The 70,654-nt window shown below is 32.9% G+C and overlaps 8 protein-coding genes and 1 pseudogene across 9 annotated transcripts; 5 read left to right on the forward strand and 4 right to left on the reverse strand.

Annotated features, from left to right (window-relative positions):
• Positions 1 to 14,290: 14,290 nt before the first annotated feature.
• LOC112709804 (putative cytochrome c oxidase subunit 5b-like) lies at positions 14,291 to 18,649 on the reverse strand. The gene is made up of 6 exons (XM_025761780.2): positions 18,076 to 18,649; positions 17,804 to 17,892; positions 17,353 to 17,403; positions 16,060 to 16,126; positions 15,866 to 15,945; positions 14,291 to 14,710 (listed from the first exon to the last, which is right to left on the reverse strand). Exons 1-6 carry the CDS (start codon positions 18,239 to 18,241, stop codon positions 14,648 to 14,650), a joined length of 516 nt encoding a protein of 171 aa, XP_025617565.1. The 5' UTR covers positions 18,242 to 18,649; the 3' UTR covers positions 14,291 to 14,647.
• A 124-nt stretch (positions 18,650 to 18,773) lies between these two features.
• LOC112709803 ((6-4)DNA photolyase) lies at positions 18,774 to 23,615 on the reverse strand. Of its 2 annotated transcripts, none has more exons than XM_025761779.3 (14): positions 23,163 to 23,615; positions 22,570 to 22,641; positions 22,411 to 22,491; positions 22,092 to 22,262; positions 21,953 to 22,024; positions 21,682 to 21,768; positions 21,460 to 21,558; positions 21,280 to 21,363; positions 20,894 to 20,980; positions 20,429 to 20,500; positions 20,233 to 20,346; positions 19,765 to 19,852; positions 19,584 to 19,679; positions 18,774 to 19,279 (listed from the first exon to the last, which is right to left on the reverse strand). In XM_025761779.3, the coding sequence occupies exons 1-14, from the start codon at positions 23,466 to 23,468 to the stop codon at positions 19,095 to 19,097; spliced, it is 1,614 nt and encodes a 537-aa protein (XP_025617564.1). In that variant the 5' UTR covers positions 23,469 to 23,615; the 3' UTR covers positions 18,774 to 19,094. The 2 variants fall into 2 exon arrangements, with proteins under 2 accessions (XP_025617564.1, XP_025617563.1); XM_025761778.3 differs by having other exon boundaries at positions 22,570 to 22,644; positions 23,163 to 23,571.
• Positions 23,616 to 24,288: 673 nt separating this feature from the next.
• On the reverse strand, positions 24,289 to 30,866 carry LOC112709805 (BIIDXI-like protein At5g11420). The gene is made up of 4 exons (XM_025761781.3): positions 30,588 to 30,866; positions 27,501 to 27,823; positions 26,240 to 26,749; positions 24,289 to 24,981 (listed from the first exon to the last, which is right to left on the reverse strand). Exons 2-4 carry the CDS (start codon positions 27,571 to 27,573, stop codon positions 24,440 to 24,442), a joined length of 1,125 nt encoding a protein of 374 aa, XP_025617566.1. The 5' UTR covers positions 27,574 to 27,823; positions 30,588 to 30,866; the 3' UTR covers positions 24,289 to 24,439.
• A 7,003-nt stretch (positions 30,867 to 37,869) lies between these two features.
• On the forward strand, positions 37,870 to 42,003 carry LOC112709806 (ADP,ATP carrier protein 1, chloroplastic). The gene is made up of 5 exons (XM_025761783.3): positions 37,870 to 38,936; positions 39,897 to 40,151; positions 40,431 to 40,574; positions 40,675 to 41,022; positions 41,282 to 42,003. Exons 1-5 carry the CDS (start codon positions 38,163 to 38,165, stop codon positions 41,660 to 41,662), a joined length of 1,902 nt encoding a protein of 633 aa, XP_025617568.1. The 5' UTR covers positions 37,870 to 38,162; the 3' UTR covers positions 41,663 to 42,003.
• Positions 42,004 to 43,782: 1,779 nt separating this feature from the next.
• Positions 43,783 to 46,934, forward strand: LOC112709807 (pentatricopeptide repeat-containing protein At1g15510, chloroplastic). Its single transcript, XM_025761784.3, has one exon. It carries the CDS (start codon positions 44,006 to 44,008, stop codon positions 46,655 to 46,657), a length of 2,652 nt encoding a protein of 883 aa, XP_025617569.1. The 5' UTR covers positions 43,783 to 44,005; the 3' UTR covers positions 46,658 to 46,934.
• A 2,061-nt stretch (positions 46,935 to 48,995) lies between these two features.
• On the forward strand, positions 48,996 to 52,443 carry LOC112709808 (coleoptile phototropism protein 1). The gene is made up of 3 exons (XM_025761786.3): positions 48,996 to 50,491; positions 51,425 to 51,745; positions 51,959 to 52,443. Exons 1-3 carry the CDS (start codon positions 49,670 to 49,672, stop codon positions 52,178 to 52,180), a joined length of 1,365 nt encoding a protein of 454 aa, XP_025617571.1. The 5' UTR covers positions 48,996 to 49,669; the 3' UTR covers positions 52,181 to 52,443.
• A 1,892-nt stretch (positions 52,444 to 54,335) lies between these two features.
• On the forward strand, positions 54,336 to 55,518 carry LOC140175407 (ABC transporter B family member 10-like; annotated as a pseudogene).
• Positions 55,485 to 59,241, reverse strand: LOC112709809 (uncharacterized). The gene is made up of 7 exons (XM_025761787.3): positions 58,847 to 59,241; positions 58,381 to 58,496; positions 58,146 to 58,264; positions 57,686 to 57,848; positions 57,363 to 57,568; positions 56,911 to 57,235; positions 55,485 to 56,708 (listed from the first exon to the last, which is right to left on the reverse strand). Exons 1-7 carry the CDS (start codon positions 59,006 to 59,008, stop codon positions 55,766 to 55,768), a joined length of 2,034 nt encoding a protein of 677 aa, XP_025617572.1. The 5' UTR covers positions 59,009 to 59,241; the 3' UTR covers positions 55,485 to 55,765.
• An 8,561-nt stretch (positions 59,242 to 67,802) lies between these two features.
• LOC112709810 (molybdate transporter 2) lies at positions 67,803 to 69,713 on the forward strand. The gene has a single exon (XM_025761788.3). It carries the CDS (start codon positions 68,052 to 68,054, stop codon positions 69,495 to 69,497), a length of 1,446 nt encoding a protein of 481 aa, XP_025617573.1. The 5' UTR covers positions 67,803 to 68,051; the 3' UTR covers positions 69,498 to 69,713.
• The last annotated feature ends 941 nt before the right edge of the window (positions 69,714 to 70,654 follow it).

The raw sequence follows: 70,654 nt of genomic DNA on the forward strand, positions 1-70,654 counted from the left end.
TTTGACATGATCAGATAAAAATAAAATATTTTGAAAGGTGCAAAAAGGACAGCAATTTGATATAAAAAATATTTTGTAGATCCATAATGTCTAAAGCATGAAATAATGACTAATTATAATTTTAAGAAAAGTTACAGGTTAATTAATGTATTTTAAAGTTTTTTTTTTTTGGTGTCTATCTATTTTAAAGTTTAATGTATAATAAGTGATAATTTTGTACATGCTAATAAATATATATTAGGTTTGGTTATTGCATATAAATAGGGATACATAGGACAGGGTCGGGTAGGTTTAAGTTCTATTTTAACTTGTGCTACGAAATCTACATATATATAAGAATACACTATGTATTCATATTGAAATTAAATGGTATCTTAACCAAAAGTTGAATAAAATTACTTGTCAATTCTAATTGGATGGCCAGGAATGGTTGAATACCTAATAATTAATAAGGTCATATACTAGTTAGTTTTAAAAAATAATTAAATCTTGTTTTCCCTCAACTTAGGAGAGAACTCTGCTAAAGTAACATTTTCTGCCAACTAATGCAATACAATATACACTAAATTAATTAATAGCTTCAAATTAAAATAAGAGTTTAATTTTGTTATACTGATAATGTAAAATATTTTATAAAGTTGTACAATTACATTTGTTATTTTGTATGACTATTTATGTAATTAATATGAAAAATAATTATTTTTATTGATGTGACATTATGTAATTAAATGCATATGTAAAATTATTGTACATTAATAATATATCAAAATTAAATTCTTAAAATATCTAAAAAAATTAGTGCACATAGGAGTATTAATTTATTTATAGCAGACAATATATGCTGTTGCCACTTAGCTTATATCGTTGAAGATTAAAAGAAATTATTTTATGGTAGTATAGGTGTAATCTTGCAATATTAGGTGACTTAAGTAGACAAAAGTTGACTATAATCAAACTTAAAAATTCCAAAATATATAATAAGTGCATGCAACTCTAATATATATGACTATTTTCATTTGTTTTATTTATCTATTTCTTTGGGTTTTGATTTGATTTTTTGTTTAGATATATTATTTTAGAGATCTCATTTGCAATAAGCTAGCATGGACACCGGAAAAATATTCCATTTTTGAAGAAAATTACAGGAGAACAATCGGTGACAATTATGTCTTTTAAGATTTCGACTTTAAATTAATTAGTCTAAAAAATATATATTAATTTGGTTTTTTAGAATAATAAATAGACACGTTATGTTTTTTTATTAATTCATCAACTAAAACTTAAGTGTGATATTTATATATATTGTATCTATCTATGAAAGATATATAATCATATAAATAACAATTTTTTTAGTGAAATTTTACTTATTTTAATAAAATTTGTGTTAAATAAAGAGTAGATGATAAAGGATATATATATATATAATCAAAAGATAAAAAATAAATAATTATAAAAAATTAAATCATTTTCCTATTCATGTGATAGTAACGAGACATGCATGCACCACAATAAATAACAAAATATAAAAATAATTTTGTTTTGTTTCGTTTTACACTATTTATTAATAGAATGACATACATGTCCATTATTTATTATCTTAAAAGATTTAATTGGTATTTTTTTTTCCTTCAAAAATTAATTAGTTCAAAATCAATTCCTTCAAAAAGTTAATTATCCTTTTACTCAAATAATTATTTTCTTCTAGCTAGATCAGAGGCAGAGAATTAAGCTAGTATTCATCTATTGACTAGACATTTGTGAACTACAACTAATAAGTCTCTTTATTTCTAATTTTACTTTTTAATAACACAAAATATCATAATAAATTTACTTTTTAATAACACAAAATATCAATTATGATAAGTGTATAAAAAATTAGTCATAAAATTAAATTAGCTATTCGCATATAATATATATTAAAATTTAAAATATATAAATATTAAAAATAAGTTAAATAATACATACACAAATATATAATAATAAAGACTAATTTAATAATTAATTTTTAATATGCACATAAAATATTTTAATTTGGATGAATTACTTAGATTAATCATAAGATAAGAATAAAATAAATTAACTTATATACTTATAATAAGACAAATTAAATGAAAAACAAAATGTAAAATGCACTAGAAAAATGGGATAATTGTCTTTTTGAGGATCAGATACTTCCAATAAGTTTCTGAACTGTTTGCCTCGTTTGTGCGCTTATATAAAGGGGACGCATTGATGAAGAATTTTTCAGGATTTGATCGATGATTTATAGGGAAAAAAACATTTTAATTTTCTTCAAGTTTTGTGCTATATAATAATATAATTGATTAGGTGAAGATTCATTTAAAAATTAGGGAGAGAGCTTCAATCCAAGAATATTTTGGGGACTAATAAATTGTTACGGTAGGTAACCGGAGATTAATAATATGGATGGCGTTTGGCGGCCCAAGTGTGTGATGGAGGAGAACTCCGGAAAGGTCCGCAACTCGGGAGGCTCCGTCCGACTTGTGCTCGCGAGGGAATGGGGGGTGGTACCTGCAAAGACACTCCGATGCCTAAGTCAGCAAGAGTGTAAGCAGGTCTTAGAGAGTATTGGACTTAGAGATACCTGAAGGGGTGTCAGGGTATTTATAGAGGCGAGCCAATAACCACCGTTGGTGTAGTGCCATATCTTTAGGGTGGTAACCGTCCCTATTATCTTGGGGAGGTTAAGATATGGCTTTATGAGGCGGTTAGAGAGATTTTAGGGGCGGTTACTCATTTGAATGAGTGTTTATCTGCCAGCTAATCTCGCATCCGACCTCTTCTGACAAAGTCGTGGTTGATACCGACTTCTTATGTGAAGGCCGGTACTTAGCTAGGCTCTAATCCTTTAGATTAGGCCTTTTAGTTGGACCTGGGCCTTTATATTGGGCCAGGGTATGAACAGTGCCCCTACTTGAGCCCAAATTTTCTTTAAAGTTTGGGTTCAAGTATTCAACTCGGGCTCGCAGTCGACTTGTTTGAAAGAGTACGGATCTTGGAAACCGACGTGATTTTCGCGACCTTTAGTTTCTGACAGTTACGTCAATTCAAGCGTCGTGTCCGTTGAGGGATCATTTAAGGATTGAGGGCTTTGGTAACGGTGCAGTCTCATTAATGACTGCCTCGCTTTTTCCTATTATGCCCCTTAGCCTTTTTTATAAATACTTTCCCTCTCTTTCCATTTTCCGTTTCTGCAATCTTTCAAACTTTTTCCTTATCTTGTTCGTATTGCATTCTTGCGTTCGAAGACTTCTGTTCTTCTTCAACCTCCATTTTCGGATAAAGGTTAGTTTTGCTTTTTCCATGTCATGCTTTATGTTTGCATGTTTTGTTTTGCGAGTAGATAGGTTGACCTGTAGATTCTAGTTTCGAATCTCTCTTCTTTAGTGGCCGTATTTTTTTATTTTCTTTTTTCTTTTTCCTTTTTGTAGGTTTTCTGCCACTTTCTTCTTTATATAAAAAATGGCTTCTGTAGACATTCTTTCTCAGTGGGTTGACGATACGGTCCTTGGGGAGGAACCGTTGGTTGACGCTGAGTTCATCACCCACCTTCGTACTCATCATAGACTCTGTACTTCGGATGAGGACGAGCCCAAATATGAACTGATAATCCCGGGTCCTGAAGACCGGGTCTGTTTTGGGAGAGTTGATGAGGCGGCCCCTCACTTTTTCTTTATGTATGAATGCATGATCACCCGTTTGGGTGTTTTTCTTCCTTTCTCAGATTTTGAGATATCCGTTTTGCACCACTGTAAGGTTGCCCCTACTCAACTCCATCCCAATTCCTGGGGTTTCTTGAAGATTTACCAGTTTATAAGCCACGCTCTGGACTTCCCGACTTCCTTGAGAATCTTCTTTTATCTTTTCCATATGACTAAGCCCTTTAGTGGGCTAAATAACAAACAACAATGGGTATCCTTCCGAGCCATTCAAGGTCGGAGGATTTTCACCCTTTTTGACGAATCCTTCCACAACTTCAAAAACTTCTTCTTCAAGGTTCAAGCTGTAGAGGGTCACCACCCCTTTTTTCTAGACGAGCATTTCTCCCCCCGCTTTCCCCTTTATTGGCTGCCGGCCACCCCTTGTGAAAAGGTTGGTTTAGATGACCTAGACGAGGTGGAGGCGGCCATTGTGGGGTTTTTCCGAGAAGCATGGGGGAGGGCCCCATACCTAGATACGAGAAAAATCCTTCAGGGGACGTCGACTTTTGTTCAATCTTGCATAGGTAGCGCATGCATTTCCTATTTCCGAGTTGTATTTCACCGACTTCTCTTTTGCTGACTTGTCTTTTACCGACTTGTGATTTGATTGTTTCTTTTGTAGATATGGCGAAAAAGAATGCTCAGGAGGCTTACCAAAGGGTCCAGGAAGCTAAGGCAAAGTCCCGGACTAGGTCCGGGGGTGGCAAGGCGGTCGTCTCTCCTCCTCCTCCTCCTCCTCCTCCTAGAAATGTTGGTACTCCCTCTCAACCTATTATCATCTCCTCCTCAAGTTTGGCTCGACCACTCCCTTCTGCCCAATTGCTCTCCGAGCCGGAGAAGAAGAAGCGCAAGACTTCAGAGTCTGGCCCTTCTTGGGAAGGTGGTGTTAAGGCGGATGCTCAAGCATTCGTCCGAAAGAACATCTATCCTCTTATAAGTATGGATGATGCTTCTGTTCGGAACCACCTTACCGCTCTGGCCGAGGAGAGCTTTAGGGCGGCGGGAGTTTGTGGCAAACTTTTGGATATCTTCGAGAAAACTCCCCTCAGCTCCTTGGGGACTACCTCAAAGGTTGCGGAGCTGGAGGAGAGGCTTCTTTTGTTTGAAAAGCATCAAGAGGAGTTGAAAGAGGAGAGGGATAAGTTGAGGAAGGAGAGAGACGTCCTCCGGGAGAAGGAAAGCCAGCTGCGAGCCCAATGTACCATGGAGGTAAATCTAAGGAAGGCAGCCCAGGAGAGTTACCAAAGCCTATTTAAAGATATGGTGGAGGTGAAGAAGGATTTGATGAACTCTCGGAATGCTTATGCTGACTTGGAGGACTCCATCGCTGATGGCGCCGAGGAGTCTTGGAGAATTTTCCTGGAGCAGGTCAGGGTTATAGCCCCCGACTTGGATCTTTCTCCACTACATCCTGACAAGGTGGTGATTAATGGCGCCATTGTTGATCCTCCTGCTCCCGAGGTCCTTTCCGAGTCAGACCTAAAGACTCGGGGGCAGAGGATTATAGAGTCTCCTCCTCATTCTAAAGATGCTCCGAGTTCTTCGACCCTTTCTCCGACTTCCTCTTTGGCTCCTCCTCCCGGTCCTGGTGGTGTTCCTCCTGGTGGTGGTGATTCCTCTACTCCGTCCAAGAAATGACTTTTTTATTTTTGTGGCTATATGGGGCCCGGCCTGTGGGTCCCCCTTTTTTTTTAAACTTCTTATTTATTTGCTGGTGGTTGTGAACAATTTGCTTCTGGCCTTTTAAGGCCGTAAACAAAATATTCTGTTTGTTGCCCTTTTTTGGATAAGGGTTTTAAACAAAATAAATGCCCTTTTTTGGATAAGGGTTTTCTAATCAAAGTAGGTGCACCCTTTTTTGGATAAGGGTTTGAGTTACTTTGCGCGTGTACATGCTTTTCTGCTTTGAAATATGTTTGATCTTTTCGAAAAAACCTTTTGTTAGCTTGCATTGTTTTCTTGAGCCTTTTTCGTGCAAAGGCTTGTCTGCAAACTTTAAACTTTTTCAGGCTTTTATATCTCTTTTGTTATCCTTTATACTCAACTTTGCTATAGTGAGCTTTTATGACTTAGGTTATTTTCGTGATGCGCTTTTCATCTACTCGGAACTCGGTTTTCTTTTACTCGGAGTTCTTTCGAGTTTGCGTTACTCGGATTTCCTTTCGACTTAAGAGTCGGATAGTTTCCGAGTTTAATACGATCAACTCATATAACCTCTTTACACCGACTTGTACCTCGTCGTTTTATCCTGACGACCATGTTAGGTCGGTTCATGGGATTTTCACGCTTTGTCGAGCTTAAGTCGGCGCGTTTCGTAGAAAGACTTATAAAAATAGAGGAGGATATTTAAGAGAAATATAGTGATAAAAAAGATCTTTATTAATCGGGAAGGTACCTTTTTGCTACTAAGGGTTTTGATAGCATATTTTCCCTTAGCCTCTACTGTGATGCCTCGTTAAAAACCCCTCTCCAGAAAAAACCCTTTTTTGGGAAAAAATCATGAAGCTGGGAAAAGAGTACATCAGGGAGCAGAGTTCGCTTCTAACTGTAGTACCTTTTCATATTACAAGCATGCCACGACCTTGGTAACTCAGTGCTATCCAGGTCGGTTACTTTATAATAACCTTTCCCTAACACTTCCTTGATTTTGTATGGCCCTTTCCAATTTGCGGCGAGCTTTCCATCTCCTGACTTGTTGACTCCAATGTTGTTTCTGATTAGGACCAAGTCATCTACGGCAAATGTTCTTCGAATGACTTTCTTGTTGTATCTGGTAGTCATTCTTTGCTTTAATGCCGCTTCTCTTATCTGGGCGTTCTCTCGGACTTCGGGGAGCAAGTCGAGCTCCTCTTTGTGCCCCTGTACATTTCCGACCTCATCATGAAGAATTACCCTTGGGCTTTGCTCACTGATTTCTATAGGAATCATGGCTTCTACGCCGTATACTAGTCGGAAGGGTGTTTCTCCTGTGGCGGATTGGGGGGTCGTCCTATAAGCCCACAGTACTTGAGGGAGCTCTTCAGCCCAAGCTCCCTTTGCTTCCTGTAATCTCTTCTTTAAGCCTGCCAGTATGACCTTGTTAGCTGCCTCGGCTTGCCCATTGGCTTGTGGGTGTTCTACCGAGGTGAATTGATGTTTGATTTTCATACTGGCTACCAGGCTTCTGAAGGTGGCGTCGGTGAATTGGGTTCCATTATCTGTGGTTATGGAATAAGGTATTCCATACCTTGTGATGATGTTTTTATAGAGGAACCTGCGACTTCTTTGAGCGGTGATAGTGGCTAATGGTTCTGCTTCTACCCACTTTGTGAAGTAATCTATTCCCACGATTAAATACTTAACTTGCCCTGGTGCTTGGGGAAAAGGACCTAGCAGATCCATTCCACATTTTGCGAAAGGCCAGGGGGAAGTTATACTAATGAGCTCTTCTGGTGGAGCCATGTGGAAATTTGCATGCATCTGGCATGGCTGGCATTTTTTCACAAAGTCTGTGGCATCTTTCTGCAAGGTCGGCCAGTAGAATCCTGCTCGGATTACTTTTCTGGCCAGCGACCTTGCTCCGAGATGGTTTCCGCAAATCCCACTATGTACTTCCTCCAAGACCTCAGTGGTTCTTGAGGTCGGTACGCACTTCAGCAATGGTGTTGATATCCCTCTTCTGTAAAGGACATTTCTCACCAAAGTATAATGTTGTGCTTCCCTTCGGATCTTTTTAGCTTCTTTCTCCTCTTTAGGGAGGATGTCGAATTTTAGGTATTCGACTAAGGGATTCATCCATCCGAGGTTTAGGCCGACTACCTCAAGTACCTCTCGTTCATCTTCTACTTTTGATACCGAGGGCTCTTGGAGGGTTTCTTGAATCAGGCTTCTGTTGTTCCCTCCGGGTTTGGTACTTGCTAACTTGGATAGGGCGTCGGCTCTGCTATTTAGATCCCGAGTTATATGCTTGACCTCGGTTTCCGCAAAGTGCCCTAGGTGTTCCAAGGTATTTTCCAAGTATTTCTTCATATTGGGGTCCTTTGCCTGATATTCCCCACTTATTTGGGAAGTCACCACTTGTGAGTCGCTGTAGATCGTCACCTTTGTGGCGCCAACTTCTTCTGCTAACTTTAATCCTGCAATCAAGGCTTCATATTCTGCCTGATTGTTTGAAGCCGGAAATTCAAATTTTAAGGAAACCTCTATCTGGGTTCCTTTTCCATCTACCAATATTATGCCCGCGCCGCTCCCTGTTTTGTTGGAGGATCCGTCTACATAGAGTTCCCATGTAGTCGGTTTTTCCTCTTGTTCACCTGCGCATTCTGCAATGAAGTCGGCGAGGCACTGGGCTTTAATTGCAGTCCGAGTTTCGTATCTCAAATCGAACTCGGAAAGCTCTATCGCCCATTGAACCATTCTCCCTGCAACATCCGTCTTTTGAAGGATTTGCTTCATGGGCTGGTTCGTACGAACTCTTATTGTGTGAGCCTGGAAGTAAGGTCGTAGCCTTCGTGAGGCTATCACTAAGGAGTAAGCAAACTTCTCTAATTTGCGGTACCTTAGCTCAGGACCTTGTAGAACCTTACTGGTGAAATAGACCGGGTGTTGCCCGACCTCGTCTTCTCTGATCAGGGCTGATGAGACAGCTCTGTTTGCGACGGATAGGTATAGGACGAGGTCTTTTCCCGGTTCTGGTCGGGTTAAGATAGGAGGTTGGCTTAAGAATTTTTTGAACTCTTGGAACGCCTCCTCACATTCCGGAGTCCATTCAAACTGGCATCCCTTCCTTAATAGGGAGAACAGTGGAAGGGATTTTAGTGCCGATCCTGCCAAAAATCTGGAGAGGGCTGCAAGTCGGCCATTGAGCTGTTGAACCTCTCTCAAACAAGTCGGGCTTTTCATTTCTAGGATGGCTCTGCATTTGTCGGGATTGGCCTCAATCCCTCTTTGTGTTAGCATGAACCCTAGAAATTTTCCTGCCTCTACTGCGAAGGCGCATTTTGCGGGATTTAGTCTCATCCCATGCAACCTTATAGTGTCGAAGACTTGTGAGAGGTCGGTTAAGAGGTCGACTTCTTGCTTGGTTTTTACTAACATGTCGTCGACGTATACCTCCATTAGGCTCCCTAGATGGGGGGAAAACACTTTGTTCATCAGCCTTTGGTACGTGGCTCCTGCATTCTTCAATCCGAATGGCATGACCACGTAGCAGTAATTGGCCTTTGGTGTGATGAACGATGTTTTTTCCTGGTCGGGTTTATGCATCGGGATTTGATTATACCCCGAATAGGCATCCATGAACGATAGGTATTGGTATCCTGAGCTGGAGTCCACCAGGGTATCAATACTCGGTAGGGGATAAGGGTCCTTAGGACATGCCTTATTCAAGTCGGTATAGTCGACGCACATTCTCCATTTACCATTTTGTTTTTTGACTAGCACTACATTGGCTAGCCATGTTGGGTATTTGACTTCTCTGATAAAGCCGGCTTCCAGGAGCGCCTGTACTTGCTCTTCTACTATGGAGGCCCTTTCTGGGCCGAGCTTGCGTCTTCTTTGCTGTACAGGTCGGGATCCTGGGTAAACCGAGAGCCTGTGAGACATGAGCTCGGGATCAATCCCGGGCATGTCGGAAGCCTTCCAGGCGAAGAGGTCGGAATTAGCTCTTAGGAGTTCACCCAACCTTTGTTTCAGGGTTTCCCCTAGGTTGGCTCCTATGTAAGTGTTTTTTCCTTCCTCCTCTCCGACTTGTATCTCCTCGGTTTTTCCTCCCGGCTGGGGTCGTAGCTCTTCTCTGGTTCTTGCGCCACCTAATTCTATGGTGTGGACTTCTTTGCCCTTCCCTCTCAGATTCAGGCTTTCGTTATAGCACTTCCTTGCCAATTTTTGATCTCCCCTCACCGTTGCTATTCCTCCTGGAGTCGGGAATTTCATGCAGAGGTGAGGAGTTGATACCACTGCTCCGAGTCGATTAAGGGTGGTTCTGCCAATTAAGGCGTTGTAAGCTGACCCTTCATCGATGACTATGAAGTCTATGCTCAGAGTCCTTGATTTTTCCCCTCTTCCAAAGGTGGTGTGAAGGGGTAAAAATTCCAGTGGTTTTATTGGCGTATCCCCTAACCCATATAGGGTGTCGGGGTAAGCTTTCAATTCTTTTTCATCCAACCCTAGCTTGTCGAAGGCGGGCTTGAAGAGGATGTCCGCCGAGCTTCCTTGGTCTACTAGGGTTCTGTGGAGATGGGCGTTGGCTAGGATCATAGTTATCACCACGGGATCGTCATGCCCGGGGATTATCCCTTGCCCAGCTTCCTTTGTGAATGATATAGTGGGGAGGTCGGGTGTCTCATCCCCAACCTGGTAGACTCTTTTGAGATGTCTTTTGCGAGAAGATTTGGTGACTCCTCCTCCCGCAAATCCTCCTGAGATCATGTGGATGTGTCTCTCAGGAGTCTGCGGTGGAGGATCTCTCCTGTCCATATCATCCCGCTTTCTTTTTCCATGAATGTCCGACCTCTCCATGAGATATCTGTCAAGCCGACCTTCTCTAGCCAGCTTTTCTATCACATTTTTGAGGTCGTAGCAGTCGTTGGTGGAGTGACCATATATTTTATGGTACTCGCAGTACTCGCTGCGGCTTCCCCCTTTTTTATTCTTGATAGGTCTTGGGGGTGGCAGCCTTTCGGTGTTGCAAATCTCTCTGTATACATCCACTATAGAAGTCTTTAGAGGAGTATAAGAGTGATACTTTCTGGGCCTTTCGAGACCGGGTTCTTCCTTTTTCCTGACCTCCCTTTCCCTTTCCCTAGAGGAGGAAGTAGGTCCAGGCCGCGAACTCGGGTCTCTTAACTTTGCATTCTCTTCCATGTTGATGTACTTTTCGGCCCTTTCTTGTACATCACTTAGAGAGACGGGGTGTCTTTTAGATATGGACTGTGAGAAGGGGCCTTCTCTAAGTCCATTGACTAACCCCATTATTACTGCCTCTGTGGGCAGGTCTTGGATCTCTAAACATGCCTTATTGAACCTTTCCATATAGGCTCGTAAAGACTCTCCGACCTCCTGTTTTATTCCCAAGAGGCTCGGTGCATGTTTTACTTTATCTTTTTGGATTGAGAACCTCATCAGGAATTTCCTTGAGAGGTCTTCAAAACTAGTGATGGATCTTGGGGGGAGGCTATCGAACCACTTCATCGCTGCTTTCGATAAAGTGGTCGGGAAAGCCTTGCATCTCGTAGCGTCGGAGGCATCGGCTAGATACATCCGACTTTTAAAGTTGCTAAGATGATGCTTGGGATCCGTAGTTCCATCATAGAGGTCCATATCAGGGCTTTTGAAGTTTCTTGGAACTTTTGCCCTCATAATGTCCTCGCTGAAAGGATCTTCTCCGCCCGGGAGTTGATCTTCTCCTTCATCGCGGGAGTTTTTGAGGGAGGATTCTAGCTGCAAGAGTTTCCTTTCTAACTCTTTTCGCCGTTCCATCTCCTCTTTAAGGTACCTTTCGGTTTCCTTTTGCCTCTCCCGCTCTTGTTCCAATTGCTCCAAGCGGCTATGGACCAATCCCATTAGTTCAGTTACGTGAGGTGGTCCGCCCTTTTCTGATTCACGTCCATCTGAGGAATTTACCTTCGGATTCTTTACTCCGGAGGTGCCCTCTCTGTGTTGATCATTGTCTTCATTGCCATTGCCCATGTCTAGATTCTCTTGTTCAGAATCTGTTTCCACATGGCCTTCTTCGTGGGATCTATCCGCCATCGTTGAGTGATCTCTCGGGTCCCCGGCAACGGCGCCAATGTTACGGTAGGTAACCGGAGATTAATAATATGGATGGCGTTTGGCGGCCCAAGTGTGTGATGGAGGAGAACTCCGGAAAGGTCCGCAACTCGGGAGGCTCCGTCCGACTTGTGCTCGCGAGGGAATGGGGGGTGGTACCTGCAAAGACACTCCGATGCCTAAGTCAGCAAGAGTGTAAGCAGGTCTTAGAGAGTATTGGACTTAGAGATACCTGAAGGGGTGTCAGGGTATTTATAGAGGCGAGCCAATAACCACCGTTGGTGTAGTGCCATATCTTTAGGGTGGTAACCGTCCCTATTATCTTGGGGAGGTTAAGATATGGCTTTATGAGGCGGTTAGAGAGATTTTAGGGGCGGTTACTCATTTGAATGAGTGTTTATCTGCCAGCTAATCTCGCATCCGACCTCTTCTGACCAAGTCGTGGTTGATACCGACTTCTTATGTAAAGGCCGGTACTTAGCTAGGCTCTAATCCTTTAGATTAGGCCTTTTAGTTGGACCTGGGCCTTTATATTGGGCCAGGGTATGAACATAAATATTATCTCTTTCTCCAAAAAGACTGTTCTTGAATGCAAGTTTATATATATCAAAGACATATATTTCTTCAAAATAATTTTCATGTAAGATTATATACATACATAAGAATAACTTTTTTTTTCCCATGAAAATTCAACTCCTATTCTACATATACTAATTAACTTCCTTGAAAAACAATTATATTTAAGCATTAGATCTTGCATATAGCTAAATTCCACAAATATATATAAATGCATAATAAAGAGTTACTATTTTATCATATTTATCATCAAATATGTAAATAATTATTAATATGTACATCATAAAGTATTAATTAATTTAAAAAATAACTGAAAATATTAAAAATACTAGAAAAAACACCATTCAAATCGACGGCAAAATCAACAACAAAACTATCGATAATATTAAAAATCGACGACAAAATCGACGGTCATCATTGTCACTTTTTAACGTGTCGATTTTTTTAAAAGCTAATAAAATCAAGAACTTACCGAACTGTCGATAAATTTTTAATAAAATCGACAACTATTGCGTCGATAATATTATCTAAAATAAATATTTATTCATCAATATTTTGATTTATTAAAATTGACAAAGTTGCTGGCGATAATATTCTCCTTATTTTTTATTGGGTCATATATATACTCATATTACATTATACAAGAATTGTCTAAGATTATATATATATATATATATATATATCCTTCAAATTTTAAAGAAATACAATGAATTCCCAAAACATGCTTTAAATTGAATTGAATATCCTCATAATGTGACTTTGCTTCCATTAACTAAGCTGTAAAGTTTGGTTGATTCTGACAGGAATATTGGAAGCTGGCACCGTTAATAGTCGTCCAAGTTTTTGTGAAATATATGCTAGCTAAAGCATAACATCTTCAATGAGAAAATATGATTCATCTATAGGGAATAATAATATTAGATATAAAGCTATGTACGAAATATTTTTTCCCATAATTCAATGTACATTTGTCACTTCTTATAGTTTCAATTTCAAAGATAATGTAACTATTTCCTAACTACTCATGATTAATAAGATGCTAGAAACGAGCCTTAGAATCTATTCTGTCCCAAATCCAATTACTTGATTGTGTTTCACTAATAATGTTACATGCGTATAAAAAATTAATTCAAAATAAGTTATTATATAAATATACGTAGTTAATATTTTATAAATTTTTTTGTTATTTTACTGTAAAAAATATTATTATTCGACTATTACAAATTTGATTATTCGACTATAATAAATTTAATTATTTAATTAAAAATATATAAATTAATATATATAAATATATGATAACTAATTTAACGATTAATTTTTAGTGTACACATAATATGTTTCACTTATATTTCATTTTTAAGGGAGCTAAAAACGAGAATAGGAATTTTGGGATAAATCTTACTAAGAATTTAGAATATTTAGTTGTCATTTCGGTATTTCAGTACTTACTCTATCTTTCATTCGTTTAGTTTGATTTGGCAAAAGAGGGAGAAAATGGTAGCCTTTCACTCAAATTTCTCTTTTGATTTTTATTGAATGAAGAAAAGAAAATGTGTTGTGTGCAACAGTGCATATTCTGATTTATATGCTTTGTATGAAGCAAATTCATTTTTGATATCCACCACTAAGCATCATTTTCTTTACTCCAATTTAAATGGTCACTAGTCTTGCTTGGGATATGTTTAGTTGAAAACGAAATTTATCACATGTAAATTTTATATATGGTTTACGCATTAATTCCTTCATAAAAAAACATGCAATTTATTTTTATCCATCAACCAAGTGAAATATCACAGGATGGGATAAAATTATAATTACAATAACTTTTGTACATCATATTGTTAAACAAAATAATTTATTGTAATAAATATTTTTATCAAAATAAAGTTAAAACATTCTTTTATTGACACATGAATTATTTAGACAAACATCTTATGCCAATATTAAAATTAGATTCAACAAAATTTTTTATTCATCTAAAACATTGTCCATATATTGTAATATTAATTTCACATCCAAATAGTCTAAGACACTGAAAATTTTTTAGTTGAGTGTAAACAAAATAGACAATGATCACTGACATTGACATTGACATTGACATTATATTCTAACTTAGAATGTGGTTTTCAATGCTAACAAACATTCATATTTTAAGTCTTACTATTTGAAATGTCACTTAAAAACCCATCATATTCTTGTAACATCACTAGTGAGAAAACAACTATAAAAAGCACACACAAGTCTTTAATATGGAAAAATTCCTTATAAAAATGATGCCTTAATTCATTTTCATGGTTTAGGACTTTGGATGCTTAAATCTCCCCTCTATAAATCCAACCTGAGTTAAAGAATCATCAAAGTTGCCATCAATTATTTCACAAAGGCACCACAAGATCTAAAGGGAATTGACAGCTCAAGCATCTGAATAATCACCGAAACTTTCTATCTCAGCAGGAAAGTTGCAACAACACAACAAAGGTATAGACAAATCAAAACCAAACATAGGCTCCAGGATTTTGGAAAGCCCTCTCAGTGTATGCTAAACAATGTCTCTCCATCTTTCTCGAATTTATTCCAGAAGGAAATTTGAAGGATGCAAATTAATGGTGGTGTTCGTCGTCCCCGTGTCCGTAAGGATCTCCGCCAGGTCCCACCACTTCAAGCTGTAATGGCCAAAGAGCATACAATAATTAGTGTCATTCTCTACTGATAATTACAACTACTAATGTTGTTAATTGGTTGCTGGCTTCATTCATGCAAAAGATGCACACATGACAATAGTTTAGATAAAACCTATGCAATGCGTTACTTCAGGTCTGATTGTCCATAAGAACAAAAAGTGGCATGGCGATAACAACAATTTATGTGCCGCTATACGTGTTTGTGGACAAACCATCAGTTTTCAGATACATCAAAGCATTTATGAAACTAGTGGATGAGAACAAAAATCAGATTCCTGCAGCCTTTCAAACTACTTTTGTGGATGTTAACCAATGCTTCAAGAAATCGTTGAGCTGTTAATACTTTTATTAGATTTAAGATGATCTTCAGCCACTAAAAATCTAAAATCTTTGATCTAACCCAAAATAAAAATCCTTGCTGGACTAATAATTTGCTTTTGCAAGGAAAAGGACAGGTAAAGCCGAACTTAGAGCTTTAAATGGTAATGAATAACAATGCCGAGGAATGTTCAAAATAGACACCGAAGATTGAAGGGCCACATTTTCAAACCAACTAATTTAGAATGTTCTTGCAATAGGCTTAAAACACCTAAACCATGCAACAATACCAGATAATCTCACATATCACTAGTCCATGTATTCAGATTGCGGAAATATTAGTTGAAGTTAAATTGTTAAAGGAACTATAAGCCCTAGAACATAATATGCAGAAGCAGCTTCAGTCTGTATAGTCAATAACAAGCAACGGTTGTTGAGAATTCAATGTATACAAGTCCAGGAAATATACTCAGGTTAACAGTAAAAGATAATATTTTGTGATTCTCAACTTGACACAGAAGATTGTGACAGCAAAATATTAAGAGAAAATGACAAATATTACCTTAATCTTTTATCCCGAAGACAAATAAGTGCCTCACCAAATTTAATTACAAATAGGTCCTAACCTTTGTAAACAGGGGACACATAGGTTCTTCTGTACCAGATTCAAACCATTGCTAGAATGATCCATGTGTCTCCCATTTACAAAGGTCACGGACTTACTTGTAATTTAATTTGGCAAGGGATTTATTTGTCTTCGTGATAAAAGATCAGGGACTTATTTGACCTTTTCTCGGTAAAGTGTGATTCTCAGCTTACCACAAAGTACTGAGAGCAAACTGGGCATTCATGAGGCTTGCCTTTCTCCAGCCAAAACCAGACAACATCATGCTCATCCTCTGCAATCATGTTATTCACCTTATCAATGTTGTAATCAAAATGCAACATATTTTTATGAATTTGTAAAGAAGCTAACAATCAAGGACACATTTAGAAAGACTAGGAGCACTCACCACCTTCACCTCCTGGGCATCCAACTATCCTTCTATCATAGTAAGATTTAACAACAGCTGGTGTTTCCTGTTTGACAAAACCAATGACAAAAAGTAGATATTGATGTAACATTCTTCAAAACCATTATAGTGAATATTATCACCATGCCAAAAATATATTATGGCCAAAAGAATCATTATTAACCTTTGGGGAAGAAAGTAGGAAACATGAATATTAGATGCATAGCAGACATTTCCTTGCATCAACAATGAATGTAGACAGGAATTTATTTTTATTAAAAAAATAAAAACCAACCTTAGAAAATCTCACAAATGATTCAACACAAAAAGACATAAACACATCAAATCGCACAATAGATGAGGTCCCTTGATTGATTTTCTGCATTATGCTTACTCTTACTTAGTCTACCATCTTTACATCCTCATGCCTTGTTGGATTGCAATTGCTTATAAAGAGGATCATAACATCAACAACAAAATTCAAAACAAGCAACACTTTCCTTGTCCCACTAGGTGGGTCATTACACCTCAAGCAATGCCATAGCGTTCTATCATAAATTATATTTACATTTAAGGAATTAAGGCATTATCATCTAAATCTCTTTCGTTAATTTCACCTATTGTATTTATTTTCTATGTCTCCGTCTCCCCCTACATCTAGCTATTGGACTGTGATCTATTTAATCCACTATCCTGATTGGGACCTCCATAGGTTTTCTCCATACATTACCAAATAACCAAAGGTGAGATTGCATCATTTTCTTTCCAGTAAGCACTATATCAACTTTCTAGTGTGTCCACTAAGGCACTAACTAATCTAACAGCATCACATCTCTGAAACTTAGGAATTACTTTCTTGTTGACTCACCATTCAATATTCGGTCCCATAACATTACCAATTTTATAGTTTTGCGCAAAAATTTATGCTTGATCCTTATTACTACATATTTTAATCAGAAAAAATAGCTTAAGCACTTCTCCCCATTAACCACCCATCTAGAACCTCATTGTTTATCTCCCCCTCTATTTCCCATCATATTGGATAATTGATCCAAGACACTATAATCTTGTAACCTATGTAACTAACAATTCTAATTTTCTTCCTAAATTGGAATTTATATAAACTAACATTCCATATGCTCCATTTTTCTTTGACATATACAAAAACCATTATTTATCCATCTGCATTCCTAAGAATTTCCCAAGAAATTTTCTACAATTACAAGAAATGTCATCTAGTTAATAGTTATAGAGAAAGAAGACCAGGGGAAAATAGCATGCAATAACACCAACCTTTGTACCGAAAGGACCTTCAGGATGATCTATTTCAAGGATATCCCTCCCCTGACAAAACAGAAAAGAAATTAGATATGCTCTTAAGGTGCCGAAAACACATTACATTTACAAATCGGTTTCGCACACATAGACCAAAGCTCTTTTGTTAAATTCGTCAACACTTAAACTATATGCTTATCTGATCACAAAACCGGCTAATTATAAAACCATAAATGCCCCAATTCTTAGCCCCAAAATTAGGGCACATAAAAGAGTAGATTTTTTAAAACACAAACAATATATTTTTTTTTTCCTAATCACAAAATTCAGAACAAAAATTACAAAGGTACCCCCATTTGGCATTTCAGCTATTTTCAGAGAAACCCAACCACCAGAAAAGTTACTCAACACTTCATTCAGAACAAAATTCAAAATTAAATGAAGGAAAAGAAAAAGGAAGAATAGTTACCTCAAGATCAGCCTGAATCTCCTCAGCTTCGTGCCCAGTAGCAATTGGCATTACATCCTGAACAGTCTTCTTCACTGCTTTACCATCATCTGCCACAAGCCCACAACACCATTAATCCTCACCAAAACTAAATAAATAAACACACTTTTTCTTTTCTTTTTCTATACCTTTTTTTAAGCAACATTTTGGGGTCATAATAAAGATTGTTGAAAATAAACTATTCCTAACACAGTTCTAAGAAAATCATGAGCAAACAGTGGAGGACGGAGTACCAGATTGGGTGGAGAAGTGGCGGGAGAGGAGGGTGGAGGAGTGGGAAGCGGTGGCGGCAGTGGCGAATCTGGCGGCGGCGGAAGCAGATCGGGGAGTGGTAGATGAAAGAGGGGCAGAATGGGAAATTAGGGATTTGAGGTTAGAAGAGAGTAGCCTCCGCCACATGGTTGATGGTTGATCTCAGGTCACGCCCCTTTTATTGATGGAAACGGCGTCGTTTTGAAGAGCAATGGATGCAGATTGCTGAAGCTGGAGTTGTTGCCGTTCTGTGTTGAGTTGTTCGCAGACCGAGAGAGAGGGTTGAGTCTTGGACTAGAGTAGTTTACTAGGGGATTGACTTGGCACGTGAGAAGGGTTATGTGGCACGTGCCACAGGAATGGAAAGTGCAAATCAAATGCAATTTGCCAATTTCCAATGTGCTATTAGCTGGGACATAAAACTAACCACTGTTTTTGTTGTTGCTAATTGGAGTTTCTTATGGAAATGGAGGATTCCATTCCATCTTTGGAATTTTACTGGTTATTTGGTTGTTTGCTCTCCCAAGTTACTCATTTAGTAATTACTAATTAGGCATTTTCTTTTTATTCCTTTGGTGACTTCAAAGATTAGCCTTTTGTTAATTAAGAATTGAAATAATCTAATGGAGATCTTTACCAATTTTTAGAGGTCAAATCAATCCAACAAAGATACTCCACATTAAAGCAAGTTAATTCAGTTGAATACAGTAGACAACTATAAAATTACAAAGATGGTGTCCCCCTGTTTAATGTTCATACAATATTATAACATTCTCTAACTACTAACTAGTTTGTAAAGTTAGAATACTACTTTTCATGGAATTAACAACGTTCCCCTGACTACTACAATTTGAAATGTTAGCATATATCACAAGGATGTGATTAAAAGGCAAAACAACATTCTAAACATGCATACTCTTGAAATCCACAGCAAGCCATCAGAAAGAGAGGAAAGGGGGAGAAAAGAGGGGGGGGGGGGGGGAGAGGTTTTGAAATTTCACTAGGCTAAACCAGATATGTTTCTAGGTCTCTTGGCTTTTGTCTCTTGTTCTTTACCCTCATCTAGTTTCCTTCTCAAGTTTTTCAGATCATCTTCATTAACAACACCATCCAGTTCTTTGCTCAGTGCATACGCCTCGCCCATTTTCCTTTTGCACTCTTTACTTGCAGAATCATGCAAAACAACTGAAACAAAACCCATGGAGAATAAGAAAGGGATAATATGGAACCTCGTACAGTTCTGTCCAACAACAGAGATGTTAAATTTGAATAGGAAAAGTGTTCCAAGTTATCCTTTCTGGCCATTAACATCCATACATTTGTAGAATATAATCACACCCAAATAGTGATCTTTTGAGAAACTTCAAACTACCTAGAGGAAGTAACATCGATGATAAATCAGAAAACATACAAAGCAGGATACGCATGACTTGCAGTGTAAACTATAAAGCCTTATTGAACATTCACTAACCGAAGCAACAGAACTGACCTGGCTTTGGGTAGTCTTTGCCAATAATGCAATTTGCTTTGGTCTGAATGCTTAGAGGAGCACTCCATGGTTCATATATGTACTGCCTCGGCATATCTGCTTAAATAATTTCTTATTAACACGTCACCTTATTTGGCGAAAACTGACATGATGATAGAACACAAAGCAATGCTAATCATACCTTTTAAGACAGGGAGAAAGTGTCTAATGTAGTCACCATTAGGGTCATACTTCTTACCAAAGGATGTCGGGGAGTAAATACGATTATACTGGTCATATGATGCAATACACAAGAAAAGATGTGAGTGCAAAATACAAGATTCAAGCTCTGAAATTTCAATAACTAATAACAAAATACAGATAGGAAGATCACCAACGAGCATCATTGTCAGAAAAACAAAAAAGAAACTAGACGAAAACTAATTCAAGAAGGAGCGCCAGTGAGCATTAACAGGGGGAAAAAAGAAAGCTGACATAAATCCAAGACATCTACAATATTATACTATATTCACTTTAAAAACCTAAGATGAAGATTAACACTCAGAATTATAGATAAGACAAAAAAAATAGAGAAAGAAATGGATGCAATAAAGATTCTATTTACAAGTTTGAAAGTTGAAACTAACAACTAGCAATGTATAATTCATACCTGATAAAAGAAGGAAGAACATGAGAGCCACAACCAGTTTCCATTATTAATAGCCCAATCTGCATCGATCAGAAGCCTCTCAAAGACATCACGTCCTCTCTCCCAGTGAACAAACTGTCAGCAAATACAAACAACATTGGTACAGAATAAGGGAGCATATAAAGTTCAGCATGTCTAAAGGATTGAAATCATATACCAGATCACCTCGAGTTAGAAAACACGCAACGCAATGACGTGCCAGATGATGCATCCAACCCCATTGATGTAGCTACAACAGAAGAAAAGATGGATTCATATGTATCCCCGAGTGAGAATAGAGATGGCCAATTTATCCGTTAGAGTACTGCATTCCTAAGATGGGTTCTCAAGGAGATTTCATATATTAAGCCAAGACTGTGAAATTGAGCTTAGTCTTCATACTCTTCACACATATGCGTGCGCGCACATGTCCCACTTTATCTCTTCCAAACTGAATTTAACTTTCACCTAAAAGTTACAATCCTTTATATATTGGTTCTTACCAACTAAAAATAACAAATTGTTGACTCTTTTGAGAATATCATGCTTTGTTTTTTTCATTCACACTAGTAATTTGAATAGTTTGCAATAATAGAACTAGTGCTTCTCAATGCATCATTTAAAATGGATGCAAAGCTCAAACCTGGACCATGATAGCATCAATCCATGGAAATCCTGTGCGACCATTCCTCCAAGCCTCTAACAGTTTATCATCATCCTTCCAAGGAATCTACAACAATATTTTTCAAACAATATTCATATCTATTAAGAAATTGTGTCACGTTGGCTTTTGACAAAGAAGTAGTGATCTGAGGACAAACTCACAGTTGTTGACAAAAATATTCAACATATCAACAAGTACAACACAAAATAATAAAATCTTGAAGAATAAACATAAGGGCCAGATAACCAGTTAGCCAAATCTATCTTTAGATGTGGAAGTGTTTTTATATCCAAATAAACAATCCTTATCATTGAATCAAAGTTAAATATTCGTATGCAATATAAATTAGCAAACATTTATTCTACCTGTTTGCATATCTTGTTGTCTTTCATCCTATCAAAGTTTGGAGTTCCAAAAGCTACTGTGTAAAAGAAGTCTCTCCACAATAACTGGAAATGTTGACAACAGGTAACAGCTTCAGTTTCTTCAAGTTATATAGATTTTGGAAAACAATGCAAGACTTAAATTGGGGAAATACCATTTACCTGTCCTAGAAGAGACACAGGTGGTGATGTATGCTTCGGCATGGTTTCATAGACATCTTGAATCTGCCGGTAGAAATATCTGGAGGAAAGACAACCAAACTGCCCAGGAAATTAATAAAAAGCAAGAAATACAGAAAGAATCTCGAGATTATGTCATGATTTGCAATTGAAAAGAACAGAAAAGGTCAAGTTGAAAATTCAATATTACATAATTTGACTTACTTTTAAGTAAGGTGATAAAACAGTTGTTGCGGGCTTAAGAAATGCAGATGGATTACCCTTTGGTTTCTCAAACTTTGCGACCCATGCCTAAAATCATATTTAACAAAAAAAAAAAAGTTAAGATAAAACAAGCTATAGAAGTACGTTATTATAAATTACATGCATTTGATCTTTCAGCAACAAACAGCAACTTTATATGTTAATGATGAAGTGACATCACAGCATGGAGCTTGCAACTTTTCATTCTCTAATGCTAGAATGCAGAAATTACCTTGTCTTTCATGCATTCTGCCAGCCTCTTCAACGCTTCCGATTCACCGCCTTTGAAAGGAGAGAATTCATCCTGAATTTAACATATCTCATTTGGTGCTCGTGAAGAGAGCTAATCTAATCTAAAAAATGATATGTACCTGTTTAGCATCTCCATATCCAAGGTCTTCGATTGTAGGAACCTCAGAAATATCACAGCTCCCAAGAATACCAATGGGAGGAAGCGAAGAGTGTGTGATTGTGAGAGGTGGCGGTGGTTGCCCCGCAATTTTGGTGAATGATTGATAAGTAAGTGGTGGCTTCCCTCCGTTCTAATTTTGGCAGTAACAGAAGAAGATGGACAAATGAATCATCAGTTAAGAGAACCATAATGCGAACATTGTTGAGGGACTATTCACTCATGCAAATAAAATTCATCAATTGTTAAATTGCAGAGTATTGTTCAAGTATTAAATTTACCCTCTCTATAATTTCTGTGGGATTGAAGAGTGTGTGACTCACAGGAGAGAAAACCTCAATCCCAGCTCCAAGTGCAAAGTTCTGACAAAAGAAAAATTAAAAATGAATAAACAATAAGGAGTTGGTTGATCAAGAGGCCAAAATCCAAGCAAACATTACCTTTACTTTAGTATCTAGAGCCTGATAATATGGCTCAGTGTCATACTCAAAACATAGCTTTCTGACGTTCCACTGCTTCAAGCAAAAGAACAAACAGAAATAAATACCTCAAAGTTTGTCTCTATCCTCAGAATGATTCCAAAAGGGAGAAATAAAAAATAAAGAAAGTGAAAAAGCTAAATACCCTTATAAAACAAAGATAAGGAAAGAAACCTATTTTTGTTATTCAAACTACTTTGTGTTTGAAAATAGTTAGATAATATTATTTTGAGTTTAATTTTCGTGAACTGTAAATGTAAAACTCATCCAATAAGCTTTCATGCTCATTATCTAAGAAACAACCAATTTCTTTTATCTACTTAACAACAACGATTTAAATGTCTTCGTGAAAATTATTTGCATTGAGTAATTAAACCCTAAATCAGTTTAATTTTGATACACTGAACAATTATATACCATCAAATTATCATACATTCAAGCAGTGATTATGAAATTCAGTTCCTCTTGCGATATGACAATTTATAATCAGATGCAGCATAAACATGAACAATTGAATGACATAAGAATGTCGAAGGAGCAAATGCAGTAGCTACCTCCTTCAAGCAGCGAATGAGAACTTCGGCAGGGTCACCCTTAAGAACCAATAAACGCGAGCCAAGGTTCTTGAGGCTGAGATCCAAGTCCACAAGACTCTCCAGCAAGAACTTGATGCGGTTAAGACCCGCGCGCGACGAACCGGGCGAGAATGAGGTCGGGTCAGGCTCCATATAATGCGGGTCCACCACGAATAGCGGGTAGAGATGAGACGCCCCTTGTGAAGCAAGTTGTAGCGCCGGGTTGTCGTGGATCCGAAGACCTTTCCGAAACCACATCACCGATGAACCCGACCCGGATAACATTGTAACGAAGGAGATGATAGAAGAGAAGGGAAACTATGTTTGAATCTATTTTGAGTGTTACGGGTTATTGTTACGTTCGCGCCTTTTTACGTGAACAAGGGTGGTTGGTTTCTAACGTGCGCTGCAAGTTGCAATAACTAACCAAGTTCGATGCAATTGCTAGTGTGAGATGTGGGTTTTGCCACGTAATACTGTGGAGGAAATTGTTAAGGGTCCATCGACTGCCACGTAGCTTCTTTCTCAGCCACATAAGATCGGTAGAAACTCACAGTTGTCTACACATGAAATAACTAGTTGAAAATGGGTAAATATAATTTAGTCAAAGACACTCTAGTATACAGATTGGAGTGGTATAGAAAAAGAGTGTAATTTTTTTTATAATTATTTTTTATTATTTTATTATTATTCAAAATATAAGTCCTACTTTTATTAGTCTCTCTTTTATTTTATTAAAAAAAAATCTGTAAACTTACATCTTTACCATATAATTCACCTTTAGTCAAATATATTAAATTATCTAATAATTTTTAACTAATAACGTTACATAACTATAACTGCATGTAAATTTTTACCATCAATTTTTTCTTTTTTTTCCTTCACATATGAAGTAGTTTTTTTTATGTTTTTCAATATTTTTTATACTTTGATTAATTAAAACTTTATAACATGAAAATGAATTCTCTAAGGACGTACATACAAGTCCTTTTCTTATTATATGATAGGGAAAAAAATTGTACCTATATGAAATATTGGCAGAATTGTTTTAGTGGATAAAAAAGCAACTAAAGAGAAGAGTGAAAAGAGTGTAAGAATAAGAACATTAGACAAAAGAATAATAAAGACTCATGATCAAACATACAAGACTAGATTGTTGAATGTTGATGATCTCTCTTATTACTAGAAATTTAATCTGTATTATACTATAATATGCTCACCTAATATATAGATCAACCACACTTAAGCAAATAACCTTAATTACCAATACGTCTAGGATAACGAACACTTAGCAATCTAACATCATCAATAACAGGACCACAAAGTGAACCAGAATGATCATTTTTCATGGTATAAAAAGTGCTCAAGAACCTAATTGTTGTGCGTGTTGTCACAGCCTTGAACCTTAGCTTCCCCCTAACAAACCCTCCTTTACCCTTAGAATTGTAAGGAACTTTGACAGTGTCTTTGCCAGCAAATGCCTCAACCATCATTGAGCCTTCACAAGCATTGTTAGCGTCCCCGACGGCAAAAGTGAGGTCGTAGACTCGGCTGACAAAGGTGACGACCGTTTGCGCTAGGGCGCTCTCTTTGCCGGCCACGAGCTCGATCGCTCTTTTGCCCTCAGGGACGGTAAAGTGCTTGGAATCAATGTATTTTACGGCTTTGAGAGACTCTACCGTCCAGCCTGGCAGGGGACTGTGGGCATCATCAATTTGGGGTGGGATTAGGACTCCGAATGGTGTGTTAGGGAACATGTATGGTCCTACTTCGAAGTTCCCATTTTTCAGCAGATTGTCTGCATTTACCAACAATGTAACATCCTTAAAATTAAATAAACACACCAGTTATGTTAGAAAATCCAACAATATTTTTTCACGCTTTTAAAAACCGTAAAAACTCGATTACAGTTAACTTAATGTAAAATTAATAATTAAAATTATTAGTGACAATTTAATTAAATATATTAAATTATTTAATAATTTTCAATTATTAATTTTACGTGAAGTTAACTATAAATTAATTTTTACCTTCAAAAATTAAATTAATTGTACTACGTCCAAATTCATGTTGGTTGGTTATTGGTTGCCTGAATTTTGTTATTTTTCTAAATTTATTTTTAATCTAAATGGAGAATAGATTGTTCTTACAACCCAATAAATATATATAGTTCAATAGATTCATGTCTAACTTTACAAAATTAAATAATTTAAAAATTTAATTTATTAACTACAAATAATATTGTATGGAATTGATTACAAACATTTTTTTAAATGTATGGACTTGATTAAAAATTTAAAAGCTTAAATAATATAGTTTTAATTTTTATGAATATATGTCTTCGTAACTAAATATGAACATATATTATGTTTTATAATTTAGTTAGATATATTAAATTATTTAAAATTTATTAATTATTATTTTTTTTAAAAAATTAATTATGTTATGTGTCTACTAAAATCAGTCATTAATATAAAAAATTATATATACATATATAAATATATTAGTAATTGATTTTAATGATTGATTTTAACTATGATGCACTGATACGGATACGGGACACACTGACATGCAAATTTTAAAATTTTATAAGATATGAAGACACGCATACATATAAAGTATAAAGTATTTTTTAAATAAATTGTAGTGATATTTTGATATTTTATTGATATTAAAATATAAATTAATTTTTAATTATTTTTAATATCTTATTTTAATTATATCAAGTATTTAAAATATTTTTTGTTTTAATAAATAATAATATATACTATATCTAAATTTATTTCAAAAATATATATTAAAAATAAAACTCGACATACTAACACGTGAGGGTATTTAGATATGTCTATCTAAAAAAAATTGAAATTTGAAATAGTCAGATTTTAATTATAATTCCATTAAAATTTCAAATTGATTTTGAAATGCTCTGCTTTTCTTCTCTCTCTTATTACTACAAACTTTGATTCTCATGTGCACTTAATAATTAGTGATTATTGCATAGAAACTTTGATTAGATTATCATAATTTGTTACTAAATTTGATTAATTAGTAATTACCTCTAGTCCTTGTTGAGGTCAAAAGCTTCAAAGCAACAGAATCAATGAGAGGACCACAAGCAGGATCTTCCTCAACACCAGGGTTATGTATGACAATATCTAACACAGGATAATCCGCTCTGAAACCACATGAAAGCGCTTCCCAACCGTTGCTACCATACATTGTTTGGATCGGAAACACGCCCCAATCTCTTCTCTCATTCGTAGGAGTCACAGAAACGTTGAGCTTCTCGTCTTGTGCGCACGTGCGCGCAGCGCTAAACGTGATGGAGTAGAACATCCCCTTTGAAACTTGAACTCTCTGTTTGATTGACGCTTCGTTTCCCAGGCGAACGGCATAGGAACCTTGGGGGACGACAAGCACCATGTCGCCTTGTTTCTGGCCGGATTTGATGTACTCCACCATACCTGAGGTTGTCCAATGTGGAATGCCGTTTGGAGCAGTTACTACTGATCCTTTTAGTTGTGACGGTTTTGGTCCTTGTTCGAAGTCTCCATTTGGTAACAAACCTAATCAACTTTTCTTTTAGTATAAATTCATGTTTATGGTGAAAATTTATATACAATTATTTTTTTATGTTAAGTTGATGGTGGAAACTCAGTGCAGTCGACTTCACGTGAAATTAATACTTGAGAGTCGTTGGATGATTTGACTGATTTGACTAAATTTTCATCTAACAACTCTCAGATATCAACTTCACGTAAAGTCAATTTCACCTGAATTTTCACCTAAGTTAATAATTAAAATTAAATTTTAATTTAGTTAAATATGTCAAATTATTTAAAAAAATTTAACTATCAACTTTACATGAATATAACTGTATGTGAATCTCTTTCAATCTTATATGAAATATAATATTTTTAAAATATTTGATTAAATTAATTAACATAATACATATTTATATCTTAGTTATTATCTTTAGGTGAAGACTTGAGTAAACATTTAATTGAAAGTGAATGATAATTAGAAAAAAAGTTAAAGTTTCAACATACATACATTTGTCTAATAAAGTAGTAAACTAAATACACACATAATAAGAGATGTAATAATTAATCTAAAAAAAAAATCCCATTAGAAATCTAATAGAGTAATAATAATTCACAAAGTCAAAACTATATACATGTATATTGAAAAATAAATTAAACAACATTTTTTCTTCTCAGAAAATTTAATTTCTCATTAAGAAAACTTTTAGTTATGATTGATATATTCAAATAAAAATAACCTCTCCCATTATATGCATAATAATGTATAGCTTACCATCTGTGATAGCCAAAGAAGTGTGGCAAATTGCTAAGAATATCAACACTGAGAGCAATTTGAGCTTCTCCATGAATAAGTGTATATGTATGTGTTGAGACTTGAGAACACACAATGGCTTTTTATTTGAATGATTTCATGAAACCGACACTGAATTTGAAGTGAAATTACATGATTGCCACTGGAACTATCCTATAATGTAAATTAATTGATTTAGAATTTATAAATCAATTTTCCACAAGATTCCATCAATTTCCAGCAGCAGGATATGGAAGAGAGATAGCTTTGTCCTGAAGATATGTCAACCGTAGTACTAAGCAAATCTGACAATGTAAGATCAATAATGTAAGAAAAAAAAATTAAATATATTAATATATTAATATTTTAGTGAATTTTAATAGTTAATCTTAGTTATATATTTTTTATATATATTTTTTATAATTAAAATTAATGATTAAAATTTATTAAATTATTAAAGTATTAATATAATAATACACTTAAAAAAATTTCTTAATGTATATTATTATTATAATTGGTTTTCTATCTTATAATGCAATAATGAGATTGATACCAAATTTTGTCTTTCTGAATTATGAAAGCGGCTACTTCATTTTCAGAATTATCCACTATCATATTTTTATATGTTTAATTTTGCAGACTCTCCTTCTTTTCACAAGGTATCTTTCATTATTCATTCATGCATTTTCTTATATATTCAGTTTCGTATTTAAATTACTTTTTTTTTTCTTTTATAACAAATGAACATGTTATTATGATATATATTGTTACGGTGTAAAGCTGTAATCAACTTCAAAAATTATTATATTTATAAATAACGTATTTTAAATTATATTTACGTAGTATTCTACGTATATTTTGTATGAATTAATTTTAGATTTTCTTTAAATTATCTCTTTCCAAATATTATAATTAAATAAATAAACACATATCTAAAATATATTATTTATCCTTAATTCTTATATTTTATAAATTATTATGGACTTAAATATGGAAATCTTTTTATTGTCATATAGATGTCAATCTAAAACAAAAAATCTATTACAAACTCTTATCATAATTTCATTCTCGAATAAGTATATTTTTTTGTTATTGCAAGTGTCATGGTATTACTATTTTAAAAAGTTTAAGCTGATAATAAAATATAATAAGAATAGTTATATCTTGAATTTATTTAATTTTTATATAATTTTTTTATTTATCTTATTTTAATTTTTTAGATTTATTAATGATTGAATTCTACATTTTTTTATTAATATAAAATTTTAATATATATCATAGTATTATTTTTTAATTTAAACCGATAAAAAAATAACATAGATATAGTTATATTTCTAAAGATGAGTATTTAACCTTTTTTTCCCTAAAATTTTTCACATTCAAGTATATTACAATAAATAAAAAATTACAAATTGTATAACATACTATTCTATCTTTGTAGAAATGGACACGTGTGTTTATTTCTTAATTGTTGTAATTGGAGGGCACATGCTTTTCCGGTTTCTAATATTATTTTCCAATAAAATACATTGTCGGTTCCAGAGAAGGTAAAAGAGATTCATGAATGATAATTAGATCTTAATCCTATGAAGTAGGCAAAGACCATGTGAGATATGATACTTGAGACCTTTTGATATCAATGTGTCCTCATCAACCTGTTCCCCATATAATAATAATAATAATAATAATAATAATATAAGTAATATTACATATTCAAGGATTTTTATGAATTAAGTTTAATTAAAGGTGAAAATTTAGAGAAAGTCGATTTTATGTGAAGTTAATATTTGAGAGAGATAAGAATTTAATCAAATCAGTTAAATCATCTAACGATTCTCAGATATAAACTTTACGTGAAGTTAATTGCATATAAATTTTCACCTTAATTAAATTAAAAAGTGAAATTTTGAATAATATTAATTATAATTAATTTTTATTATATTAAATTAATTTGATTAGATTTAGTTAAACAAAAAAATTGGATGTGTGATATTATTTTTAATAATATAATATGAATCATGATTTATTAATTAAATTTCTGGAATGGATAAGTTGGGTGATAATTAAGCAACTTAGCAACTAGTAAATTTGACGGCAGGCTTTATTAGGGGCAGGCTTATTGAGAATAATTGCATTTTTTGTAGAAATATTAGGCAACAATTAATGAACATGTTTGCATGTGTTTTTGTAATTTCTTTTTTAAGTTAGGACTGTTTTTGTGAATTAATTTAGTTGTGTTGTGGTTACTTCTATGCATAGTGGTAAGAACGGTGATCAAATCAATTAGATTATTGGTTCGGTGGTTTATTGATTCAATCAATAAATTATTGGTTGAATTGATATAATTAATTTTACATAAATAAAAAATATAAAATATTAAAAATAGTCATAAATTTAAAAAATTTAAAATATATATTTTCAGTTTTTTATTAATATTTTAAAATAATCAAATTTCAAAATATAAAGATGACTAATATAAAGATAGATATGAAATTAGTTAGTACTACTAATATTTTTTTTTGTTCTAATTGATGCATTAAAAGTTGATCCTTGTTCTTGCGAAGATGGTAAGATAGTATTTTCTGATGGTATATTCGCAAAAGCTATTCTAAAATAATATGAAATAGAAAAAGTATAAAACAACAACAACCCTAAATTCTCTATTTTCTATTCCCTATTCAACAATACACAGCAACCTTAAATTCATAGTTTCATACTAAACAACTACTTCAACATCACCTATTTCAACAAGCAGCTATTTTAACAACAGAAATTTCACCTATTCATCCTAAAAATTTCAAGTTTTCATAACAGAACAGAATAACATAACAACATTATTTATAACAGTTTCATAATTTCAAATTTTCAATAAGCATATTCAACAATCAACTATTTCAACAACAGAAATTTCACCTATTCATTTTAGAAATTTCAAGTCTTCATAACAGAACAGAACAACTGAACAATATAACAACATTATTCATAACAGCTTCATAATTTCAATTTTTAAGTTTCCAACAAGCATTAGAAGAACAGAGCAGAACAGAGGAGAACAACATATTCACTAACCTGTTTGACAGAGCAGAGGACGAAGACGATGACGAAGGCAACGACAAATATGAGAGACAGGGACGAAGGTGAGACGAAGCGGAACCGCGGTTCTAAGGAGAGATGAAGAAGACGATGGCGAACGGCGGGCGGCGGTGGCGCAGTGAGTGACAGAGTAAGATGAGGTCGCGAGGTGAGGAGGTGAGGGCCTGAGAGAGAGGGTTAGCCATTGTGATTACTGGTTAGGGGATTAGGGTTGGGAAATAGGGATTGGGGGATTATTCGAGTCTCTCTCTCTTTTTAAATAAAAAACGACGTCGTTTGACAAGTAAATTAAAAAGAAAACTTTTAAACTAGGCGGTTGAACAAAAACCACCAATTCTCTAATTTTCATTTAAATTGATCAATTTTCAATTTTTAAATTGATTCTCAACAATTTTATTTTTTGTCTGGTCATATTGATCAACTGGATCGATAAAAAATCTAATTTACTAATTTTTCGATCAAATTGGTCGGTCCGATCCAATTCTTATAACTATGCTTCTATGCAGGTTCATATTGAAGCTATTGGAAAAAAAACATATTATATATACCATATTATATTGATTTGGTTCATATTACAGTATTGAACTATCAAAAGATTTTTTTGCTTCATTTTTTTATCTCTTATCATTTAAAAAAAAATAAAATTGATAGAAAAAACACTTATCAAATAATTAATTATATTCTCTAACACTTACCATTATGATCTCATCACATTTCAACGACTCTCGTTACAACTAATTTGTACACCATAACTGTTTCTAACTGATCTTTATTAGCAGATTCTAACTTCCTCTTCCACCTCAGCGTTTCACTCTTGTACAATCTTTTGGTTTTCTTTTATAAAGCTACTTGTTCTATTTTATTCTTGTTATTTGGTTTTTTTGAATGTTTTTATTAGCTACTAACTGTTAATTAATCTCTTCTATTATTGCATACCGTATGAGTACAAATGAGGTACTTATAAAAGTAAGTACAAAATATATGATAATCATAAAATATTTACTTAATAATATTATTAGAACGTGAGTTTAAAATCGGTAAATTTTACCAAAATGGACATATATATAAAATGTATTACACGGTTACACCAATATATATCATACCTTTTTATAATAAGTTACGAAAAACAACCTTATATAATTTAAAATAAATTAGTTATACATATATTGGTACATCACTCCAATCACTTAGTTTTATTGAATTACACCAACTAATAAATTATTTAAAAATTAATTTCTGATACTAAGAATATATATATATATATATATATATATATATATATATATATATATTCAATATATATATATATATATATATATATATATATATATATATATATATATATATAATTTAGTGACAGATCCAAAAATTTTATAAAAAAAAGGGCCAAATAAAATATAAAATAAATTAAAATATAACATAATAAAAAATTAACAAAATTTATAGTATATAAGTCAAAATTAATAATGATATTATATAACAATTAACATTTAATTACCTATTTTAAGATTTTGGTATTTTTAAATTTGTTCTACGATATTTTATGTAACTAAAATGATCAATTTACCATTTGAAATAAATTTTAAAGCATTCTCTTTTTCAACTTATACAATTATATAATCTGTTAAAAATTTGATTTTTATCTTGTTTTAAAGTATTATTTTTATAATTTTATTATTTAAAAAATCTATTTAATTATTACTGTTGTCATAGAAAAAGTCAAAATAAGATTTTTTTATAATTGTTACTTTTCACATTAATCTAAACCTATATTTTTAAATAACTTTTTAATTATTTATATATTTATACACTTTTATTGTTTTTTAAACTTATTTGTTAATTGTTACCGATATATTATAATACGCATTATAATTTATACATATTAAATTACTAACATGTAAATTTTGTTAGTATGTAATATACAAAAATATATTTAATTTATAATAATAAATTAATAATAAACTAATAGTAATAATTTAAAAAAATTGGAGGGACTGTATATAAGAATAGTAATACTAATATCATCATAAAAATATATAAGAATAATAGTAAGTTGTAAACTTGTAATGTTTTATTTTGTAAAAAAATAGTAGAATATGACATCTTACAATAATAAGTTTGGATGAAAATCGAATTTCACTGTATTATATAAGTAGAAGCAGATAAATAGATGAACAAGTAAACAAATAAAATAGAATAAATAAATAGAATATTAATAAATAGATTTATCTACAACGGTCAAAACTTATCTTTCCTTATTCATTGTGGTAAAAAAATTGTAGAATATATATTGATGAAAGAGAGAATAAGAGTTTGTTTGGAAGTAGCATAGCTTTTTTTTTTTTTTTTTACTTTTGAATTGTGAAAAATTAGAATATGTGTGTGTTTGGTACTATTTTAAAAAAAGTTTTTAATTTTTTAAAATGTTAATTCATATCTTTTTGAAGAAGTGAAATATATATGACTTTTTTTTCGATAAGTCATTCTATTACTTCTGTAAAAAAATGTTTGTTATTTCTGTTAAAAATACTAGTCTTCCACCACTATTTTCACGTAAAATTCTATCTGCTAAAAGTACTAGTCTTTTACTATCATTTTCAGATAATGTTTATCCGAACCATCTGAAAGTATTTTTTTTATTATTAAATTTGTATTTAATATTGTGTGTGGTATAAAATTTCAATTTTTATTTTATTTTTTCATATGTGATTTTATTTTTATATAGCTTGTTATTAATTTTATAGTTAATTATAGTAAGTTCTTGGTCTCAATAAAAGAAGAGAGAGTTTTAACAGGAGTTAAAAAAAAATAAAAAATAGCAACAAAATATACACTAATACATATTTCATATTTATTTTTTTTAACCTACTATATCATATACAATAAAACAGTAAATACTAATTTTTTTGACATTACCATCAAGATTATTCTGAATTAAAATTTTGTTATTATTCACCACATATAAAAACACTGTTATAGGTGAGGTGAAGTAGAAGAACCAATTTCTAATGATATTTCGTGAGAAGCGCTAGAAAAATAAAACTAATAAGAGAATAAATAAAAAATCAATTGTCTAATCGATTATAATCTTAGTGATTATGTTATGTAAAATCAATATTTAATATTAAAAAGTATTTATTATTATTGTTATTTTAATTTCTATTTTTTGTGTAAAAAAATTATATTTTTTGAATTATTTATCTAAAATATTACAATTTAAAAATAAATATTTTTATAATTAAAAATTTAAATATAAAATAATTTATTTATAAATTATTATTAATAAAAAATTTTATATTTTAAATTTTTTTTAAAAAAAAATTATTTAAGTTATTTATTCAAATTCAACGTAAGTGAATAACCTCAAACGTTTTGTCACTCGTAATTTGGACTTAAGGAGAGAAATAGTTACAAAAAAAAGAAAGAAAAGAAAAGGATGTGTCAATTTGCAAAGGATGTGAGAAAACGTGGACATAAAAGCTTCCATTTATAATGGGGGATCATAGATTATGCTTCCATTATTATGCATTAGTGTTGGGCCATACAGAAGGAATATATCATCTTTTTTGCTTCTATGCATAAAATTCCCAGTGGGCCATCATTTAGACAGTGGGCCGGCACATTAACACTTATAATCAACCAAAAAAAAGAAAAAAACTCATATAAATTAATCAACCGACTTATGTTGATCGAGTAGTCAATTCATTTGTCAAGTCGCTTAAACAAGTATTGAAAATTCGAATATTGTCTTATCCATACAACAATCTATTGATTAGTAAAAACAATTATTTAAATAGAATTTAAATTTGAGATGAATTAATTTTTGACCTGTTGGATTAAAAATTTGATAAAAAATAAAACAAAAATTTGTAAGTTGTAAACTGGAATCTATTTTTAATTTTTCATGTGAAAACTTAAAATTTTTTATCAGATACTGTTATCAATAATTCAATTAATTCTCTACCAATAGAGGTGGCTATAAGTTGGATGTGATAGTGAATGAGTCTTTGCAATTTTTCTTTTAATTAATGTTGTAAATTGTGATTTTTTTATCCTATATTTTTAATTCTAACTAAGAAAAAAATGTGAGAAAAAAGTGACATATGATAAAGATCACAATTTATAACATCAATAAAAAAGAAAATTGAGAGGAACCTTATTCATGGATGTTAATGTTCTCCAACCAGATATTATTTGCAAGTTAATTTTCACCCCAACTCTACTAATAATTTTTTTTCATTAATAATGCAATATCTAGTTTCTCAACATTTGACAAATATAACAGAGATAAAAATTATTAAATTAAGTTTATCCAAGATTAAAAATGATACAATCATAACAAGAAAAGTAAAAAAAAGATCAAATTCATGCTAAAATTAAAAATTAAAAAAAAATCAGGAAATCATTTTTTATAAGATTAAATCTAGTTTTATTGATTGCATAATGTACACTTATAATTCACGTTCCATGGTTTTCTAAATCGCACACGTAACTTTCTAAATTAACATAATATTGCTAACCACAAAAAAAAGATAAATAAATAAATAAATAAATAATAAAAGAGAGATGAAGAAAAAAGGACATGTTGCATGGTGGGAATCCACAAAATATCTTCAAAGCAATATCGTCCATTCGTCCCTATATTATAAATGTTTTAAAAACATTTTGACATTTATTAGAATTACTACTGAATTCAAATGTTAGGTTTTCGTGAAAAATTATTATTTTTGGTTTCCAATATTTTTCTTTATAATAATTTTTTGTTGGTTTAATATATTTATTAAGTATTTTGATAAAAATTTATGGCGTCATTTAATTATATTTATTTTTTAGATGATTATTATTCACATAATAACTATAAAAAATAGTTAATTGTACTAATATACGGGTATATAATTAGATATATTAAAATTTTCTTTACACTAATAAGTAATAACTCCTACTTAATGAAATAATATAAAAGTAAACGATATAGTGAAAACGAAAAATGAAATTAACATGAAAAAAAAAAACAGTGGAAATTGTTGTTAACAAAGGGACAAAATACTTTAAGTTAAGGACAATTCTTAATTGCTATAAGTGAGAATAAAATAATAAATAGGATAGAGTAGAATTTAGATCAAAGTTTAATTATACACGTTAATTTTTTTTTACTAAAATTTAATTCTACTCTATTAGCAGGTTTATAAGTTATAACATGTTAATAATTTGACCTTATTCGCGAATCATAAGAAAATATTGTATTCAATAATTTGATGAAATATTAGAATTATAATTTGGTATTTATATATTATTAAATAAATTTAATTTTTATATAAATAAATGTAAAATTTTCAATTAAAAATCTTAACTTAGTGGTTAAAAATTCTTTTAGACGGATTAAACTTTAATCTACATTTTTATTCTATTCACAAATTAATTTATTTCGCACTTAATTTTACTTGCAACGGATTAGATTAACAATCCTCTCTGGATTAAATCAGGTAAAATACCTGCGACTAAAGTTGCTATTGCCACTTCTATATTAAACTTTAGCTAATAGAATAATTTTATCACAAAAATCTATTAAAGCATTTTTTTATTTTTAATTATCAGCCCATAATGTTTCAAATATAAATTTTGTTTAATAAAAATAATGTAGGTGTATACATCATTTGCTTGACTATTTCCATTGCGCTTTTCCTCGCAATCTTGCCCATCATTTTCAATTCCATTTATAGCACTTTTTTATGCCACAACAAGACGAGAAAATAAACCTCCTTCTTATCGTTATACATAAAATATTCTAAAATAATTCACGAGTATGATTAGGAGTTTTAATTTATCCAACTTATTATTCTTTTAATATTTAAAAAAATAAAAAATTTAAATACACATATTATTTAAAAAAAATAAATAAATAAGTTAGATAGAACTTCTAATAATTTTTCAATTCGTATTATAATTATGAAAATTGTCTTACTATTCAAGTATTTATTTTAGAGAAATAATTTTGGTAAGTTATTGACACGAACTTTTATTGTTATGATTTTTTGTTAACCTCGTATTTAATTGTATCGAAAAAGAAAAGACCGATCATCATCATTGACTAGAGATATGCAACTTTTAAAATAAAACTAGTTTAAAACCATGAATATGATGTGGTGTGAATGTAAATTATATTTAAATAATTTTTTATTGATATTAAGAGTATTTTATAAATTACATTTATAATTTATTTTAATAAATATTAAAAATAATTCTAACAATTTATAATATTAAAAAACAAATATTTATTATAATCAAATATAATATTGTTAAAAAATAATTATTTAGAATATAATTTTTAACATTGAAATAAATGCACACGTGAAGAGAGGCTAGGGAAGGAGTTCGAAAACTCTCATCCATACCGATATCAAAATCATAGACTTGAAAGTAATTTTGATTTATGAAAATTGAAAAATAATAATATTAATGTATGCTATAATTTTTAAAATTAAATTATAATTTTTTAAAAAATTATTTAGAAATTAAAAAAATTAAAAAATGACCTCTCTCATAATGTTATTAGTTTTTATCATATTTTTATAAAATAAATATTTTTAAAATTAAAAATTCGAATACAAAATAACTAATTTATAAATTATTTTTAATATAATCATTTATTATTTACACTATTTTTTAAAAAAAAATTTAATTAAACTATTTACTATTTACTATCAAACTGAATCTAAAAAAGTAACACTATAATTATATTGTTAATGTAATATTTTATTTATTTGTTTATTTTATTTTTCATGCTATTTCTATATTTGACTGTAAAAGATTAATTCATTGTAAATTTGACTTTTATTTAAGTATTTATAATTGACTAATGACAGCATATATAAAACATATTTAAATTCGAATATTTATTTATATAGATCAGTTAATCAATGACCAATTTAAATCGGTTTAATGTAATAAAATATTTATATAAGTACATTTTAAAAAATATATATATATATAAATTTTTAACATAGAATATCAATAATATTAAAAAATAAAAAAATTAACTAAAATTTAATTTATTTATTATTTATTAATTATTATAATAATTAATAAATATTAAATAAAATAAATTCAAACTATTTTTGATTAATTTATTTTAATTACCAAATATTTACAATATATATGCTATCACATAATTATGAATAATTAATTTTTTATCTACTTAAATATTTTTGAAAAAGGTTATGGGAAAAAATACATATTAAAAAACCACACAGTGTGGATTAATTTAAACAATTGACTAATAATCCCAAAAACTCAGATCACTGGTTCAGTTCTAAGATTATTGAAATCATTGATCCTACTCTGTGTGTTGTTCTCTCTTTTTGTCTAATAGGCTTTTGTTTTCTTCTCTCAGATCATATTCAGAGACCATCATCAAACAGATATTTGTCTCTGTTCTTTCCCTTTTTCAGAAGAATAAGATTCTCTCTCTCTCTCTCTCTCTCTCTCTCAATGTTCTTCTCTTGAGGTAATCGATTTTGTTTGTTGGTTGTGTGATTCAGAGAGAGAGACACAATGGAAGCTGTTCTTCAATCAAGGGGGCTTCTCTCTCTCCCAACGAATCCCAGAAACAGGTTTCTCCACTCATCACAAGGCTTAAAGCACAGATTTTTCACACCAAAACCCAAAACCCTTGATGGGTCTTCTCTAACAATTAACAATGGATTATTATTCCCCAAACCGATTAATGGGTTTCCCTCAAAATCTAACATTTATCATGGGTTTTCCAAAAATGAAAAAACTTTGTTCCTTTGCAAAGCTGAGGCTGCTGCGGCTGCTGATGGGTCTGGTGGAGAAGCTGAGAAACAAAAGTTTGTGGGAATTGAGTTAGCCACACTCAAGAAAATTGTTCCCTTGGGGTTGATGTTCTTTTGCATCTTGTTCAATTACACAATCCTGAGGGACACAAAGGATGTTCTTGTTGTTACTGCAAGAGGGAGCAGTGCTGAGATCATACCATTCTTGAAGACATGGGTGAATCTTCCCATGGCTATTGGGTTCATGTTGTTATACACAAAATTGGCCAATGTTTTGTCAAAACAAGCACTTTTCTACACTGTGATTGTTCCATTCATTGCTTTCTTTGGTGCTTTTGGGTTTGTTTTGTACCCTCTCAGCAACTATATCCACCCTGAGGCTCTTGCTGACAAGCTTCTAAACATCCTTGGACCAAGGTTCCTTGGTCCTCTTGCAATCATGAGGATTTGGAGCTTCTGTTTGTTCTATGTCATGGCTGAATTGTGGGGGAGTGTGGTCATTTCAGTGTTGTTTTGGGGGTTTGCTAATCAGGTAATTGATTTTGGTTCATGAAGAGAACCTTCTATGTGTTTGATTTTGATTTCATTCTGTTGATGTTATGTGTTAGTATTAGGTTATATTTTTAATTATGGTATCTTAAAACATGGCATCTTAATTAAAGCCATTTGGTTCCTAGATACGCATATTCCATATGGTGCTTGAACATGGTTGGAAAGGATTTAGATATGGTTACTCAGAATGATTAGCTATTGGATTGTTTTACTTCTCATTATTCCTTGTTTGTCATCTTAATGCTTCTTTTCATTAATATTTCTTCAATTTGCATGTTTGTGTTAATTATTGCTGCTCCAATTTTGATGAGCTCCTTGCATGTGTAAATTTTAGGTTTAATCAGTTTGTGAGGACCTTTAATTTCACAGAAATGGTATATAGAAATATTGGCCTTACTTGATGTAGATTCCTAAACAGGTAGAATATACCGATTCCGTTTGTTCGTCTAAAATGATGTAATTATCATATTTCTGTTATCACTTATACTAAACAGTTGGACTAATCTCAGCTGATGATGCTGGTGGTTTACTAAATAGTAAATAGAATGATGGAATTGAACTCCATGATATAATTTGAAGTCTATGTCTTTTTGTGTTACATCTATGGGCATAATTTGCCAAAAAAACTTGCTTCACGATCAAATTTTTTTCGGTAGTGTATTTTACTGGCATCACTTTATTCATGCATTCTCTTTTCTTTTTGGTTAATGGGATTCCCAGGTCATATTCAATATAATAAGTTAATAACCCTTGTTTAAAATTTTTCCTAGTTAGCAAAGCACTAATGATGGTTGCTAGGTGCTTGTTTAATTGCAGTATTGTGTGTCTAATTTTGCATCCACTTTTATGTTGTCGGATTCTCAACTGCATTATTCAGTCAATATGGTAGAAATGAATTGATTGGAAAAACTGTTATATAATACCCCTGTTTTCCCCACAGATAACTACAGTTGATGAAGCAAAACGGTTCTACCCATTGTTTGGACTTGGGGCCAATGTTGCCCTCGTGTTCTCTGGCCGGACAGTGAAATACTTTTCTAATTTGAGGAAGAATTTAGGTCCCGGAGTCGATGGTTGGGCCATCTCACTAAAAGCAATGATGAGCATAGTCGTGCTTATGGGACTTGTGATCTGTTTTCTGTACTGGTGGGTGAATAATTTCGTTCCTCTTCCTACACGTAGCAAGAAGAAGAAGGTAACTTGAATGCCATTATTGTTGTGCCCCTAGTCTTTGTACCGGATGCAGACAAAGCCATGTTTATTTCAAGTTTATTCAAATATTAAACATTCTTTGAGGCGGCATCATTTGATTCATGTAGCTGACTCTACTTATTGGAAAAAGACTTTGTTGTTGTGATGTTTTTTTTTGGTTTACTAATGATCTAAACGGTACTAACATTTTTTTTATTTAAAATAGAAAAAAACATTTTTGAATAAGTTAGCTTACTTCTTACCTTACCATTCAATTTTATAGGAGAAGCCGAAAATGGGAACAATGGAGAGCTTGAAATTCTTGGTGTCCTCAAATTACATCAGGGATCTTGCCACTTTAGTGGTTGCATATGGAATTAGCATTAATCTTGTTGAGGTGACATGGAAATCTAAGCTCAAAGCTCAGGTAAATGTTCAATTACTTTTGTCATAGTTTTGGTTGGATAACTAGCTATTTCACCCTGCTTTTATTGTTCTCTTCTTCACAAACCTCTACAAATTTGCAGTTTCCTAGCCCTAATGAATATTCTTCTTTTATGGGCGACTTCTCGACCGCAACTGGTATTGCCACATTCACAATGATGCTTCTAAGCCAATTTATATTTGAGAAATATGGATGGGGAGTTGCTGCCAAGATCACACCGACGGTCCTTCTATTGACCGGAGTTGGCTTCTTTTCTCTTATATTGTTCGGAGACCCTCTTGGCCCTGCTCTCGCAAAGTTTGGAATGACGCCACTATTAGCAGCTGTGTATGTTGGTGCCATGCAGAACATTTTTAGCAAGAGTGCTAAATACAGCTTATTCGATCCCTGCAAAGAAATGGCCTACATACCCTTGGATGAAGATACCAAGGTTCGGATTCTTTCTTGCTAATCCATCATATCTAATACCAAAATCGATCCGAAACTTTCGAATATGATTGTGTCATTGTGCAAAGTTGTGTCTACACTAAGTCTATTATTTCAACATGTTCTAGAAGAAATATTTGCATGCTTCTAGAGCACAAGTAATGCTACGCTAGAACATCTGCACAACTACACATTTTCATTCATTATGTTTAGAAAGTTATATAAAAAAGAAATATTCATCGGTTTCGAATTCCTTGATGCAGGTTAAAGGGAAGGCAGCAATTGATGTTGTGTGCAACCCATTGGGAAAATCCGGAGGTGCTCTTATTCAGCAATTCATGATCTTAACTTTTGGATCACTAGCCAATTCGACTCCATACCTTGGAGGGGTGCTTCTGGCAATTGTTCTTGCGTGGTTAGGCGCAGCCAAGTCCTTGGACACTCAGTTTACGGCATTGCGCCGGGAAGAAGAACTCGAGAAAGAGATGGAAAGAGCATCTGCTGTTAAGATACCGGTAGTGTCTGAGGACAAGGATGGAAACGGTTCTCTTTCGAGCAGCTCACCGTTAAATCCGGCATCTGATGACTCATCAAGTAGTCCATCCGAATCCTCATCGGAATCCTCATATCCTCGCAATAATTAGAAGAAAGAAGAAAAAGAAAAAGAAGGAATCTTTCTATGAAATTTCCTGACAGGGAGAATAATTTTAACTGTTGAGTGCAGTGATAGGTTAAAAACAAGAAGAAAAGTAATGACATTGTTGTAGGGTTATGACTAAGCTTATAGAATAATGAGTTTGAAGTTTACTCATCAGGATCACATTATTTTTTTGTTTCCCACAGATAAAAGATGAGTTTGTTTTACTCCTCACTAGTTACTATCATCAAGGTTTACCAATTTGGTTAACCACTTTGATTTTATTTATGAAATATAGAACTTTTGTAATAATAGTAGTGTATGTATGGTATGTATTTATTTCTGAAATTTCTTCAAAGTGTTCAAATGCTTCTGTATATATCATGGTAATTTTTTTCTTCCAATGTTTCATAGATGTACAAATACATGGTTAAACTTTTAAAGGTTGAATTTTGAGGTTTTTGTATTGTTACATGACTTTGTAATGTTAGTTTTTCTAGTTATATGTGTTATATTTGTTATTCTCTTTATTTTAGAATGAAGAGAACATCCTCCTAATGTTAACTTTGTTGTTAAAATGGATTTGGAGGATAGTTTGAGGGGGAAAAAAAAGGACAATGCATATTGAAAAAAATTGTCTTGGCAAAAAGATAATTTGACAAAGTGAAGCCATACTAGCTTCTGAAAATTAGATAAAATTATGTACTTTTAATTTTTTTTTTGGGTGTCGTTATATATTTTTAATTTGTGAATGCATATGTTAATATTTTCTAAAATTTAAATTATATAACACTTAATAACTCTAATTTTATAAAACGTGAGAGTAACTTCTCCAAATATAATATTAGGATTAATCTCTACATACAAGTGTTTTGTGCTTACAAGCTTTACAATTCTAAAGAAAATGAAACCCACTAAACATGCTGCTTATGTTACGTGTCTCTTTAACAGACTTTTAAATCAATTCATATCAATTAACGCGCAAATATATAACTTCCATTTTTCAAAAGATTTCGTTTCTTTTTTCGAATTTCTTGCCAAATTTGTTGGATCTCCTTCTTGTTTCGTTTTTTTTCGTGAATTAAGCTTTGAAATTGTTTTGAAGATAATGAAACTTCAAAAATACACCCAAACGATTATAGAAATTACTCCAAACGATTACAGAAATACACTCAAACGGTTACAGAAAGAATTACAGAAATACACCCAAAAGATTACAAAAATACACCAAAAACATGGAGGAGACAGTATATTTCTTCTTGAAATCTTTTAATGTTTTGCTGGTTAAGAATGAGGCACATGGCAAGACAATCTAGAAAAAAACCTAGAAGAACAGTAAAACAGTACCTTGAATAATGTTTCTTCGTTTTTTCTGGTGTTTTTTTGGAGATTTGTATCTTTTTTTCTTGATTTCTTCTACTCTTCACGAGGAGTTGGAACGTGTCTTTTGTTTCGAATGTCGCTTGAATATTGACGGTTTGCGTTCTGATTGAGGAAGAAGAGGAAGAGTGCAAATCTTGACGATTTGCGTTTTGATCGAGGAAGAAGAGGAAGGGTGCGGCATAATAAACGCGTGTGTTGGACGCTCGATTTTAAAGGAGTGGTGCGCATGTTTTTTTCTTAGATTTGGACCAACTTGTATAATTTGTAAGCTAAAAAGGCTTGTATATGTAACATGCCTCATAATATTAATAGGTATGACATATTAATAGATATTGTGTAAAATATCACTCAAAATTAGGTGTAAATAAAATTTACTGTAATAAAAATAAGTAAAGCATACTATTTTGATATTTTAAAATTTTCATTTGGTTATTAATAATAGTTTAAACGATTCTGCAGTTATGATAGATGATTAAACTTATGCTTATTTTCTTCTTCTATAATAATAATAATAATAATAATAATAATAATAATAATAATTAGCAAAGTTGGAACATGAATAGTTCATTGGAGAAAATATATAAATAATAAATAGTTCACTTGTTAACTAAACTGGTCTTTCAAATTTTCATTCAATTAAATTAGTCTTCTAAAATATTCTAAAGTCAATCATGTTCATTCTTATAAGATTTTTCATTTATACCATGTTACTTCCTTATTTTGGTTTTTTTTTTTAATTATTGTGACAAGATTTAGACTTTCACTAAACATTTTTCTATCTAATAACTTTTGAACTTTTTTTAAGACATTTCTGTTTTATGGTTATGGATAAGGTTAACTAGAACTACATGCTGATTCTGGTTGAATCTTCAGTTCACTTGAATCTTTGTCCTTTGACCGTTAAACCTCACACCATAAACCCCTCTTATCATCTTCACATGTTATCTCTTTCTCTTAAACTCCAACAATGGCATCGTTTCCCAACTCCTCAAAATTCCATCCTCAAAGGGACCCTCCAACTCTTCCCACTTCAAATTCCACAAAGCTCAAAACTTTCACTTTTTCCCATCACAATTTCCATACCCGTAAGTTCAAAAGAGCTAAAAAACCAATCTTGGTCTCAAACTCAAACTCCATTACCACCACCACAAGAAGCACCATTAACAACAACAACAACAACAACAACAACAACCCAAGCTACGAAATTTGCCAGCTTTGCCTTGTTGGGAACTTGGAAAATGCTATGAGCTACTTAGACCTTCAAGTTCCCATTGATGAAGAAGCCTATGTTGCTTTGTTGCGGTTATGTGAGTCTAAGCGTGCAAGGAAAGAAGGGTCAAAGGTTTATGCTCATGTTTCAAATTCTTCATTGATGATGACCCTTTTGAGCCTTAAGCTTGGTAATGCACTATTGAGTATGTTTGTGAGGTTTGGGAACTTAGTTGATGCATGGCATGTGTTTGGGAAAATGGAAGAGAGAAATGTGTTCTCTTGGAATGTTCTTGTTGGAGGATATGCCAAAGCTGGATTCTTTGATGAAGCACTTGATCTTTACCATAGGATGTTGTGGGGTGGCATGAGGCCTGATATTTACACTTTCCCTTGTGTTTTGAGGACTTGCGGCGGCATCCCGGATTTGGTGAGGGGAAAAGAGGTTCATGGACATGTTATGAGATTTGGTTTTGAATCAGATGTGGATGTGGTCAATGCATTGATAACAATGTATGTGAAATGTGGGGATATCAAGACTGCCCGGTTGGTGTTTGATAAAATGCCTAATAGGGACAGGATTTCGTGGAATGCGATGATTGCTGGATATTTCGAGAATGGAGAGTGTTTGGAAGGACTGAGATTGTTCTGTATGATGCTTGCACTTCCTGTTGATCCGGATTTGATGACCATGACCAGTGTGATTACTGCATGCGAGATTCTTGGTGATGAGAGGCTGGGGAGGGAGATCCATGGTTATGTCATGAGGACAGAGTTTTGGAGAGACCCTTCAGTTTATAACTCGTTAATTCAGATGTACTCATCTGTTGGGCTTATTATGGAAGCTGAAAAGGTTTTCTCAAGAACAGAACACAGAGATGTCGTGACGTGGACTGCAATGATATCAGGGTATGAGAATAGTTTTCTTCCCCATAAAGCACTTGAAACATATAAAATGATGGAATCGGAAGGCATCATGCCGGACGAAATCACCATAGCGAGTGCACTATGCGCTTGTACTTGTTTAAGTCGTTTAGATTCAGGAATATACCTTCATGAGGTGGCCAAGAAGACAGGGCTCATCTCTTACATTATAGTTGCAAACACACTCATTGACATGTATGCTAAGTGTAAATGCATTGACAAAGCTCTAGAAGTTTTCCACTCTACTCACAACAAGAATATTATATCTTGGACATCTATCATCCTTGGTCTACGGATAAACAACCGGTGTTTTGAAGCTTTATGTTTCTTCAAGGAGATGATGCTTAGACTAAAGCCAAACTCTGTTACATTAATTTCTGTCCTATCAACATGTGCTAGAATAGGAGCTTTGATGTGTGGGAAAGAGATCCATGCCCATGCATTTAGAACAGGAGTTAGCACTGATGGTTTTCTGCCGAATGCGATTTTGGACATGTATGTAAGGTGTGGAAGAATGGAATATGCTTGGAAACAATTCTTCTCAGGTGATCAGGATGTTGCAGCATGGAACATTTTCCTTACAGGATATGCTGAGCGTGGGAAAGGATCACTTGCTGTCGAACTGTTCCATCGAATGGTAGAGTCAAACGTCAAGCCGGATGAAATCACATTTATCTCCATACTATGTGCTTGCAGCAGATCTGGTTTGGTGACAGAAGGCTTGGAAATTTTTGACAGCATGAAGTGTAAATATTATATTACCCCTAATCTGAAACACTATGCATGCATGGTTGATTTACTGGGCCGTGCAGGTTTGTTGGAGGATGCTTATGGATTCATACAAAAAATGCCAATAAAACCAGATCCTGCAGTTTGGGGAGCTTTATTAAATGCTTGCAGGATCCATCATGATGTCAAGCTTGGGGAACTCGCTGCTGCGAATATCTTCCGAGATGACACTAGAAGTGTTGGATATTACATTCTTCTATCTAATATGTATGCTGACAGCGAAAAATGGGAGAATGTTGCAAGAGTAAGAAAAATGATGAGAGAAAATGGGCTAGTAGTAGATCCTGGATGCAGCTGGGTGGAAGTCAAGGGAAAAGTGCATGCGTTTCTCAGTGATGATAACTACCATCCCCAAATGAAGGAATTAAATGGAGTTTTGGACCGGTTTTACAAGAAAATGAAGGAAGCTGGCATTGGAGGGCCAGAGAGCGATCAATTAGACATAACGGAAGCTTCGAAGGCCGATATATTTTGTGGACACAGTGAGAGACTGGCCATTGCCTTTGGACTAGTTAATTCAGCCCCCGGGATGCCTATTTGGGTGACGAAGAATCTGTATATGTGCCAAAGTTGTCATAACACTGTCAAATTCATCTCCAAGGAAGTTCGCAGAGAGATTTCGGTAAGGGATGCTGATCAGTTTCACCATTTCAAGGGAGGTATCTGCTCTTGCATGGATGAAGATTATAGGAATTAGCCCTGATTAGCAGGAAAACTGTAATATATGTAGCACAGTATTACAAAGTTAGAATTGCATGAAATTTCAACTTTGTGATCCTGCACCAAAGTGATTAATGTGCCCTATACATAGCAATAGCAACACTACCAAAAAAACTAAAGGGCTGTGTTATGTTTGTTGCACATATATTATCTGCATAATATTATGCCCCATATAAAAAACAAAATTAAATTGTAGCCTACTATCCAATGAGTAATACAAATACAATCATGGTATTTTAGTTACCATTTTTCAATAATCTGCTATTTGATTCCTACATATGCAATTGTTCTGCTTTTAAACTTGTTTAATGTGATTTTGGTATTGTTGCTTAGCATGATTAACTGTTGGATTGTTTAGCTTCTGTATTCCATATTTTCTTTCTATGCTGATTTTGATTCATTATCTTCATATTTGGACGAGTTTCATGAGAGCGGTAATGGCATAATAAATCAGATAATTAGCTTCATATGGATGTGCAAAGCAACAATAGTATCCAAAATTCCATCTCTTCCTCTGTATACGCATTCCTTATATTTGGTCATTTCTTCTACTTTTCTCTTCAATTACTTCTTGTTGAAACTTCAGAGAAGAGTAAAGTGAAAAATTGGAGATATGATTTTACTGGATTTGATGAATTATGTTCATGCTCCATAGTCTCTTACTCTCTTCCTTAAACTGACATTAAGTTCATCTGATTATTATCATATACCTTCAATATTTTGTTGTGACTGTTTTTATTAAACTACTCTTCTATATTAGTCCATGACAACAATAAAGAAGTCTTGTTGCCCACAAATTCAGCCCAACAGAATACATAAATTCAGTTCTAATTTTAGTCTTTATTAGTTTATCTTATCTTATCTTTATGTTATCTTCTCTTCTTATCTTATCTTTACTTTTATCTTTCATAGGACAATGCTCTATATATATTTAGTTTTACCCTCATAGTTTACAACACATGTTCAATTCAATCAATCAATAATCAATAAAAATTATTTCTTTGCTTTCCCTATTCTTTCACAATTTTATCAGTTTTGTTAATATATAATCTCATAATAGCAATAACATTCTAAAAAACATAGTAATAATACTCGGAGTGAGGGTAATTATTTTGTTTCGAATCATGAAGGTTCTTTTTAGTTACTCTTCTAATTGAAATAAAAGGTAAATTAACTGATATCATTGTTAGTTAAGCAAACAGAATGATGGATTTTTTCCTCGCTTGTATTTTCTCTTTTTGGACAGTAAATTCTTTCTAGTAATTCTAGAAAAACAGTTTATGAAACGGTGGTCAAGAACACGGGCGGTAACAAATTTCTTGCAGGCAGTTCGCTGTTAAATCCGGCAGCCGTTGACTCCTTGGAGCCTCATCACCTCACAACATTTTACAACCTATGCTGCTTTCTGTGAAATATATATAAAACAAAGGTTTGCTTACTTATTGTTTTCAAGTCACCATCATTGTTCTATTAGGCTTTTGTTTTGCTTCAGAGTTTTTACTTTCTCCTTTCTAGTTGTAACGTGTAGGTGAAGCCACTTTTGTTTTTCCTATGAAATACAGAACTTTATAATATGTACTTATTTCTAGAATCATTCAGAAGAGTCCCACCATTTTCACCTTTCTTTTTTCACCTTTTACCCTCTTTTTGTTGTCTATAGCTGTGACATTTTGTGCTGGAGTGGATGAAACAAAATTATAAATGCAGTGGACCAATATCTCTTTGAGCTTCATTTGTCTGCTTCAAATTTGACAAATGAGTATGTTCACGTGCTTGGCTCTCATTTTTCCAACAAAACTATGAGATTTCTTTCTTTTGGGATCTAATTTAAAGTACATGTGTGTGTCTTAGGTGATTTGTAATGTCATTATCTCTTTTATATATTGTGATTGTTTTAAATTTTAATCTTTGAATGTGTTACTAATTTTTTCTGATACATACCCTTATTGATATTTTATTTATAGTAAGCTTCCAAATTACTAGACTATATGATAGTATTTGACAGATTTTTCTCAGAGAAATAAAGTTCTCGGTATTTTTTTTTTTCAGGACAAATTTGTTCCGTGAAACTGGTTTATAAATATGTCATATATATATGTCACAGTATCCCTTAACTCGATAGGCCAATGATTAATCTGCCACGGATTTGAGCTGCATACACAATATGGGATTCAAAAACTGACATTTGTTTAAACTTTAAACGGACGAGTAAGCTAACCACTCGACCAACCCAAGTTGGTTAATACTATATATGTAACCCTACTAGATATTTTTTCTTTTTAAAAAAGAAAATAAAAGAAAAGATCCAAGTACCAAAATCATTGATGAGTGACATAAAAAAAAATCATGGATGAGTGCACTTATTATAGATTGCATCATGGTGTTCATTTTTCTTGGAACCTGACCACTTCCCCATGATGTTATTATGCAATGTAACAGGCAATTCCTTCTAAAGAAAAAAAAAAAAGGTTCCCCAAGTTTCTTTGCTTATCTCAATTGGATTCCTTGTAATGGCAATCAGCATAAGTGTACAATGGACAAAGTCCAAATCCCTTGTGCAATACATGAGATAGAGAGTGAACAAAGGTGTCTATTTCATGTTCCTTTCATGCTATAATTGCTTTTGTTCTCCATATCATATGAAGAGAATAAACAGTTGTATGAGGGGCCAAAATGTAGGATTGATTAAGATGATAGATACAACTCTAGTCCCTTAACTAGAGGTCTCAGGTTCAATCGAGTCGAGTTGAGTCGAATTAGCCAGTTTCCTGGTAAACAGTTGATATGATTTGTTGTTTGTTATAGGGAGAAAAATTAACAGTTGTATGAGTGGTCCTACCCATATATATCAACAAACAAGGCCTTATCCATCATCCTCTCTTCATTCCTTAGCTTCAACTGATTCAAGAAAATCTCACATCCAAATCAAGAGGGCCAACATAGAAAAAAAAAATCAACTTGATATTTTTGATGATATATACTTTTTGTAATGCAGCATAACATGCTTATGACAGCTACAAAAGCAAAAGATTGTACTACTTCTACATTACTTGAGCTTTTCACTGAGATGAAGAATCAAACCAACACAGATTCCATCAATTTTCCACCACCAAGATCTCCATCATCCCAATTCTCCTCTGAATGCTGGTTTGATGATGCATGCATCCTTGACATGGACTACTTTGTCAAGACCCTTTCCGGAATCAAAGCGAAAGGCGTCCGGGCCGACTTGATTGGTTCCATAATCACACACTATGCCTCCAAATGGCTACCTGACCTCTCTGCAGGTGACTTGGCCGAAAAAGGCCTTACGCAATTCGAGGAATCACCAGAGAGCGTCACAGCTTCTTGGATGAAGAAGAGGTTCTTTGTGGAAACATTGGTGGGAGTTCTGCCTCCTGAGAAGGATGCAATCCCCTGCAACTTCCTCCTTCGCCTTCTCCGAACAGCGAACATGGTTGGTGTTGAGGCTAGTTATAGACACGAGCTTGAGAGGCGGATTTCATGGCAGCTTGACCAAGCTTCATTGAGAGAGCTTGTGATTCCATCATTCAGCCACACTTGTGGAACTCTTTTGGATGTTGAGCTTGTTATTAGGCTTGTTAAGAGGTTTGTGAGTTTGGATAGTGAGGGAGCCAAGAGTGGTGCTGCTCTTGTTAAGGTGGCTAAGTTGGTTGACTGCTACCTCGCCGAGGCTGCTGTTGATGCGAATTTGAGCTTGTCCGAGTTTGTCACTCTTGCAGGAGCTCTTCCAAGCCATGCTAGAGCAACAGATGATGGATTGTACAGAGCCATTGACACTTATCTAAAAGTATGCCTTCTATTCTCCTTCATCCGTTCCACAGAATCCATCGCTTTTGGAATTGCATTACATTCATTCATTCATTGTATTATGAATGAATGTACTGAAATTCCAAAAGCGACGGATATTGTGGAACGAAGCGATTAATGGTTTAAAATTGGTTGATTACTAGAGTAGTAGAGTAGTTTCATTAAAAAAGAACTCACATTACTATTATTATAACACATCTATACTCTTTAAGTTATTTACCTAAACATGAAAAGGTGACAAATAGGTTTAGTTTTTGTGTATGGAAATAACAAATTCCTAGTTCCTCTGTAATTCAGGATTCTTTGTACATTATTGATTTGACTTTTCTTTTTTTCAAAAAACAGAAAAGAAAAAGAAGAGGATAGTGTGAGAAACAAACAAAAGGATGATGAATTTGTAGTCTTATTCTAAATATCTCTACAGAAACAGTTTCTTATGTTGTTACATGCATGAGAATATTCTTCTAAGTGAAGACACTGAACTTAATTCCACACTTCTCTACACTTGGCTTTTCTGTTGTCTTCACAATCCTGCAAGTCAAAAAGATTAGGGTAAATATTTGAGTTCATCAAAATTTACTGTGAACACTAGATTACTTCCTATCTTAACATGCAAATCAATGTTTCTTAATGTATATAGATACAGAGTTCAATTTTGATGCACTGACAGTGTAAAGCGTTTTACACAGTCCTGCAATCACATCCGTTCTTTTGAATGACCATTTACGCGATCAATATAAAAAGTAGTTATTTTTATTGATGTTGCGTTACATAATTAGATGCATGTGTAAAACTAGTTTACACGAAAGTGCATCAAAATTAAATTCCATGGTTATTTGAGGTCAAGTTAAAAGTCCATCTTTTTCTTTTATCACCAACTTCACATAAGTTTGATATGTCAACTCTGTTGTAGGCACATCCAAGTGTGTCCAAGGAAGATAGGAAGGGTTTGTGTAGGCTTATTGATAGCCGGAAACTCACTCCGGAGGCGTCGCTTCACGCGGCTCAAAATGAAAGGTTCCCTGTGAGAGCTGTGATTCAGGTGCTCCTGTCAGAGCAAACTAAATTGAACCGGAATCTAGATTGGAGTGGCTCCTTGATCAGCAGCACTAGGAGCCCGAATGGCGTGCTAGACGCATGTCTTTCGAAGCGCGAGATGAATGCTCAACACATGGAGATAAGGAAGCTCAAGGAAGAGCTGTATAGGGTGCAAAGCCAGTGCAATGCAATGCAGGTTATTAGAGATATTATTGTGTGGTAGAAACTCACGTGCAGTTAACTTTATGTGAAGTTGATAGGTGAGAGAGGTGAGATGACAGTTTAGTCAGATCTATCAAATCATTTAATGACTCTCAACTATCAACTTCGCATGAAGTTAACTGTAACTGAGTTTCCATCTTATAATGTTTGTTACAATTTTCTCTTATCGTCGCGATTTTTAACATAGGTACAAATGGAGAGGATGGTTGAAAAGAAGAAAGGGTTCTTCAAGTGGATGAGATTTGGGGTGATGCCTAATGCATTTGGAAGCAAAGGGTTTGGAGGAGTGGAGAAAATTGATGAAGTTGTTGAAGGAGAAGTTGGATTTGGAAGGCAAACACCAATGGACTTGAAGACCAAGTTGGTCAAAGGTAGGACTCCTCACAAGTGGAGGAAATCCTTGTCTTGAGACAACACTTTCCATGGTTTGTGGAAGAAATGAAATTCTTAGATGGTTATGGATTAAGAATTTTTTTTTAAAAATATATAATATAGAATGAATGATTTAGAATTTCTTTTGTTTAGTTGTATTATTAAGCAAGTTATAATGTTGTGTAAGTTAATAATGCAATGGCAAATGTGTAATTAGGTTTATTGTTATTAGGGCTGTGAGACATAAATGTAACATAAGATATTGTTGTATTTTGAATAAACTCGATAAATTTGTGTGAATACTATGTTTTTCAAGACAATCTATCTATTTTTAACCTATAAAAGTAGATATATAAATTTATTCACATTACTTTTAAGACATATTTTTTCTCCTATTAATGTCATGTCAGCAATATTGCTTATTTGGCAAAATTTTAGAATCAACCACTCAATTTTTGATAAATTACCTATTATTTTTAAATCAGCAAAAAAAAAAAATACAAAAAAAAATAAAAAACACCGATAATTAAAAATTAACCTACAAAAACATTGAATGTATATCCCCATATTTATTATATCTTACCGTTATAAACAATACAATAAGTTTATAACCCCAAGGCCCCAATAATTAATTTCTATAAATAATTTATTAAATGTAATAAACATCCGTATTACAAATCTATTAATAATATTATTAACAATAATAAATTTTACGTTACAAATATTCAAATTTCATAATGAGGCTTGCTACACATACAAGTCTTTTTGACTTACAAGTTTTACAAGTTGCTACACATTAGGGTCTTTTAATGCGTTATTCAGTTTCCAAAGCGCTACACTCACTGTGAATTATGAACGACTCCTCTTCTTCTTCTTCTTCTTTCTCCTCTTCCTCTTCCTCTTCCTCTTTCTCTTTTTCTTCTTCTTCCTCTTCCTCTTCCTCTTCTTCTTCATTCACCATAGATTATGAACAACTCTTCTTCTTCTTCTTCTTCCTCTTCTTCTTCTTCTTTCTCTTTGCCTTTTCATTAGTTGTTTTACTTGCGTTTATTACTGGTATTCTTGCTTCATTTTTTTTCTATTTTCATGGTTTCTGAAATCAAGCTTTGAAATCGTTTTGAAGATAATGGAACTTTAGAAATACACCCAAACGATTACAGAAATACACCCAAACGATATTTCTTCGTTATTTTCTTTGCCTTTTCATTAGTTGTTTTACTTGCATTTATTACTGGTATTCTTGCTTCTTTTTTTTCGATTTTCATGGTTTCTAAAATCAAACTTTGAAATATTTTGAAAATAATAGAACTTCAGAAATACACCCAAATGATTATAGAAATACACCCAAACGATTACAGAAATACACCCAAACGATATTTCTTCGTTATTCTCTTTGCCTTTTCATTAGTTGTTTTACTCGTTTATTACTGGTATTCTTGCTTCTTTTTTTTTCGATTTTCATGGTTTCTGAAATCAAGGTTTGAAATCGTTTTAAAAATAATGAAACTTCAGAAATACACCCAAACGATTACAGAAATACACCCAAAGGACACCTTATGCATAATTCAGAACTCTTTCTCTTTCTCCTCCTCATATTCTGCTGCTTCTTCTTCTTCAAAAATGATTTCAAAGCTTGATATCAAAAAATAATGGAAATCAAGAATAACAAAAAAAGAAAACAAAGAGAAAAGCACGTAAATGAAGAAGGAGAAAGAGAAGGCAAAAAACGAAAGAAAAGAAGAAGAAGAAGAAGAGGAAGAGGAAGAAGAATGTGCAGCAAGAAGAAGAAGACGGTGTAGTGAAATTGTGCAGTAACGGTTGAAGAAGGAGAAAGAGAAAGTAAGAAACGAAAGAAAAGAAGAAGAATTGTATATGAAGACTTGTATAAAAAAATGCTTGTATATGAAGAATTTCTCTTTCATAATATTAGACCTACTTATATAAGTCTCTTATCACTATTTTTTTAAATAACATCAAATTTAGCACAATAAATTTATTTTCGAACTACACAACATCTCAGACTTACTCAATGAAGCATTATTTTTTGAACAATATTACCAAATAAACAGACAATTGGTTTATCAAAGTTTGCATGGTTCGTCTATGAAAAACATTAACAATCACAAACGAAGAGGAGTCTCACAATAGAAATATAACCAGAAATGTAACCATCCTCAGTTTAAGCTTTTGGGATGAATGATTTCATGATAGTACCTTTTTGTAGGTATGGATCTGTATTGATGGAGAAGGAGCTTTCTAGCTTTAAATCAGTTATTAAGTCATTCATGGTTTTAATCATAACCGCGCTGGCCATGGGGGAGACATTGGCAATGGCGCCGGACATGCTGAAAGGAAATCAAATGGCTGCATCAGTTTTTGAAGTGATGGATAGAAGAACAAGTACAAGAAATGATGTTGGAGAAGTGTTGCTTGCAGTTGAAGGAACAATTGAGCTAAAAAATATCCATTTTCGCTACCCTTCAAGGCCTGATGTGGTTATTTTTAATGATTGCAATCTTAGAGTTCCTTCAGGGAAGACTGTGTCCTTCCCAAGGACACAGTGGAAGAGTAATGATTGATGGTAAGATTTTGAACAAACCTTAAATCTTAAATCTTCAATGTGCATGGAGTACCAATGTAGTAGTCTTAGACTAAATTCTTAAAGTGAGATAGTGAATTCTTTAAATTGGTACATATCATGAATCTCAGGACCTCTATATGGATTCAGTCAGTAGTCCTGGTTATCATAAATGTGAAAACATTCTTCTAAGTTCTAACAATGATATCATTCATTAAATTCTTGCAGGAAAAGACATCAAGAATCTAAACCTAAAATCTGTTAGGAAACACATTGGTTTTGTGCAACAAGAACCAGTTCTTTTCGCAACATCAATTTATGATAATATTCTTTATGGGAAGGAAGGAGCATCTGATTCAGAAATAGTTGAAGCAGCTAAGCTTGCAAATGCTCATAGCTTTATCAATGGTTTTCCTGAGGGCTACTCCACCAAAGTAGGGGAAAGAGGAGTTCAACTTTCTGGTGGTCAGAAACAAAGGATAGCTATTGCCAGGGCAATCTTGAAAAACCCTGCAATCTTGTTGCTCGATGAGGCCACTAGCGCGCTTGACGCAGAGTCAGAGCGCGTGATACAACAAGCACTAGAAAAATTGATGCAGAATAGAACAACAGTTATGGTTGCTCATAGGCTATCCACAATAAGAAATGCATATCAAATCTCAGTTGTAAATGATGGAAAGATTGTTGAGCAAGGAACTCATTCAAGTCTAATAGAGAACAAGAGTGGAGCATATTATAAATTAGTTAGTCTTCAGCAGCAGAATGTACATGAAAACTGTATTTCTATGTTAATTTGATACACTTTGGATTTATAGAAAACTGTATTTCTGGTAGTAATAAACAAGTTGTTATTACAATCACATTCAAGAGACCTATTAGTATTACACAAATGAAACAGTAAAATGGCAAATCAATTTTTTTTTTCTTTCTTCTGCCTTTTCTTTCCCATCTATCTATAAAATAAATATTTTCCATCACTTATTCATCAAGAATCACTCATAAAGTATAGGAGGTTTGGTTAACACCAAAGAAAACTCAATCTATTCAAAGTTTCACTGCTTTCTTGAGTGTCTTGAAGGGCGAACCAAAGAATTTGTTTCCAACAACACTGTGTCTGCCATCCTCAATATCATTTCCTGTTGCAGGCTTCTTCCTAAAGCTTTCTAGACCTTTTCTCATCCCCAGAAACAAAGATGGTGATGATGGTATTCGCCTCAAGATCCGTGCACTCTCTGATCTAACAAGCGTTGCTTGCTTCTCCTTCTTTTCCACCCCTTTAAACCTTGTACTACCATTTATCTTTTCCTTGCTTGCTTCATTTTCTATTCTATCTTCTTCAGCCAGTTGCATCTGCTTCTCTTTAATATCACTGTCTGAAACTTTCAAGGTATGCTCATTCTCATTTGTTTCTTGTGGATCCATGCCTTCTAGAAGCATTTCAAGCCACTTTTCCACATTCCCTTTGCCACGTCTCTTTCTATTTTCTTCACTTTCACTTATTTCTAGCCTCTCAAGTTTCCTTTCAATGGAGTTGTCTTCCTCCAATGCAACAAGTGATCTTTCTTGCTCCTCAAGTTTCTCTTCTGTCATGTTCTTATCTGCTGATGTTTTTTGCTCTTTCTCATGTTCTTCTTTCTCTTGTTCTTCTTCTTTTGCAAGGAAACCATCTTCGCATCCTCTTTGTTCTTCATCCAAAAGAATCCTTAGCTCTTTGTGCAAATGGTTTCTTGGCTTGCTTCCATGCAAATACAGAACAGGTTTTCCATCATCTTCCTTATCCTCGAAAGCGGAAGCGTCTATTCTTGTTCTCTTTCTTCCTTGCTCCCATTCATGCCTAATCTCATTATCTAGTTCATCTCTTTGTTTGAACTTCTTGTGAAGCTCTTTCTCTGCAGCATCACAAATTTCCTTCTGCGCTTCAAGTCTAGCCATCAATGCATTACTTGCAGCCTGGTTCAATCTAATCTGTTCCTTATACATGACAGTCCTTCATGACAAAAACAAGTGCAAACATTTCTCTCAGTTTACATATGTGCCTATAGTTTAAAAAGTTTTCAATTAAGTTCCTATACTGGATGAAAAATCGCTATTTTTTTCTAAAAAGTTTTATACTGTATAGTAATTTGATTAAAAAGTTTAAAAACTAATGAAAATGATTGATTTTCTCCCCTTAGTTTTGGTAATCTTACTGGTGCATTGTGTCTCTAATCATCTTCTCCAGCATGGTCCTGTAAGAGCACTGAGCCTCTGCTAGCCTCCGGCACTTCTCTGCCTTTCGCCGACATTTTATCAGCTCTATTTCTAGGTCCTGAACTATGAGCTTTTCTTCTTCATTCATGAGCTTCATTTCTTTCACTTCATTATCTAGCTTCTGTATCTCTGCTTGAAATCTTGCACTTTCTTCTCTTTGCTTTAGGGAATCTCTAGCCATGACAATGGCATGATAGGGATTTTTACCCAACTGTGGATCTTCATTTTCCTTCAAAATATTTCCCTTGCTTTTTCTTGAAGCTACTGCAAAAGATCAATGGTTTTGCAAATATAAGCTGGTCAGATTTAACTTCAATCTGCACAAAACTCAACTCAAGATACTCCCTCCATCCAATATTAACTGTCACATTAAGATTGATGTCACATTTACCAATAGCAGCAGACATTGGCTTTGGATTCCTATTGTAAGATTCTGTTCGTGATTCCCTTCGAGATTCTACAATTGCAGCCGGAGCTAGGCCAATTTCCTCTTTCAATGCAAAGAAATGTTGGGGAAAAGAATGAGAATCCACAATTTGTGAACCATTCAACTCATGATCTTCTCCTTCACAGAACAGAAATGAAAAGCCTCTATGCCTGTTTTGTTTTCAATTTGCACTATAAAAATCAGCAACCATTCCAATCCACTTTGATCTTTGATGGAAAATGAGAATTTAATTTCAAAAAAAAGCAAAAGAAAAAAGAATCAACAACCTGAAGTCTGAATTTGAAGAAGTGAAAATAGACAAGAACTGGTTTACAGATACACCTAGTTGGAATTCCCACCATGGGATTAAGAACTCCAGCTTGTTTTTCTTCTTCTTACAAGCTTGCTTCTGCATGATCCTCAGATTGCTTACAACAGTTAATCCCCCTCCTAAGTGTTTCAATCCAGAAAAGAGAAATTAAATTGTTCTTGTGATAAACCTATAATATTCAAATTAGGTGCATCTACACAAAATTATAAACTTCTGAAACTAGTACTTTGTAAAGATCCCCAAAGCAGAAATTCTCAGAAGTAAAAGTAGAATCAGTTAATCTAGAAAAACTAAATAACCTTAAAATAGTAGAGGGAAAAACATAAACACATATTTAGAATAATAAATTAAGATAATTCAAAACTTAAACACCCTTAGAAGGGTTTTATTGGTACTTGTTTTGAGAGATATATTACTTGAACAAGGAAACCAGTGATCAATGTCCCAAGCCAGTGGAGAGGTTGAATCTGCATGATAATACACGACATTGCCATAGGCATCGATTCGAATCACAGCAGGGTCGAAACCAGCATTCCTAGAATTTAATTAATTCACAAAAACACACCAGAACCAGATTTATTTTCTCCCTTGTCTTATAAAAAATTCTAAAGCAAAATTGTTCATACTATAAATTGAAGTTCCTAATCCTACCCAAGATGGCTGAGCTGCTTCCACAAGAGACTGGCAAAGATCTTAGGCTTTGTAGTTGGCTTCGCCTTTGGATCGATAATCGCAAACATCTTATCCAAATCCCTTGCTCTCTCAGCCTAAAAATAACCTCAGAAAACAAGATTATTAGAAATATGATTGAATCAATTAGGCAATTAGATATTACTTACCAATTGGTTATCTCATATGCTTATATAAGGCTTGCAATCACTTCTAATTGTTAATTGGTTTTCTCTGATTACCATGGATCTCAACTCTCAAGTTTCCTCAACAAAAAACAAAGAATTTCAAGATACATAACATAGCTGAACTCAACTAACAACACCCTCAAAAAAACAAAAAAAGTTAACTACATAAGCATGACCCAGAATTCAAATTCCTATAAAAGTTATAGATCTTTACAATAAATCCAATAAAAATGATGAAGGGTATGGATCCATTCGCTTACCTCATGTTCCTTCAAAGCATAAGGTAAGAAAGTGAAGGGAGGGCCATGGCTGAAAGGACTTAAATCCTTATTGCGGCAGAGCTTTGCATAGGCTTTTGGGTACCCAAGATTCTCACTAACAACCATTTCTTCTTTGGTGAATCCATAATCTTCCTCTGCCATTTGGGGTTTCTTATGATGATGAAGTTATGGTGTAAGATGCAGGGGAATGAAACAGAGGAGACTCTGTTTTTGTTTATTCATAGGAGCTTTCTAACGGTCGAATTGATTTCATTTTCACTTATTGGTTTGGTTGGTGTAAAGTTCAATTGGTTTTAATTTTTGGAGATTTCAAATTTTAAACCAATATAATATAGTATAATAAGAGTAATTAATAAGTTTAATTACACTTTTGAATCACAACCATACAATCAATTTTTTCCTTTAGTTTTTTTTTATTTTACAAAAATAATATTCTAAATCGTTGTTTACATTTAAATTTGTTTGTTTTGAATAATTATTTAAATAATAAATATTAAAAATAATTAATTTTTATTGACAATTTTGAGAAAAATGATCTAATATGATAGTAAATAAAATCAATAGTTTTATAACTGACATTTAAAATTATCAAAGGTGATTAATTACTTAAAAGACCACGTGATTTTTTCTTTTTTAATTTGAGTTATTCATGTAAAGTATAATGGCTTAGGTTTGTTTATCTTAACCTTAAATAAACTCTCTTCTCTTAATGAATGTCTCCTATTTTTTATTTCAATATTTTTTTATAATTAAAATATCAAAAATATTAGAGAGAAAAAAATAGTGCAAACTTATCTTATTTAGTATTTATTAATTATCATTATAATTAATAAATACTAAATAAAATAAATTTTATCTGTTTTAATTAGGTTTTTATACTTTTTTTTCTTTTAATTAAATCTTTGCACCAATTTTTTTTTTAAAATTGGGTTCTTACACTTTTTTTTTTTATTTGGGTTCCTACACCAAATTTTTTTTAGTTTGGTCTCTATACAATTAAGCCAATTATTGTCAAGAGGGACTTAATTGAAAAAAAATTTTGGTTCAGGGACCCAATTAAAAGAAAAAAAAGTATAAGGATCTAATTGAAAATTTTGCAAAACTATAAAAACTAACAGAGTAATTAAACCTTAAAAAAATAAAAAAAATAGAAAATGATAAAAAACAACTGCAATCCAAAAACAAAAACAGAACAAAAATAAGAACAAAAATTAGAGAAGGTGGTTGCAGTAGCAGCAGCGACGTAGGGAGGGGAGCAGCTCGGCGGCGACCTCCTTCAGCCTCGACAAAAACCACTGCAGAATTTGTGATGAATTTAAAAATTAAAGATTGTGATGAATAAGAACAAGAATTAGGAACTTGAATCTTAACTTACCTGTGATGGCAGTGATGGTGGAGTTGCGTGGTGGTGGTGGTGGTAGTGAATCTGAATAGCAGAGAGTAGGGAAGAGAGGGAAAGGGAGGCGCCGCAGTGATGCTAAAAATGCAAGGAACACGACGACGACCACCACCACCAGCACCTCTCCAACAACGACGAAGAACAAGGGGCTAAGGTGAGGACCAGGTGCGGTGAGGTAAGGTGAGGCGAGGGCGAGGCGCGGTGAAGCAAGGGCGAGGCGAGGTGAGGGCGAGGGCAAGGGCAAGAGAGTCCGCGACAGGGACGGCGACGACAAGACTTTTTTCTCTTTTCTTTTCTTTCTGAGTCTCTGCTTCTCTCTCTTGTGATATACTGAAAGATAAAATTATTTAAAGAACGATTTTAATATTAAATAAAACGTTGGAAACGATTTTAAATAAAAAATAAGATTATGAACAATTTTAATTTTGATCCTATAGTTTAGGGATCAAAATAATAGTGATTCCTTTAAGGGAAAGTATGAGGAGCCAATGAAATATTTATACAATGTGTACAATGGAGGTTTATGAAGTATTAGAGATATAATTATTGGAAAAGTATGAGGAGCTAATGAAATATTTATACAATGTGTACAATGGAGGTTTATGAAGTATTAGAGATATAATTATTAGTGTTATATTTTTTCATCAGTTGAATCTTTTGGGATGAGTGGTATCATGCATGGTGATACCTTTAAGTGTAACGACTACATGGGGTAGTTGTTGTCATGTGAGTGTAACGAGCAAATGGGATGCAAAGGTTGGCGACCCACATCAACGACTATTTGGTAACAATAATGCTACTATAGTTTTAAATATGTTCAATTTATTAGGAGTTAGGACCGACATTAACTTTAAGAAGCTAATCACATTTGGAAAAAAAAAATTAACCTAGAGGGAAAAATGTTTTTTTTTTTTTTTTTCCTAGCGCCCTAAAGTTGGGACAAAAGATTGTAGTGGCCGTTTAATTCAAAGGATATTATAAAATAGGTTTAATTATTCTGTTGGTTTTTATAATTTTATTAAATTTTTAATTAAATTTTTATATTTTTTTAATTTATTTTTATATTATTTTTAATTTTATAATTACGTTTTTTTTATATTAAAAATGTTAAAATTAACAAAATATTTTTACTAAAATATATGCGGTCAAAGATTTAATTATAAATATTTTTAATTTGTAAAAAAATATTCAGTTAACTCTAATATTTTTTATATTAGAAATAACTTAATTACAAAATTAAAGTAATATAGGGATCTAAATTAAAAAATATATAGAGAGACTTAATTAAAATTTTAGTAAAACTATAAGTATCAACAGAATAATTAAACCTATAAAATATAATAAAGAAAAGAGAAAGAAAGGTGATTCCGTGACTGTAATTGTAGTTGTTAAATCATAAAATAAAAAAATATGAAGATTCACGTATAATTATTTTTATTAGAAGTTAATAATTAAAAATTATTAGATGATAAATTGATAATTTAGTTAAATTTATCGAATCATCTAATAATTTTTAAATATTAATTTCATATGAAGATAATTGCGTGAGAATTTTTACCAAAAAAAATAAAGAATAATGAGACAAAATTTATAAACACTAAAAATAATGCCAAATTATTTTAACAACAAAACTCTTATAATAATTTTGAATGTCTAGTATTTTTATTTAAAAAACAAAATAAAATTGATTCTTCCTTTTCTTTTTCTTTTGTATTTAATCGATTTTTGTTAAGAGATACTTTGAAGTTTGAACATGTCAGTGGAAAAAAAAAATAGAACAGAACAAAAATGTTGTGTTTGTTTATATACATGAGACATTGAGATAATATAGAAACACAAAATTATATTTAGCATATGATATAAAAACAAAAATATTATATTGAGAGATATTAAATTAGTTATTTTGTGTTATTTTTGATAAAAAAATATAAAAATATTAACAATAAGTACAACTTATTTTTTACATTTTTTTTGTTATTCTCATAAATTTTTTATCATTTTTTTTACTATATTTTTTTCGAATTTTTTATATAAAAAAATAAAAATAAATTAAATTTTTATAATTTGTTTTAATTTATCATCGAATAAAATATAAGAACATTAATTTTTTTTTATTTTCAATATCTTATTATATATATTTTTTTTTAATCAAATGGCAACCTAAAAAGATCTTTTTAGCAAAAAATACACCCCCAAAACATAACCCAAATTGCAAGTGTTATTCCTCCAAGGGAATGAGTGTAATTGTCAATCTTTCTTTTTTTGGAGATTCATATAATCTTATCTATCTAATATCTATAACTATATACGTGTATGCTTGAAAAACCAAACTCAGAAACTGCTTAGACTATTACAGTATATAACAAATTTGGATGAAGTACTACGTATCAATATTAGTGTATATATAGTTATAGTTATTAATATATTATGGTTATATTTTGAGCCTTTGAGAGCTTGCATTTCAAAAAGAAGCTACCAAAAGGAGAAATAGAAAACCCCAATCATATATAGTAAGAATATTTGCACACAGTCATGGTGAGTAGTAGGATGTAAGAATATTTATGGATCGGATGATATCAGATTTAATTAGACTCAGATTCAATTTTAAAGGATATTAGATCTATTTTAATTCGATCCGAAAGTGATTTGAAATAACTCGGATTAAATTGAGTCAATTCGATGTAAAATTATTATATATAAAATTATAAATTTTATATATTAAATTAATAAAATTTTACTTTTAAAAATTAAGTTTAACAAATGTTACATCATATCATATTTATATAAAAATAAATTATTTAAAAAACTAATATCATATAATATAAAAATATTAATTAAAATATAAAAATATAATATAATATTACTAATTTAATTCTAAAATATTTTTTTATTATAAAAAACAAACTATTTTAAATCGAGTCAGATGATTCCAAATATAATTCAAACTCAATTTAAAAATAGTCCAAACAGAATTAATAAACTCGAATCCTACAAAAATATGTTTTGAGTCAGACAATAATTCGAACCGGGTCGAACCTTAAATATTTTTAGAGAACAGTGATATTATTATTGATTTTTTTCTTTAGACTAAAGATTGATTTTTGCTTTCTGGTTTTCTTTTTTAGAAGAAAGATATTATATGTTTTTAAAATTCTTATTGTTGCCATCATATTCTGTTTTACTTGTCACCACAAAAAATATTCTGTTTTAGTCGATGTGAAATATTTCTGCCTAAGAAAAATTCCAAATCATTATTCGACCTTTCACTCAATCAGAATTTTTTTTTCTGAAATACACTTTCAACATACCCAAAGGACATATAAAATATCAACAACAAAAAAGGAACATATAAAAATTATTCTTTATATTTGTTACGTACTATAATTATGATGCCATAACATAAATGCCGAAATAGTTGAGCACATCTCAAAATAAAATAACACCATAAAAAACTAAAGATAAAAATTAAACTCAATTATTATCAATGGGGCCACTTCATATATTCCTCCATTTGCAAGAAAGATTCATGTGGGATCATGATATAATGGGTTCAATATGATTATGCAAAGATTTCTTTTTATAAAATATATTTTTTATCTTCAATATTTTTAAAATTTTTAAAATTAATTTTAAGGACAAATCACTTAAATAAAACATTTGAATTTTAAGTTTATCGAAATACTATTTTTGTATATTGCATACAAAAATATAAATTTTCACAAAATTATATAAATCGCGAAAGGGGTCCATGAATTCTAAATGAACATAAACCACTGTACTCCTCTAACGGTTTATATTGAAACGCGAAATGACCAAAAATCGTAGTAGAGGTAGTGCGGTTTCTGTATAAATAGCAAATATATATAAACTGTGACAGGAGTCCAGCGGTTTATGCTTATACTAAATTCGCCTATATATATTAACCAAGAGGGAGTAGTGTGACGGTAGAGAATCATTTTCACACCTTCACAAATGGATAGTGATGAGAGTTTTTTGGTTCTAGTCCACTGCTCTAGTAAAAAAAAAAAAAAGCAAAAGGCACGGTGTTAAGTTCACTGATAAAAAACCGGTGAGTGTTTTTATCCGTTCCAACAAATACTTTGTCAAAGCTAAAGACGAGCATATTGCAAAAGGCAGGATTGTGTGGGGCCAAGTGGGTGAAGAAGGTGTTCTACAAGATTCGGAATGCGGTTGTGTCAACTGGTGTGCAGTATGAAACATTTGTGATAGGGTCGGACGAAGACATGCAGGTTTTGTTTCATTGTCGGCGCAGTTTTCCGGAAGTGAGAATACACGAGTTGTATGCCAAGTTGGAAGATGGTGTCGACAGTTCCGGGGCATCAACGCCGAATCCTCAGTCGATGACGGTGGGGTGCTTCTACTTCGATGCCTGTCTTTGCACCTGATTGTCTGTTGGCTGAACTCCATCTGTTCCAACAGGGTTAGCTAGGTCACTTGGTTTGATTCCTGGTCTTTCAGGTGATGGTGAGCCGGATCATGTTGAAAATGCGATGCGAGAGGATGATTCGAATGATGAGTCAAATCACATATTGGAGGACACTGAGGAGGATACTCTTAGAAACCCACCAGCACGTCAGGGGCCATCCAGTTCTGGGTCCACCAACAACTGCCACATTTCTTGACGTTGAACTTGGAAGCAGTCAGCCAACAACCGGACATAGTAAAGCATAAATCACTGGACTTCTGTCGCAATTCATACATATTTGCTATTTACACAGAAACTGCGAGACTCCTACCATTGTTTCTGGCCATTTCGCATCTCAATGTAAAACGCGGAGGGATGTAGCGATTTACGTCCATTCAGAATCCATAAAACCCTTCTCGTGATTTACATACTTTAGTGAAAAATTGCATTTCCATATGCAATATGCAAAAAATGTATTTCGATAAATTTAAAATCTAAATATTTTATTTTGATGATTTGTCGTAATTTTAATGTTTAATTTGATTTAATTTTTTCTGTAACTTTTAAATTTAATTTCAATTTTATTCTTAATATTTATTTTTAATAGTCAACTTAACTATTAAATTTATGTCATGATTTTTTTTTCTAAAAAAATTAAATTAATATAAAAAATATCATAAATAATTATATCTTTAATATCTTATTAATATAACAGTCTTTTAAGTTAAATTATGAATATAGAATAATTTATACTCTAATAGTAAGATAATAAATCTTTTATAAAATCACCTATATTTAACCATAATTATTTCAAAAACACTAGCACTTCTCGTAAAAAAAATAAATATTTAATTTGATTCTTAAATATTATTTTTTTAATAGACAATTTAATCCGAACAAAATAATATTAAAAGTAAATTTTTAAAATGATAATATTAATAAAATAATAAAATAATATTTTAATTATTTTTAAATTTATAATATTTATTATTTGTGTATTTTATTATCTTAATTTAAATGTGATTAATAATATAAATTAACTCATTTTTTTATAAAATAACTAAATAACTTTTGAAGAGCCTGATTCATCCTAATCCTCACCCATAAACATAAAGTTTGGCACCAATAATTAGTGTTCAAACTAAGATATCAGACACAATAATAGTGTGCCTCAATTTTTTACTTACAAACAAAACTGTACGTTTGAAAAAAAATGATCATAGAGTAGATTGGCTGTTCACTGAAAACAAATAATAAAAAAATAAATTGCTTTGTTTTTTCAACATTTTTGTCTTGAAGGGTGAGTCATGTTGAGCCAATTGCTGCGATTTATGTGGTGGGCAATAATATTTCATAGAATCCATAATTAATTATCCAAATGCGTTGGTGCTCAAAACAGAGTTTTTTACGCAACAAAATCCTGAATGCTTCCGTGGAACTAAAGAGAACTAGGCAGAATCTTTCACAAAACCTTCAATTATTAAAATGGAATCAGAACATACAAAGTCTTCGATTCATTTGTTTCGCTAACCATCATTTATGTGCCACGTATAAATCCAAGACACAAAGAAAATCTATTAGGAAACCACCAGTAAGCTAATCAAGGTAACAATTGGGCAAATTAATAAATAAATAAAAGTACTAGAATTGTGAAAATTACAGGATTTTTTTTCGGTATCTATTTAAGCGAAAAAATAAAAAAAATGGATCTCATATTGCGCTTTTTAATTTAAATACGAAAGAAAATGAGGTGTTAAACTCGCATATGGGAGGAGCAGAGGTGCTTCACCTTGTTGTGAGATCAGAGAAACCAAAATTCAGACCCTGCGAATTGTGTTTCTAAAAACGGACAGTCCGAGTTGCGTTTTGCTCAACAAATTTAGCCAGAATAAGTAAAACGAAAAGTCCGAATTGCGTGTTGCAGATTTCAAATTTCATCAGCTGCAAATCGAACCATGCAATTTGTGAAGCAAAATTTCATTTTCAAAGAACTCGCATGGTCCAAGTTATTCTATCTTTAGCTCAGAAAAATCTGTCTTATATTTTTGTTTTATACACCATAACTCCATATCTGAGAATAGCACATATTGAGCCTCTCATATCTATAAAATTGAGCCTCTCATATTGTGAATTTTTTTACCATATTTAATATATTGAAAACTTAAATTAAAAAACAATGAAAGATCGAGTTTCAAATAATAAAATCTCCATAATAATAATAATAATAATAATAATAATAATAATAATAATAATAATAAACACCACGATTAGAATCTAATTATCTAGCCTTAGATGTTTATATCGTGCACGCATTGAAAGTTGAAATAAAAAAAACTATTTTAATAAAGAAATCTTGAAGTGCGTGAGCATCATCACATTATAACATCGTCATCGTCAACATTCTTAGTAATGGACTTATAGAGATTTGCGCATCTGATCTTATATTAGTTTTCAATTTTAAATTTCAAATAATATAATTATGTAATTTGAATTTGCTTGTTGCTTCCATCAGAAAGCACCCGTAAGTTGCAATAAAATTATACATTTTATATTAGTTAATTCACATGTAAGCACTTGCAGTTGTTAATTCATGGGTTGTAATAAGAGTTATTTATTTCTAATAAAAGTTATAACTATATAAAAAAAAATCAAGGCAAAGCTATTTATTTCTAATAGAAGTTATAACTACTCTTCCATTCTTATTCACACACAAGTCTTTAATAAAAGAATTGTTTTCACAGTGTAATCAATGTAATACTATATAAAGAATTCTAGATAATTAATATTTGGATAAAATATTTTTTTTCCTTAAAATTTATCAAAACAATTTTGTTACGCTACCAATAGTATTTTTGCCAAGTTCTGCCAACTCTTATTTATGACTGTGTTTAATGGAAGTATCTTTGTTAATATATCTAATAAAAATATCTTTTTTTATAATTGTGTCTAATAAAAATATCTTTATAGATGTATTTTTTGAATGTGTCTCCTTATATATGTGTTTAAAATATAATAATTAATTATTATTGACAATAAATTAGGAGATAATATATTAATACTCTATATTTTCTTATCCAAAAAGAAGTGCTAGAGAAACAATGATTATCTTAAACAACATAAACAACTATCAATCAAATATAAATACATTACACTCTAATTTAATACTATTGGTTAAATTTATTTTTTTAACTTTGTTAATTCACATTGTTCAGACATTGTAGTGAGAAATTGGACACAGTTGGCAATATGATAACCTGAGATCCATAGTTCCATACACAGTCAACATCAAACTCCATACAAAAATATCATCATAAATTAAATTCATGTAACTAACCACACCTCCCACACCCCCACACACCATGGCACACTCCATCAATGAAGAAACTGAAACCACCACGGCCATCCCACTCCTCCGCCGCAATTGGTGGTGGTTCCAAGTCCCCTCCACCATCAAGCTCAAAACAAGCCTCTCCTCAGAGCTCTCCGGCGCCGTCGGAGATCTCGGAACCTACATCCCCATCGTACTAGCACTTTCACTAGTCAACAGTCTTGACCTCACCACCACCCTCGTCTTCACCGCTCTCTACAACATCGCCACTGGCCTTCTCTTCGGCCTCCCTATGCCCGTCCAGCCTATGAAGTCCATCGCCGCCGTCGCCATCTCCGAATCCCCTCCTCTCTCCATCCCTCAGATCTCCGCCGCCGGACTCTCCGTCGCCGCCGTCCTCCTCTTCCTTGGCGCCACCGGCCTCATGTCCTTCCTCTACCGCTACCTCCCTCTACCCGTCGTTCGCGGCGTCCAGCTCTCCCAAGGACTCTCCTTCGCCATGTCCGCCATCAAGTACATCCGCTACCAGCAGGACCTCGCCACGCAAACTTCAGGCGCAGCGAGGTCCTGGCTTGCTCTCGACGGCCTTCTGGTCGCACTCGCCGCCACGCTATTTTTAATTCTAACAACAGGTGCCGGCGTGGACGAACATCGCGCCGCCGAGAGCACGCAAAGAGAAGAGTCGGATGAAACCGACTCTCCCAATAAAACATCGCATTCAAGAATCCATAGGAGAATCAGATTCCTATCAAACATTCCCTCCGCTTTGTTAGTATTCTTGTTTGGCCTTGTTATTTGTTTCATTTCTGACCCTTCAATCTTCGGCGATCTGAAATTTGGACCGTCGAAGATCGCCTTGATCAAGATCACGTGGGATGATCTCAAGATTGGATTCTTTCGGGCAGCAATCCCGCAAATTCCGTTATCCGTTTTGAATTCCGTTATTGCGGTTTGTAAGTTGTCTGGGGATTTGTTCCCTGGAAAGGGAGAAGCTTCGGTTATGAAAGTTTCGGTTAGTGTTGGTTTGATGAACTTTGTTGGGTGTTGGTTCGGAGCCATGCCATGTTGCCACGGAGCTGGTGGTTTGGCTGGGCAATACAGGTTCGGAGGTAGGAGTGGAGCTTCGGTGGTTTTTCTGGGGTTGGCAAAATTGATTCTTGCTTTGGTTTTTGGGAACTCGTTTGGGAGAATCTTGGGACAGTTTCCGATTGGGATTCTTGGGGTTTTGTTGCTTTTTGCTGGGATTGAATTGGCTATGGCTTCTAGAGATATGAACAGTAAAGAAGAGTCTTTTGTTATGTTTGTTTGTGCTGCGGTTTCTCTTACTGGGAATAGTGCTGCTTTAGGGTTCATTGTTGGGATTGTGCTTTATTTGTTACTTAAATTCAGGGAACTTGATTGTGGTGCTTGTTTTGGGTTTAGTACTAGTACTACTAGGAAGGTTAAGGATGAGGAAGCTAGTTTAATTGGTAATTAACAACATGATTAAGATTAAGAGAAGGTGATGGCGATGTGAAGATGTGATCAATAAATTTGTGATCTTGTGGGAAATTCTCACTTGGGTATGTGAGAATCTATGTGCCTTTTTTTCTCATCACCTTCTCATAGAAAGGACTAAGTTTATGTGAATTTATGTTGTTGGAATGTTTGTTTGTAATATAAATTGTATTTATAAGTAATGACGTTATCTACATTTAAGTGTGTTTTTGGGAAATTAATTAGTAACATGTTAAGGTCTAAGTTTGGAGAAAATAATGTTCTTCTTGTAAAAGAATAAGTTAAAAAAAATAAAAATAAAATGTTGGGTGCTTGTGCAGTGGGGAACATAATTCATAGTATTATTATGGGATCTAAGAAACTAAGGGTATGAATAGAAAACATGGGACATGATTGCTCATTTTTAAGGAGCCAGACATTTTTCCTCTGTTTGAGAGGAACCACAATCATTTGTTACTTTTGTGCCTTTTTTTAATGTAGAAATATTAATTTATTGAATGCTCAAATCAAGTTAAACAAAAGAAGGTGGGTAATGGACATTGGACAATGGGGTCAGAGGGTTCTTCTTCTTCTGTTCTGGCCAAGTTGCAAGTCTCATTGCCATTTGTCATTTGGCATTTGCCATTGCCAATAGATTCATTCAACTTTCTACCGTCATATTATAATAACGAGTAAATGTCTTTTTCGGTTTCTAATTATTCATCCGATTAAATTTTTTACCCTCTAAAAAATTTAAATATTTAAATTAGTTCCTATCTACTTTGATATATGTACGTTTCAGTTTTTGCTTAATGATTGAAAAGAGCATTTATTCAAAATAGATAAGGACTAATTTGGATATTTAGGTTTCTTAAGGAATGAAAAATCCAATAAACAAATTATTAGAAACCAAAAAGGATATTTACTCTGTTATAATTCCTATTTGACAAAATCACAATGACATAACAATGAAGCAAACATGAAAAATGTCCCATAAAAATATAAAAAGAAAACCCTGCATTTGCCGCTACTAATTTTGTTATTTAGAGAAACAAGGCAGATAATTTTCTGAAAAGTTTTTACCATGGACTTGTATATAAAAAAAATACTAAATAAGTCTTTAAAATTTTTTTCATAAGTTCCTAATAGAACGATGAA

The sequence above is a fragment of the Arachis hypogaea genome, chromosome 9 (genome assembly GCF_003086295.3).
Source record: "Arachis hypogaea cultivar Tifrunner chromosome 9, arahy.Tifrunner.gnm2.J5K5, whole genome shotgun sequence".
In the NCBI taxonomy this organism is placed as follows: domain Eukaryota; kingdom Viridiplantae; phylum Streptophyta; class Magnoliopsida; order Fabales; family Fabaceae; genus Arachis; species Arachis hypogaea.

Excerpts from the sequence above, each read along its gene's own strand:
- LOC112709808 (XM_025761786.3), top strand. The coding sequence starts at position 49,670 with ATGCAGCATAACATGCTTATGACAGCTACAAAAGCAAAAGATTGTACT. Across the intron at positions 50,492-51,424 it reads CCATTGACACTTATCTAAAA|GCACATCCAAGTGTGTCCAA; the intron begins GTATGCCTTCTA and ends ACTCTGTTGTAG. Across the intron at positions 51,746-51,958 it reads GCCAGTGCAATGCAATGCAG|GTACAAATGGAGAGGATGGT; the intron begins GTTATTAGAGAT and ends TTTTTAACATAG.
- LOC112709807 (XM_025761784.3), top strand. The coding sequence starts at position 44,006 with ATGGCATCGTTTCCCAACTCCTCAAAATTCCATCCTCAAAGGGACCCT.
- LOC112709806 (XM_025761783.3), top strand. The coding sequence starts at position 38,163 with ATGGAAGCTGTTCTTCAATCAAGGGGGCTTCTCTCTCTCCCAACGAAT. Across the intron at positions 38,937-39,896 it reads TTTGGGGGTTTGCTAATCAG|ATAACTACAGTTGATGAAGC; the intron begins GTAATTGATTTT and ends TTTTCCCCACAG. Across the intron at positions 40,575-40,674 it reads AATCTAAGCTCAAAGCTCAG|TTTCCTAGCCCTAATGAATA; the intron begins GTAAATGTTCAA and ends ACAAATTTGCAG.
- LOC112709804 (XM_025761780.2), bottom strand. The coding sequence starts at position 18,241 with ATGTGGCGGAGGCTACTCTCTTCTAACCTCAAATCCCTAATTTCCCAT. Across the intron at positions 17,893-18,075 it reads CCACTTCTCCACCCAATCTG|ATGATGGTAAAGCAGTGAAG; the intron begins GTACTCCGTCCT and ends GGCTTGTGGCAG. Across the intron at positions 17,404-17,803 it reads AGATTCAGGCTGATCTTGAG|GGGAGGGATATCCTTGAAAT; the intron begins GTAACTATTCTT and ends CTGTTTTGTCAG.
- LOC112709809 (XM_025761787.3), bottom strand. The coding sequence starts at position 59,008 with ATGGCAGAGGAAGATTATGGATTCACCAAAGAAGAAATGGTTGTTAGT. Across the intron at positions 58,265-58,380 it reads AAGCAGCTCAGCCATCTTGG|GAATGCTGGTTTCGACCCTG; the intron begins GTAGGATTAGGA and ends ATTAAATTCTAG. Across the intron at positions 56,709-56,910 it reads ATTAGAGACACAATGCACCA|GACTGTCATGTATAAGGAAC; the intron begins GTAAGATTACCA and ends TTTGTCATGAAG.
- LOC112709803 (XM_025761778.3), bottom strand. The coding sequence starts at position 23,468 with ATGTTATCCGGGTCGGGTTCATCGGTGATGTGGTTTCGGAAAGGTCTT. Across the intron at positions 22,263-22,410 it reads CCACAGAAATTATAGAGAGG|AACGGAGGGAAGCCACCACT; the intron begins GTAAATTTAATA and ends TGCCAAAATTAG. Across the intron at positions 20,981-21,279 it reads ACAACAAGATATGCAAACAG|ATTCCTTGGAAGGATGATGA; the intron begins GTAGAATAAATG and ends ATATTGTTGTAG.
- LOC112709805 (XM_025761781.3), bottom strand. The coding sequence starts at position 27,573 with ATGGAGAAGCTCAAATTGCTCTCAGTGTTGATATTCTTAGCAATTTGC. Across the intron at positions 26,750-27,500 it reads TTCTTTGGCTATCACAGATG|GTTTGTTACCAAATGGAGAC; the intron begins GTAAGCTATACA and ends AAAGTTGATTAG. Across the intron at positions 24,982-26,239 it reads GACCTCAACAAGGACTAGAG|ACAATCTGCTGAAAAATGGG; the intron begins GTAATTACTAAT and ends TGGTAAATGCAG.
- LOC112709810 (XM_025761788.3), top strand. The coding sequence starts at position 68,052 with ATGGCACACTCCATCAATGAAGAAACTGAAACCACCACGGCCATCCCA.